Below are 62951 nucleotides of genomic sequence, written 5' to 3'. Positions count from 1 at the left end.
AGCCAGTCAAGTTCTTGAAAAAACCTTTTCTATATGGACCTCGCTGTGTGCCCAGGGGCATTGTCATGCTAAAAGAGGAAAGGGCCTTCCCCAAACTGCAATGGGAAACTCATTTTAGCTCTTTTTGGAACACTATGGTGGAGGGGGAAGAGTGTGAAAGCTCCCATATTGAACCATTTTGCCTGATAAAGAACACAAACTAGACTGGGTTCCTCTACGGAGACACAGAGGAGCCTTTTGAAGTCCTTTCTTCTGAGAGTGTAGTATCATCATTTGGATGACTGCTCATATTGATCAGGGAAAATGCGTTGATGAGTAGGTTCTTGCAAATTTGTTAAACAGTGAGTGTTCTTATGCTCAGGCGACCAGGCGGGTGGGGGGTAATGAGGGGGGAAAACCCTTGTAAAACATGTCCCATGCTAACGAGTTCAGTTCTAACAAGGGCCATTAGCCTGTATGAACCCTGCCTAAAAATACCCTCTCTGTTATAGTCGACCATCAAGTTAAAAGCAGGAGGAGAACAAAGAATGATGTATAATATCATTAAGAAATGACAAAGGTTTTAAAAAGCAATTAAGAGCGGGCTAATGTCATGTGCCTCTGACTGTGTGTGTGTGTGTGTGTGTGTGTGGATACACATGTGCCTGTGTGTGTGTGTATGTGCTTTAGCCTTCATATATTTTGAAAACCAAAATGAAATATGTAATAATGTTGAAAACATAAACCCATCATGACAGAACTGACAAGCATGACCAAAATGCAGAGGCAGCGGAAAGCCTTTTTTTTTTTTTTACACGCTGATTACTCATTAGAATTGTGCCATTAAGTTGCTGGTGTCAGTCTGCATCGTAAAATGACATCAAAAACATCAAACGGAATAATATAAATAAACACTCCCAAACAAAGCAGGATCCAAGATCAAGAAGGAGAGCAGATATTTGGTGCAGTTCGTATTTCTCCTTTTAAAATTGGGATTAACAACAGCACGCGCACTCACACACGTGCACCCAGATATACTGTATTTGCACATTCCATGTATAGACACACACATATGCCTGAATGCATGCACAGGCATGCACACACATACTGTGCACACACACTGGGCTGGCAGCCTCCTGTCTGAGGCAGATCTTGTTCCCCTCCCACCGGGTGCCTGTCTCCCGGCGTCATGTTCGGCAGCGTCCTCATCCTTCTCCGGGCCGTGGCGTACCGCCGGTGACGGGACGGAGCAGGAAAGCACTAAGTCTGCCGCCTCTCGTAGCTCTTCAGCGTGGAAATTGTAATCTGTGCGTCAGCAACAGCAGCATCTGCCTGTCTGTGGGCAACTCACATCGGGAGTGAACGGATGAGTCACTCCGGGCTTTTGAAACATGCTAACTGCTGTTCTAATGGACAACCCAGGGAGTTCTGCTGGTACAGCCTGGGCTCACAGCTTTAGCAGATACCAGCGGCCCTGTCTCTGGGCCTAGGCCTGAGCTACATTGACAGACGCACAAACAATCCCTTTGGCGCGTGTCTCTTCGTAACCTTTCCCTTCACCCCACGTGTCCTCTGGATACACTGAACCCAGATTCCCCTCTGGTCCGTCTATGGAGAGGATGCTACCCGACAGCCTTGTCCTGCCTCGGCCCCAGAAACAAGGCGCCGGAGAAAGGGCTCATTCTCGTCTCTCTGGTGATGACTCTCGGGTCCGACGGGCGCTGACGGTGCAAGGGGGAGGAAGAAAGCCCCTGGGTCTCCCAAAAACAAGCAGACGAACGGACACTCTTGCCGCAGATCATTCGTCAGGACCTGACAGCTTCCTGTCTGGGTTTGTGGATGGACCATATTTCCCAGGAGGCATTGCCGGAACCGGTGCGGTGTCAACATAAAACAAAGATGCGGTGCAATACTGCAGAATTCCCCCGGACCTGTGCCGGCACAAAGACAGATTCCTATCTGTGAAGCGGCTGAATATCAAAGTTTCTGCTGAATACTAGTAGAAAAACAAAATAAAAAGGTCCCCCTTAAGACTTTGATGTTGTGATAAATTCTAGCTCTGCATGGAGCCATCAAGCAGCGTGCTGTCTGCATTCAGGCTGTTATCTGCGGTTCCAGAGCAGTGCGGTCCTTCAGTGCATGGAACCTTCGGGGAAGTAACTGTAATCTTCACCAGCTCATGACAGCCCCATCAGAGGGAAGGGGTGGGCAGGGCTTTGAATTATGCGCTCATTCAGGATAACACAAACCTGCATTCACATCAAAGGCTTTTTGTGGCGATGCAACACAAGCATTCATTTGAGGGTTTCCGTTGTTATGAGCCACAAAATGGCTTCTCTGTTGAAATCACTTAACCTCCTGAGACCCGGCAGAAAAAGTTTTAAGTTTTTTTTTGATGACAAAAAACATATCTTAGATGACAAAAACATGTTGCAGTGAAAATATTTTCTAAACAATACTTATTTTATTTTTATTTGTTTTTATGTTTTTTTGAATTGCCTGGTCTTAGGAGGTTAAGGGATATAAGTGTCATTAAGTCTGGTGCGTGGCAGTCTGTGAGCAGGGGGTTTAAGGTTATGAGTCACAGGGTCAAAATCCACAGATGCCTCTGTGCATTTCAAGAGCCACATTCCACAATATTCTGTTCATTATTTATTATGGGCTTCAAACTGAGATTGTACGTGGTTTTTGCTGTTATATTCATGATAACACACACTGTAGGAATCATTATTCTTTCTATCTGTGCATCTGTGATCTTAGGTTTTAGTTTCATTTCATAAGGTTTCATTTAATGTTTTTGAAAGCATAATATAACAACGTCAAAATCGTTAGGGAGCACGTAAAAATGATCTGCACAGTTCTAAGGAGGCCTTTCCCAATTAATTAGAAAAGACAGTTAAGGGAATGAAATGAAAGTTAGTCACTCCTCACTATCCAGATAGAAGTCATGTTCGCTGAAAACAGGCCAGAGTGATTTCACCTAACTTTTATTCTTTTCTTTCTCTTTCCTCAGCAGGCCTGTCTCCTCAGATATGTTTTTAAGCCATTTTGAATAGCCTTGGTTAAATTTGAATATCTTAAATAAAAAGTTATTTTTTAATATGGAGAGTCTTCTCTATTGGAGTGTGCTTTTATGAATTGTGTTTCTTTTTAGCAGTGTTTTCATTTCACAGAAGATAGGGGGAGGGATTATTCTCAACTTAGTTTTCGCTCAAAACCATCGTATCTGCCTTTTTCAGGTTGGTGCTCTGAATGATAAAATACTATTTACAGCTCTGAGTGTAAGTAGTTAAAGCCAGTGTTGTTTGTTCAGTGTCTGCTTGTGTATGAAGCTTATTGTGCGGCATTATGTCTGGCTAGTACCACCATGCAGTAAACAAATGGCATATTTGTTTCGCCTGACTTAGGGTGTGTACCTCTCGTCATGTAATAATAATGTAGTATCAAACTGAGAAAAATAGTCTACATGGCCTTCCTGTTCTTTGGGATGCCTCAGAATTATGACTCTGGAATTCTGCTTGAGTAACTTTAACTTTAGTTGTGTTGCGTAATTCATGGTTTTTTCTCATTCAGGTATGAGTTGTTGTTTGTTTTCCAAAACAACATTTGAAGTCAAACTGAATGCGAGAGGTGAATGCTTAATTATAGCCCTGCATTTGGGCAGAGCTCAGGCCCAGCGTAAACATGGCTACCACTCACGCATTGTGGCCCTTGCATCTACGGCTGGCTTCAGGATGTGCCTGGGGTCCAGGATTATTCATGCTCCTCCAACTACTCTTTTAAGGTTGTGAGGTTCAGAACTTGCATTGCAGAATCACAAAAATCCTGAATAATTTACCAAACAAAGTACACTGAATTCACACAATCTAGATGTGTAAATATCCAGATTGATTAAATGCTTACTTACAAAAGATTCTCCCCCAGTTTGGAATCATGCCAGTCAAATATGTCAAAACTCTGATGTTTGCCACTCTACACACTACAGGTCACACTTGCTGTTGTCCTGAATCATGTGTGACATGTAGAGTGGGAAATAACTGTGAAATCTAGTAATTTGTGGGCAGCTGATGCATCATTGGTGTAGGTAATTCTGCTATACCCTGAGACATCTGGCTGATTTATGCCAAACCTACCTGCTTTCAAGGGGGACAAAATGCACAGAACAATATTAAAAATGGCAATGTAGTAAAACAATGACATTAAAACGAATCAAATAAACATATACTGTCAGGCATGAAAATCGGTGTGGTCTTCAATTATTGTGCTGTGAATTTGAAGCCTCTGGAATTAGCTGATCCTGTCAAGTGTTCCAAAATGCATAATTCCAAGTTCAGACCGGAGTGTGGTGATTTAAATATGAACAGGTTGTTAGAGTGAAGTCTATGTGTTCAGTTTCACACTTTCCTTCAGTTTATATTTTACCAAACACAGTCCTGCCTTGAAGTTATAAAAACAGTCACAGATGTGTCATATTTATCATGGAATAACAAACACTCTCATAGATTAATAAAGTTTATCCTTACTGAGAATATATACAGAGATGTCCCTTATTGGCACAAGAAAAACATTTTTTTTACACTGGTCATAAAGCTCAGTGGTTTTGATGTTTTTTTTTTTTTTCTTTTTTCTTTTTTTTGTGCAGGCACAATTTTGGACAGTCCAATGAAGGGCTTACACAGGTGGGCCTCAGTGTTCTCGTTAGTGAAGGCTGTTGCTTTGTTTGGGAGCATAAAATGATTCCCTGGATTGTTCTAAAAACTTTGCCATCGCCTATTATATTTGTTAACACACACACACTCACACACACACAGAGGAGGGGATTTCCATCAAGACAAGCAGGTAAGCTCTACTCTTGTGAGCGGCATTATCACAGGTGTGTGGCTGTGTACTGTTGAATCCACTGTTAGCACCTTCTCTCTCTCTCTCTCTCTCTCTCTCTCTCTCACTCTCACTCTCACTCTCACTCTCACTCTCACTCTCACTCTCACTCTCACTCTCACTCTCACTCTCAAATTCAAATTCAATTAGCTTTATTGGCAGGAAATACATATGATTGTAAATATTACCAAAGCATCAGAAATCAATTGCAATACATATATACAGTAAAATACTAATTGCAGTGAACATTCTGTAAACAAAAACAAAACAATAACAATATTAACATTAAATCAACACAAGCATTGAAAGGAAAAAATTAATTAATTATTAATAATTATAATAAAACCCTCTCTCTCTCTCTCTCTCTCTCTCTCTCTCACTCTTTTGCTCTCTCTCTCACACTCTCTCTCTCTCCCCCTCTTCCCTTCTCTCTCTCTCTCTGCGTGTGTGTTGCTCTGCAGTGGTGGTGCCTTTGTGCTTCTGCTGGGGTTAATGAATGGGAAATAATGCCCTTGTTTGCCAGTAGGTGCTGGTGGTGATATTGAGCTCATTTTGGCCGTTTCAGGAGGCTTTGGCCTGCGTGCTGCTATCGGCTTATTTCCACACGTCCGCGGTTAGCGTTCGTTCAAGTCCTGGGGGCGGGGCTACTGAGAGGTCTCTCGAGTCGAGGAGTCTCGAGAGGCCCTTGGACTTAGCCGACAGCTGACTTGCAGAAGGAGCCCCCCCGCCCCATTTGTTACCTGGTGCGATGTGACATCACCTCACGTCTGTGTCATCAGTCACATCCGTCGTGCAGGTGTGTTTAAGTCTCGCGTGCGTTTGATCCTGCGTCATTCTCGAGCACATCCTCAAAGGTGCCCGCCCATTTGGACGCTTAAATTCACGCTTTAGCAATTTCAGCTGCTGCGTTAGTCATGTCAGCAGGCGTCAAAGTTACTGTGCAGAAACAGCACAGGCTCTCTCTCTCTCTCTGAGTTCTCCCGTTCTTTGTGTCATCATCCTGCCGCGCCAAGGGCCCAAGTTTCTTGGGATTTGGTATGAATGTGATGAATGACGGAGCAGCAGAACTCGCTAGTGGTGATATTTGACCCTCAATTACAATAGTTTAGGGGCAGGGAATTGTTTTAGGGGCGCACACTGAGGTCAGCTGGCTGCTCATGGGACTTTGTGTTCTTCCAGGGTTTGAGATTATTCAATATACACACCCACGCACACTATGGACCAGTAGTCCTTGCATATCAAGGCTGCATTTGTTGTTTGTCTGTTGTACACCACTGCCTGTATTCACTTGTGATTGGCGTAGGGCTGGTGAATTCTGCCTCCAGAGTCTGCCACTGTCTCCTGGCATCTCTCTCTTTAAATGAAAACTGTTATCTATGCTTCTTGCCAATAGTAATTTCTGATAGATGCCTATGTTTGGCTGCTCCCCATTCTCTCTTTGAAAAACTCTGGCTCATCTCCCTCAGAGCCAACAGCATTCCCATGGATGGTGTGAATTATGGATGGTGATTTAATGCTTTCTTGCACTCTATTAGTTTGAGTTCATACTTAAGTGTGTGTGGGGGTGACCGACATCACCTCTCGGATTTTTCCATTTACAGGATGTGTGTGTGTGTGTGTGAGGTGTGTGTGCGAGACCCGGGCGTGCGTGTGAGTGTGTAATATTGTTATTTTTTCAGCTCTGGTTAATGGCGTTGTGCGCCATGTAACTTTATCTTCTCTTCAGAACATACTGTACGGCTCGGGCTAATGGGGAGTTATGGGCTGAGGAAAGCCGTTCTTTGGAGCTGCAGCCCAGATTAAACACAGCATACAACAGCAGCCTGGGGACGTGCACATTTTACCACCCTGGGTACTGAAATAAGTCAGCACAGTTTCCCTGCCAGGCTCTGTCCTCCCCCTTTTAATGCAGCATAGTAGACAGCCGCACTTTCAATTGCTTTTTGTGTTTTCTCAAAAGGACTGGTGCAGTTTTATAGTTTGCCTGAAGTTTTCTCTTCGTTTACAAAATCCCGCAGAACTTCCACTGCACAGAAAAAGTGTTTTTGTTTGTTCCGGTGGACAGACAGGGGCCTTTTTTCTCTGAGGCACATTGTTCATTTCTAGATGACACTGCTCAGACCGTCTACATGTATCTACACAGACACAATTCTGCAACACAGAAGAAATCTCCCTGAAGCTCTTGGTTCAGTGTTGCATGCAGACTCTTAACAGGCACTGGTCTGGTTTTCTGAGAACTTCATCTAGTTTTCTTCCATTTTGAGCCCCTCCAAGGTGTACATTGAACTCCTCTTCTTCCTGTTGACATGCAGCCTTCTGGGTTGTGGACTAAAGTTCAGCTGTCTGAGCTCATTTCTGGTTCACAGCCATGTTTGGCAGTAGAATCCACGCTCGGTATTTGCAACCTGCCGTAACTGCATTTGAGTTTGACCTCATAGCTGATTGAGTTTTTATTTTTTTGGCTCATCGCTTTGAATTTGCAATGAAATAGTAAAAAAAAAAACGATTTGACATGAAATGGTCTTCACAGGATTGTTGCACACAGATTGCATTCCGATGAGAGTTAATGCTCAGCTTGCAGGGTTTAGAAAGGATGGTGGTTTTAAAATGACACAATGGGAATTCTTGTTCAGAACCTATGAAGAAGCAGGTGTGGACTGGATAAAAAAGTACAATATTTCTTGAATGAAACACACTGAAGTGTGTCTAAGGAAGGAAGGGCTCAGCTCAGAGGCACAGCTGGAGTACAAAGAATAACATCGGTGCTTCTGTAATGTTCCATCTGTGACTTGGGTAACAAATTGTACCAATAAGCTTTTGAAGGCTCTCGTGGAAGATCGACAGGATTCTACTGGTCTTGCATACGCTGTTTACAGTGTTTGAACAGAGCAATTTAGAACCTATTTTTACCTACCCCCACGCTCTCGCTCTCTCACGCTCTGTCTCTTTCTCTCTCTCTCTCTCTTTCCATCAGCAGAGTGTGCTGTATTTTTAAAAATCAAATAAATGTGGAGCACCTGCCCCTTTCAGGATGTGGAGTAGTGTAGTTGTCTGTCCCCCGAGGGTTATCTCTGTTATTATTTGTGCTTGAAACTCTGTCTCACTAACTTAATTATCCCTTGAAGAGAGCGGTGCTTTCTCTCCATCTTTCTGTCTTTCTCTCAGCGACGTAGAGCGCAGTCTGCCAGAGGCTTGCCTCATTATGTTTATTTTTCAGTTCTTAAGAAAGGCTTGGAGGAAGATTCATTTCTGTCAGCTCTGACAAGTGTTTTCTACCTTCCATTGCCATGGTTACTGTGGAGAAATAGTTGGAGCGCCTGTCGGACTAAAACACCCTCGGTAATTGTGGTTTAAGATGACTTGACAGATCTCTACGGCAATTACACCAATCAAATTGGCACTCTCATTGCCATCGCTGTTTAACTCTTTGATAGGAGTGAGTGCGTGGATTAGAGTACGAGCAGCTGCATGCGTCTGAAGCAGGGACGGAGGAGGCAAGTGCAGTAGGGGAGTTTCTACTTGTACAAAAAACATTTCTGCGGGTCTAGCTCACGTATCTATGAATGGGCCTCATTCAGACTTTAATCCTTTTTCAAGGGGAGTCAGTTTCTGATGGTCATTGTGATCGTAGGCTCCATTACATTGCATTGCAAGGGACAATATGAGATGGCTTAGTGCTCTAGTACAGAGCTTCCTTAACATTATACCAGTGCTACTGAACTCCAGGTCCTGCAGGCCGTATATAGGAGTATATATAATATACTCTGAAGAAGACACTAAGTCGAACCTTAAGTCTTATTTAAATAAACATGCTTTATTTTGAATGCTTCAGTGTCTACTTTGGGTACTCTCTCTGAATAGCCCGGGTATATATTTTTGTTATATGCACTGTCCCATACTGAGAGCACCTTCTCTGTTTTAAAAGCTTTGACTGTTGCGTGCGAGTCTCTATTTCATAGCCTAATATATGTTCAGAACTGCGGGGGAAACCAAAGTATAATAATTTATTATAAATGTAGAAATAAGCATATATGCACATAAGAATACAAATATATTCCAGGGTTTCTGCATATACAGTAAACAGTGCAGTTCATAGTTAGTTTGGTGGTTATCCATCCATTATTGCATTTATCTCAGGACCTGCTTCAGCCCCACTGAAGGTCCATTAGTGAATCCTTCTCCATGGTTTGGGAGACCCAGCTCCAGTAAGTTCGCAGAAGACAGGAGAGCTGCAGTCTGACAGCATTAAGGCTTTTTAAAATCTTTTTGAATTTTATCCTGTAAAATGGGGGTCGTGTAAAGGCCCAGTGCCCCTGCAGCACACAGAACGGGACTCTTCTTCCGTGTGACTCTTCCTCCGTCTGAATGACCCATTAAAGTTTCCTCCTCTCCTCTTGCAGACTGCTGCCGACACATCATCTGAAGAGTGCCGTACATTTGTGGGATATGAGGTGAGTACATACCCCTCACTTTAAAGTACTCTATGACATAAACCCTATGAACCCTATAAAAAGTAAATATCGACACCCCCAGGTCTGGGGCTGTTTTTCATAGTTTGGGCTAGGCTCCTTAGTTCCAGTGAAGGCAAATCGTAAAGCTACACCATACAATCATGTTCTAGATGATTCTGTACTTCCCCAACAGTTTGGGGGAAGACCTTTTCCTGTTTCAACATGATAATGCCCCTAGGCACATAGCGAGGTCCACAGAAAAATGGTTTTGTCGAGAACAATGTGGAACAACTTGACTGGCCTGCACAACCCCATCCAACACCTTTGGGATCAATTGGAAAGCCAACTGTGAGCCAGGCCCAATCGCCCAATCAGTGCCTGACCTCATTAATGCTCTTCTGGCGGTATGGAAGCAAACCCCTTTAGCAATGCACCAACAACTAGCATAAAGCCTTCCCAGAAAAGTATATATACACACACACACACACACACACACACACACACACAAATACATATATTCTTGTAATTACTGCTAAGCGCTCCAGCACAGCTGATTACAGTGATGAATGTTCCCTTAAAGAAGGGGAAGGTCATTATTGGCTGCTTCTCGGTGCATGATGAAAAGCTGATATGCACAGCCCACAGGGACGGGCATAGGCTGTAATATAGGCAGGACGCCACGAGCTGTATTCAGTTCCGCTGTTTACAGAGCAGCGAGCAGTAATCACTCCTGGCTGGCTTAATGGGAATGATGATCTATTGCTAACTGTCTGAGAAAATTTGTTTAGCTTGCTCGCTCACATTCTGCATGTCACCAAAAAAAAAAAAAAAAAGCCCTGTGCTTTATTTTGGATAACGTCCAACGTCGCTTGTGCGTCGCGCACGAAAACCTGCCCCTCGGAGCTCCATGATCTGCCGGGCTCAGAATAAACAAGATTTGCAGAGCTCTGGATGTGCAGTATTTCAGAAAAAAACTGTTCTCTCCGCACTTGATTCAGACGCATGGTTTTGTGCAGATAGAGCTGTGGAAATCTCAAACACCATAATGTTTATTTTTTTATCTGTCACCGCAGTGCACAAGCTTTCTGAAATGAAGTTAACCTTTGCAGTGGCCTGGAGAACACTCCAGTATGTGTCTCTCTCGCTCAGTTTAGGCGCGTAATAAAGTAGTCTGTGGATATTGGACATGCAGAGGTTGTGGACAGAAAACTGGAAAAGCCAATATAAAGTAAGTACAGGGGACCACCGCTGTGGTCAGTACACCCCACATGTACCGTGGCATAGAGTCTATCAGCATCCATAGTTCAGTAGGAGAAATGCAGCAGCAGCACTCTTCATAAGAAAGTCAGTCACCTCTTGTTTGATTGATAGCAATGGAAAATTTTGTGCTCGGCGTTGGTCCATAAATGCTTTATTTTAGTTCTGATCTGGAGACTGGAAAGTTGTATATTGCTTTCTAAGAGTGCACTGAAACTATGCCAGAAATCTGTCCTTCCCTTTTATCGACTGTATACATTTGTAATACTGCATAATACATAGTACTTGCTTAGACCTTTCATTTCATATTGTGACAAGCTGCCAACGCTGGCCTGCTTCTTAATGGCATATGAATGACATGTTAATGTTGGATTAAAGATCAACAATTTTAGCTTTAATACAATATAATGCAGATTTTAATGGTTGCCCTTATGAAAAGAATCACATGTGAAGATAGAGATGATAAAAATACGAAAAAGAAAGAAGTCTTCTCTGAGAACTTTCCATAAATTTGTCAGCTGCTTCACTGGGATAGGCTCCAGCACCCCCCATGACTGTGCCCAGGATAAGCGAGTCTAGATAATGGATGGATAGATGAATGTCAGCTGCTTGAATACCCTTTGGAACTATTGTGATATAAGTAAATCCAACTGTATGGTGGACCTTCCATCATGTGATATTATGAGATTGAGGGATGACTGAACCAGTACATAAGGTTATTGGTTTGTTACTCGCATGTGGCACTGTTGTGATGTGCCTGGACTGTCATATAACATTAGTAAATTGTCACAAATGTCATTAAAATCTTTTTGCCCACGTTGCTGAGAAGAAAACCCCAACACCTATCAAAGAAAAAATGGCCTTCAGTCTTTTAATTTAAAAAGCATTGTCCCAAATGAGCTTCTCATGATTAGCTTGAAGCTATCGCTGTTGATCTAAATTACTCTGGCCTGTTAGTGAACAGAGCCAATCCCTCAGTTTAAATGCGTGCGGGTGCAGTGTGTGCTGCTAGCCACCGGGGGCCACTGTTTCAAAGCAGACAGATGCAGTCGCTGCAGCGTAGGGCTCCGCAGAGGAGGAACGGGAGAACACTGCCCCTCCCAATGATGGCGGCCCGCTCCTGCGCATCTCCATCTTTTTTTCACACGACAGTCCCCAGGAGCGGCCGCCGACACGATTGAAATTCCCGTCGGAGCGCAACCAAATTTAATCAGGAATTTGCTGGAAACAAGCAAATAAAAGCCTACTTTATGAAACTCGCAGGAGAGCCCTAATCTGCTCTCGGAGAGAGCTGGACATGGCACATAATTCTGATGAGGGTGGAAAATAAACATAAAATTTATCAGGACAGAGAGGGGGGGGGGGGGGGGAAGCCCAAATATGAATGATGGAGGAAAAAGAGAGTGTGAATGACAGTAAACAGTGTCATTCTCTCTCCCTCTCTCTTCCTCCCTATCTCCTTCCCTCTCTCTCTCCTGGTAAAGGTTTTCCCTTTTTGTCTGCCTCTTCTCTCTCATCTCTTTTTCTGTCTTCCTCTCTTTCTCCATCTTTTTTTATTCCTCTTCTGGTGAAGCTTCCTTCCTCATCCTTTTCCCTCTTTCTCTCTTCTGGTCTCCCTTGCTCCCTCTTTCTCTTTTTTCCCCTCCTCTCTCCCTGTTTTCTTCCATCTGTCTCAGTCTCTCTTTCCTTTGCCATCTCTCCCCTTTCTTTCTTTTGTCTTTTTCTCTATCTCTCTTATCTCTCTCTCTCTCTCTGTCCCTATATATAATATCTGTACATTGTCATAAAACACATTGTCGTAACCTTGGAGACAGTTCCAGACTTTGATGTGACAATGGGACTCTACATGCAATTCTCAGTGCATAAGACAGTGAGTGACACAGAGTGAGGGTCGGCCTAAATCCTGCATGGATCATTCCGTGACAGAGGTGGGAGGGGACTTCGTCTCCGGGGAGACCCACATGCGTTTGTGATCTCATCTGATGGCGTACCGTCAGCCCCTTACATTCTGTCCGCTTTTTTTCAGACGGGAGGGAGAGGCACTACAAGGGTTGGAGGTCTGCCTGCTTACTGGTTCAGGCACTGAGGGTGCATACACTGGCCCTGCCCTCTGCTTCTATTGGGTTAGAACAGCTGTCTTTGTTCTGGGTTCCAGAGACAAGTGCATTATTTTTGGTAGCTGTCGAATCCCATGGTAACCTTCAATGTTTTCTTTTTTATCATATTTTTATTCACTGGATGAACCTGCCTCCCACCCCACCCCCCTCGCTGTCTGAAAGCTGCCGGATGTCACTATGAATTCCATGAATCTTATGAAATATGTCACTATGAAATTGCATACAACATACTATATACAGCGTACTTAGCATGTGAGTAAAAAGTGCAATGGCTTTTTGGACATACTATGTCGTCATAGAAACGTGCCTCTTCCTTTTGGAATGCGTTGATGACGGCCACAGACCTGGACAGACCTGTTGATGGCACACAAGTGGAACCTGTCACCTACCTTGCCCTTTCTTGAAATTACTGCTTGGCTAAAAAATGGTGTAGCTTTAAATACGTTACATAACAGTGATTCTGCTGTGTACGTTACAATAAAAACTAGCTAGTTGATGTGACTTTGTGGAAGGAGAACAAAAAAAGATTTAAAATGCAAATATAAACATTGGTTTTAACTACTTGCTAAGCACAGCGAATGCTAATGCTAACAGTTAAATTGTTCAATTCTTTCACCGTTTTGGACTGAACAGCCCACTGCCATTATTAGTGGATGTATGGTTCCTTGGGTTGTGAACTACCGTAATGCATTGTGGGATATTCGTGCAAGCGTAGTGTCCAGTGTTTGTATACTATGATATTTCAACAGATGTAAGATGACATCTGGGTATTTTCCGCATATTATTTGATGCTTTGGTTTTGGACATACTAAAAATGTTCACATACTATTTTGGCATGTTAAATAATATGCTAGTATGCCATTTTGGATGCAGCCACTTTGATCCTAAGAGGTTGGCATGGATCTCTCTGGAGTCCAGAGGGTGGAGTTATGAAGGACCTTATCATTTGTGTTTGTGTGTGTGTTTGTGTACATGCATGCATGTGTTTGTGTGTGTACGTGAGTCTATTGTGGATTACATTAACTACGTTTGACAGAACTGGCAAAATCGTGTTTTTCGCTCTTAAGTGTATTCCTTGTGGGCATGTGGGAGCTCTAAACAGGACTCTACAGTGCTCTCATTTTAGGAGCATTCGCTCCTGAAAACTGATGTGGGCTAACTGGGAAAATTGTTCAGGAGCATGTCTATTAATTGGGACGCATTAGTGCATTTTCAACTTAGGTGCTCCTTGGACATAATGTCAGCAGAGCCCCGCCAGACTACATGATGATTCAGGAGCATCATTAAAGGATCGCACATTTCTGTCTGCCTCCGGATGCCTGCACCAAACACCCCCTCTCCTTCCACATTAACTTCCCCTCATTGATCCGCTTTGGTGCACCATCCTGTTTCTATCCAATACCCAGGGCTCGGCAGTCTTCAGTTCTCTTGCTTTCATGTTTTTTTGTTTGTCCCGTAAGAATTAGTGTTGAATGGCAGTAGGCATGGAGGTGGGATAGAGGCTATAGAGTGATATCCCTGTCTGAGCTCAGTTCCGCAGCTATTTTGCACTACACAGGATCCTGTGTACAAGGTGTATACACACGTCAATGCAGCTCCTCGGTTTATTAAAGCCGCCTGATTGCTGCCCAGTTCCTCCCCTGCTGGAGAAATGGGTTTAATGACACCCCCGGACTTAACCTGATCTCTCCCAGGCATCGTTCCAGCTCAGGTGGATGGAAATAAGGAGCCTGTGGAAATTCATGGGGTGGGAGTTCTGAGTCCCTCTCGGACTGGTGGCAGTGTCTGCATTACCGTGTGTGGTGAGATTCAGAAGAGTGGTGTGTTGTGGTGTGCTGTCGGTTTGTAAGGTTAACATTATGCTTGTTGATTATAAATGGGCCTCTGTGCATTCTTGGTGATATTGCACTTTTGTGTACCTGGGACAAACATAGATATTCTCCACTGCTGTATGGTGCTGTATGATGTTGGCTGGTATTGTCCACACCATACCAGGCCACACCATACAGCACTGGTTCAGTCCATACCACACCACATAATTAGGCAAATGCTCTCATCCAGCAACTTATGGACATGGATATTCTCCGCTTCCCTAAGTTGCTGGATAAGAGCATTTGCCTAATTATGTGGTGTGGTATGGACTGAGCCGGTGCTGTATGGTGTGGCCTGGTATTATCCAGTGTGGTACAGAATGGTGTGCTTTGTTTTTTTGAGTGTATTTAAATGCTTCTACTTTCACTTTTATTTGTACGTTGTACTTTGGTACTTTTATTTTGGGAAACTTACTGTGTAAAAGTCAATGAAGCCCAAAACCAATCATAAAAGGGGTTGTGTCAGCTAACCGCCCAATAAAAACAAATCTTGCGCATAGTGGCCTTGCCTCGGATATGATTGGGTCTTGCTGTGATCCAATAATGTTAAAGGTGTGCAGAAATAACTGCTGGGTAAGAAGCAATAAGGAAAAAACTGCAAAAAGGCCAGCAGGCAGTAGGACAGGGCAACATTAATGTGAAGCTGCTGTCAGATGTTGATTGTATATGCAAAACTAAAAATGGGGGGAAAAATAAAATGTTTAAAAAAGAGCCTGGGATATGAAATATAAAGATAGCGAGCAGGGCAGTGCCAGAGATTATTAAAAATTAAGGCGGCACCAGAGTTGCTAAATCTGCTTAGAATACGCACAGGCCTTGACACCAACCTTTTGGCTCATTAGCCACTGTGGCTATTGGTTTTCCAAAGTCCCTAGCCACTCAACATTTTCACCGGGCAAACTGAAGGAGGACAACTTCATAACTGCATTTTGCAAAATGATTGCATTTGTGGCACTTTATTTCTACCTAACTTGTGAATGTAGTATAATCGAAGTATTGTAAATGGTACAAGTGTCTTGCTTAATTTAAGCTGTTTTCCAAGTCTCTTGATGCTCACATCTGGAGTTATTAAGCCTTGAATGGAACACCCCCTGAAATGGCGAGGATTCCCCAGGGTTTTAAGCCCTGAAGTTATACACTGCTGATGTCCCTCATTAAAAGCCCCACCTCTCCCATCGGCAGTAAACCAACCCCCCGGATATAACCCCACCCCCCTGACCAATTACCCAATTTTCTCATAGTAGAGGCCCCACCTCCTTCATCCCTCATTCAGTACCACTGCAGTCATTACACCCTTGCAAATGCCTCATTCGCACACAGGTGAGCTGTGAGGGGTTGTTTTTCTGTTTAAGGAACATTCCAGAGCTCCTGTCCTGTGACTGGGGGACATCAGAGAGCAAACTGTTAACAGATGGCAGACAAGCAGAAGAGTCCCATCATTAAAGCGGTGGGGGAGGAGGAGAGGAGACTTTAACGGGGACTTATTTTTGAGAATGCCTCCCGAGCTCATTAAGATCACATTTATCTTCATTTGGGAGGATGAATTATGATGTTAACAGTGCTGAGGTATCTTAAGTATAAACTGTGCTGTGCAGACACACACGCACCAACACACAAACAGACAAACACACACACACACACACACACACGCACACTCACAGCATAAGGAGCAGATTAGAGGGTAGAGTTTGTCAGCCTTTAGAGTGTGTGCTAGCTAATATTTCTCTGGGAGAAGAGTGAAAACAAACAAACCCCCTCCTTATTTCCCCATGCTGGATAATGTTAAAAGTGATTCCCAGTGGGCTCTTATTTCCAAACAGGTTTTTTATTTTGTATTTCTATTTCCCTCATGGCTTGTGAGGTGAAAAACGTATCCAGCCCTGCCACTGAAATAGCGGCTTTGTGTCTGTGAAAGTCAGAGGGACCTAGAGGTCATGCCTAAGGAACCTCTTTGACTTATTTCAGGAAGCTCTAGTTGATTATAAAATGCAGATTTTTGGACTTCCATAAAGTACTTGATGAAGTATTACACCATATAATCATTCTTAATTTAGTGGTGATTACAGGAGCTATTTCAGAGTGGGTTTGAAATTGGCTAAAATGTAGAAGACAGAAGAGTAGGACTCTAGGAAGGATTTCCCAAGGCACTGTGGAAAAGTCCCACAAGGATCAGTGTTGGAAGCTCTGTGTTCCCTTATTTACATGAATGATCTAGAGAGAGACCTTAGTAGCAAGGTAGTTAAACCTGCAGATTATTCAAATAGCGGTGGACATCAAACAGTTTGCAATCTACCTACATAATCCAAGGAGATTTAAACAAAATCCAGAATAAGTGTTTGGACACCTGGAAAATGATGGGATGGACAAAACTGGGATATTTTCCATTTGAAAAAGATTTGGTAGGAGTTGATAAAGGCCTATCAGGACCTTAGCAGTGTGCTAGAGTAATACAACGGCTAACAGGATGCCTGGATATATAGAAAAATGTATTGAAAATAAAGCAAAGGAAGCTATATTGATGTTAAACAATGCCTTTGTCAGATCACACTAAGTATTTTCCCCAGTTCTGGGCACCACACTACAAAAAAAGATATCGAAGCTCTGGAAAAAATTTAAAGAAGGGCAACTATAATAGTTTCTGGTATGAACTGTAAAAGCTATGTGGAAGGATTTAAGATGTTTAATTTCTTCAAGTTTATTAAAAGGAGACTACGGGGGAATTTGATTGAGGTTTTTTAAATTCATGAGATAAAAAGTGAACTACAAAACACTTTTTAGTTCATGTTCCTTCAGTAGAACAAGGGGGCATGAGTGGAAATGAATAAAATGTAAATTCTGCACAAGTACGAAAGAATTTCTTTGCTTTCAGTGAGTTTTCAGTTTTAGTGAGTGTAATAGCTTGTCAGGTCATGTCTTAGAGATGGAAACCCACAGAGTAGGCTTCATGCTGTGCTGGATGCTCTCTAGTTTGCAGGTAAATGGCAACCCTGGATTGTATAGCCCGTTCTCTTCACTGTGTGTTCTTATGCGCTTCTGTCTGTGATGGTGAAGGGTATGGGCGTGTTTGTGAAGAAGCAGGGAGATAGGTGTGTCTGTGAAGAAGCAGGAAGATAGGTGTTTCTGTGAAGAAGCAGGAAGATAGGTATGTCTGTGAAGAAGCAGGAAGATAGGTGTTTCTGTGAAGAAGCAGGAAGATAGGTGTTTCTGTGAAGAAGCAGAGAGATGGGCGTGTCTTTGAAGAAACAGGGAGACGGGCGATATCTGTGAACGTCAGGATTGTGACACGTAATAAGTATTGTCACAAAAATGGGCTGTGCTTCACCATGGCGACCATCTCAGAGCTCAGGGGAGGCCGGGATCACCTGTGGAGAAGCCATTTAATGCGTCTTTCTGCAGGGGAATTTTCCACTTAAACAGCTGCGATGGTTTCCTTTTATTTGCTCTGTTTTTATTGATGCCCTTCGGGGCCAGAGAGGATTCATCCAGCGGCCGGGTGATTTTCTTCTTCTGTGAGACTGCATGGGATGGACGCTTGGGCTTGACTTGTGTGCATTTGGACCATGACTAAACCATACAACTGAAACTGTGTGTGTATGTGTGTGTGTGTGGAGTAGCAGGAAAGGGCCTGTGCAGGCTGTGACAATGTTTTTTTCTATGAAGACTCTTTGCCTGACATTGCTGCTGTATCCCAGAGTGGGGGGACTCGTCTACATTTTCCCATAAGGAAGAAAATCATTGTGGAAATGGTGTGCCTGTATGCATGTGCATGTGTGTGCGTGCGCACGTGTTTGTGTCTGTATGGGTGTGTGTGTGTGTGTGCGTGTGCATGAATGAGTGTGTATGTGTGTACATGTGTGAGCATGTGTGTGCGCATGCATATGTTTATGTGCGTGTATGTGCATGAGTGTGCGTGTGTGTGTTCTCCATTCTTTAGTTGTCTCAGACAGTGTGGCTCAGTGAAGCTTTTGCCCTGCAGTGTGTCCCAGGTCTCCCCTGTTTCTCAGCTGTGTCCAAATGCACAGATTAGTTAACAGGATTACACTGCTCTCCTCTCCACTTTCCGCTGTGCTGGCTCCCAGTCTCCACTCACAGCACCTTGAAAAGCCAGCGGCAGAGATCACAGTGCTCCTTCCCCTGGACAACTCAATCTCCCTGCAATTCAGAGCCCTCCTGCTCCATTTCCGTAATGAATGCCACGCGTGTCTGTCTGTGTGTGTTTGTCTCTGTGCTTCTCTGAGTGTATGTGCATGTGTGCTCCCTGTTGATGAAAACCATCATGTTTTAGTAGTGGAAGTCAGCTTTGTATTTAATTAATCTCTTTAAAAAGCATTTTACAAAACTTGTGAAATATCAGGCTTTGGCAAACCGAATAGGTACTCTAGGATATAAGTGCCAACTGTTCATTTTTTTTCTTTGAGTCTGGGACATGAACGTAGATTAGTTGTGAGAGTATTGCAATTTGCAGGCCTCTCCAGAATGCCAAGGCGACCAGCTAAGTGCGGCAGCGTGTCAGCCATTGTGGGCAGTCTCTCAATCTGGAGGAGCGGCTGCTTTTTCTATCCCTGAATAACTGTTTTGAGGTGCCTGTGTACACTGACTCATTCATAAATTTTTTTCTGTGTGAGAACTATTACATGTATGGACACTGACATTGAACTATGAAGTCTAAGATACCCCTGCCTTTAGCATCAGATACTATGGCATTAGAATCTACATATCTAATATTCTAAAAAATAATTATATGTAATATACATATAAATCCATGTATGCATGTAATATATACAGTACACCTGGTACCGCATTTGATATATCTGATGGTAAGATCTGAGGAATGCTTTGGTGACTCAGAGTGTGGGGCAGTGTGTGTTATACTAGCAGCGGGGGTGTGTGTGTGTGCGTCTGTGTGTGTGGGGCGGGGGGTCAGACTGTATGATGGGTTTTATGGCTCTCTGAGCTCAGTCTGGGCAGCTGGTGCAAAAACTCTGATTATTTTTTAATTATCAATGGATATGCTGTTCTCTTAATTGAACCTTTTAAGAGTGTACAATTCGATTAAATCAGTAGTGCCCTGTTTTGTTCTTTCTCTCTTCTCCCTCCCTTTCCGCAGCAATGGCTTACCGCGGCTGTATTGAGTTTATTATTAATAAGGGTGATGTTAATTAGTTTTAATTAAGTCCGAGGTATGCAGTTCTGGGGCCAAACGTAGCTAGCGAGCGCAGAGCTGAAGGGACAGGCGACGGGCTTTTTCAGGTTCCTCCGAGTCTTCGCGGCGAGAGACACCGCCGAAGGTCACCACCGATGAATCTGCCATCTGCCCAATCGAGTTTATGAGCTAGAAATGACACTTACCTCTCCTACCCCCATAATCATCCTGTCGGAAATAATTTAACATCATTTCCATCAGGCCCTGTCATAGCGTAAACATTATTTTAAAGGAAGCAGCCCAATTGGCTACTCTCCTGGGGGGGGTTAGCAACATACCTACCACTCTCCTCTAAGTGCTAACCATCAGAAAAAACTAGGAAAGCCTGAGTCTGTCTAATTCACACTACGCTCAACATACAGGACAATTTAATAAACAGCAGTGCACTGAGAAACTTTCTGAAACCAAAAAACACCAACTTAACAACAATGTTAAAACAAATCAAGCTCTGGTACCACAGAATAAATCAAAGCATCGTGTTATTAAGCTACTGGGCAGTGAATTGGGGCTGCACTCTGGCACAGTATGTAGACAGAGTTAATGATTTTGGACAAACTCAAGCCCTTAATGAAGGTCAGGCCACAGGCTCCCAAGTTTTCTCTCCGTGTATTATAAGGACAACAAAGAGCTGACTGAGCAAACAGGCGACCAAGGAGAGGTAGGAGCTGAGGGGCTCTTCAAGGGATCCTTGCAACCAGGCAATCATTTGAGCATATTGCGCCAGGAGGCTGGGATGGCCCCCCTGCCCTGTCAGTCAAATTTGATTGGAGTCCAGCTCCCAGTGGATCAGGCTGAGATATGTCAGGATATTCTGGGTGTTTAACTGGCCGGTGTCAGTCACTGTAGAAGTGGAGGAAGGTAGAGGGAGAAAGAGAAGAAGCGAGAGAGAGAGAGAGATATATGACCAGGGAAAGAAAAGGAGAGAGAGCAAAAGAGGGGGAAACATTTCCCCGCTGATTAAAATGATTCAAACGCCGCAGTGGTATGGGTATGCCAGAGGCCGGATAACCACAGTGCTGCCCTCATTCCCTCTATTGCCCACACAAACAGAGTCCGGGGAGACTGCTTTTAGATCTCTGCTTCCATCCTCCATTGCCCTCAAGTTGTTTAAAAAAAAAAAAATCTCTTTAGCATTACCATTATTAATGCTCAGGTTGACTCCCCGATGGTCAGCTTGGCCCTAAGCCCCACCCCTCCCCTGTGACTCAGAGCCTACGCTGGCCTTGTCACCTCTCATTCCGATCTTAAATCTCAACGGGGTGTCAGCGGCCCCACCTGAGCCCTGACCAGCCAGGGCTACTTCTGCCAGCCTCTGACAGTAGTGGCTTTTCTAGATCTTTCCGGAATGGATCCTGACAGCAGGGGGGAAAGGTCGATCAGGAACTCACCCCCATCCGGCCGCTTGGGCGCAGAGCAAAGACCCCGGGAATCTGGCTCTTGTGGAATTCACAAAGCCCGTCAAAGCGGGAGCTGGTTTTTGAACAGCAGAAGAGCCTTTGAAGAGCGCCGAGTGTTTGCACCCATAATCCTTTTCACTGCGTGCAGCCGCGGTGTCTGCAGGCCGTTGAATAACTGCTTTCGCAGAAGAAGGGCAGTATTTCACAAAGAGCACTTTATTTGAGCAGGAAAATCAGAAGGAGTAGACCTGCAAACATTGAGCTCATTTATCTTCAGCTTCTGAAACTGAGGAAATTTGAGGGGGTGGACAGGATGGGGACTGATTCATAAATGAGCTATGGGAACGCTCCAAGCCAAAATACAGCACCAGCAGAGACGTGGAGGATGTGCGTTTAAATAACTCCATCCCCAAACACTCCCTTAGCCTCCTTTTTACTGACCTTTTCTAACTGGTTCAGAACTGGTGTGTGTGTGTGTGTGTGTGCGTGTGTGTGCGTATGTGTGCATACGTGTGTCTGTGCATGTGAATATGTGTGCAAGTGTGTGTGTGTGTGTGTGTGTGTGTGCACACGTATGTGTGTGTATATCTGCGCATGTGTGAGAATATGTATGTGTGCAAAAGTGTATGTGTACATGCTTGCAAATTTGTGTACTTTTACATGTGTGTGTATGCGTATGAGTGCGTATGAGCACGTGCTTGAGAATGGGTGTACATGCTTGTGTGCATGCTTGAAAATTTGTGCGTGTGCCTGTGCATTCTTGCATGTATGTCTTGTATGTATGTAGAAATGTATGTACGTATATGAGCTCATGCATGCGAAATATGAGTGTATGTTTGTGTGCATGCTTGCAAGTGTGTGTATGCGTCTGCGTGTGTGTCTGAGTGTGTGTGTGTGTGTGTGTGTGTGTCTGTGTGCGTGCTGTGTGTGCACGTGAGTATCTGTGCATATGTGAAAGAAAGAGCTTAAGGGGATTTGAAGAGGCAGGATCATTTCCTGCCGTAGACTCTTCATTTCCCTCTGTGCGCATCACTGAAGACACTGTCCTGCTGGGAAGCCATCTTATGTGCTTCAGCAACATACTCCACAAACAAGCAGATAGAAAATAGATTTTCGTTGCTTGATTGTTCTGTTTCCATCCATGCCTTTTTTCTATCAGGTTTCCATAGGAGCACATATTTATAGAAGCTATGTTTCCATAGTATCACAGTTCTGTACGAAATCCACCTCCGGATACTTTCATATAACCAGCCCTGAACTGATTGGATGGACTCAAAATGTACTCGGCCACGTCTTTTCCCTAGGGACCCATCCACTGAGCCTGCCAGAGGAGGATGGGCTCCCCCGCTTCAGTCAGAGTCCTCACAGGGTTTCTTGCTAAATGCTATCCAGGGAGTTTTTCCTTGTCACTGTCGCTTTCGGCTTGTTTTGTGGGGGTTTATGCAGGGGTACACTGTGCCAAATTATTTGTGAAATGCACACTATAAATAAAGATGTAATTGATTGATAGGACATTATTTAGTTCATCTTCTGTGGAACCTTAAAGCACTTCCGTATGTACCCCTCACCTCTACCTCCTGTGTGTAGTCCACCCATGCACTGAGCACTACCTTTCTGCTGTGTGTAGTCTACCCATGCACTGAGCACTACCTTCTCCTGTGTGTAGTCCACCCACACACTGAACACTACCTTTCTGCTGTGTGTAGTCCACCCACACACTGAACACTGCCTTCTCCTGTGTGTAATACACCAAAACTAGCCTGCAACTTCACCTGTACTTACCTTTATCCAGTGTCAGTTTCTAGCCCACATAGCCTTTTTCATGTGTCTATTGCAATGTACACTTTCACCTCAATCTACTTGTAACTAGAGTTTAGCAATGTCTCTCTCACACGTGCACACACACACACACACACACACACACACACACACAGACCCTCTCTTGCTTCCTCCCTCCCCCTCTCCTTTACAGATCAGTATTGGGGGGGTGGGGGGTGGGGGGTTGTGGACATGGTTGGCAGTTGCAGTCGTATCAGCTTGACCGGGCGTGCGGGGAGAGGTCACTGATTATGAGTCCCGCTCTATCGTGGGTGACGTATGACAGGGGACTAAATCACCGGCTCCTCCCGGCCGACGCCCTCCGGGCACCGCGAACGCGGGGGTGGAATGGAGATAGCAACCTCTGCGCTGTACCGAATCCATCACCGCGGCCATCAGGGTTCACGACCCCTATCACCGTCTGTGGAGAGAGCTGTCGCCGAAGGCAGAGGCCTAGACGGGACCCGATAAGAACCCTCCTCACGAACAGGCCAATCAGAACAGCCACTCACCTTCCACACTGTCTCCCCAGCCAATTAGGAAAAAACCTGCTTTATTTAACATTAGTGCACAGGCTCATTTGTACCCAGAATATGATAATCATGTAAAGATCATCTTGATTCTCAGAAACAATCAGACCCCTTTCATTGGTTAGTAAAGTGTGTGGGGGGTGGGCACACAGAGGAGAGCCAAACCAAGCGATAGAGGTCACACGATTGGCATCGCTTGAGTGGTCTCACGTGAACAAAAGCTTCTTAACTTACGATATGGTCACTGTCAAAATGCCAAGGCCTTTTGATAGTGATGGATCATTATGAGATCCTTGGATGAGAGGTAATGGCTAATGCTTCACTGAGAAGGCTATAGAAAATGCATGCTTTATGTTTCATTCTAACAAAATATTCAAGAAAGTTGTTGGAGCTATCAGTTTGCACAGAGGAACAATCCTCAGGCATCATACTTTGAGGTTTAGTATTTTACCTTTAATAAATCAAATCATTTAATTTTGTTTTTGCCTATTTGACTTATTTTAGGGTTCAACTCATTTTGGAGAATAAACAATGACACAATTAGTGTTTAGTATTTCCATTGTTTATCAGGCAGGCTTTGCCATTCGGTTCATAGAGACAGAGGGAAAGGGATAAATGCAGCCAGGGGCCTTTCTTTAATTGTTTTCTTTGCAAGTGGAATCTTCTCTGAAATTAATGCTTTCTGTTTCCCTTTGTGAAACAAATGACCAAAGTGCTGGTGGAAGAATGAACCCACACAGTCAGGCCTAAATATAAGAAATCAGCTGCATTCTGGATCTAATGGAGCGTTGGATTGTTCCTGGAGGATAAACAGCTCCCCTGTCCATCATACCACTGTAGGTGGGGGTTCTTTAAGTGCGCTACCTCTGCCCTCCACCAGGGGGAGACCACTCTATTGCACTTGCATAGTTTTGCTCAGAGGCTTTGTATCCCACTCAAGCAGCATAGCTGAATGATTTAAAAAAAAGAGATAACTGGAAGAGTGGCCTCCATGATGGCCCTGTCTGTCTGTAAAAAGGGACAATCAACCTCCTGAAATCTTTCAAAGCCCAGCCTGTTTGTGGGCTTTATGATAGATTCACTGGATGGCCTAGTTTCAGTACACTAATTTCCTGCGTTTAATCAATTCAATGCAAACTACCACTCTGCTGAAAAGAGTGAGATCAAAAGCTCTGGCCAGTGTTCCTGCAGTGAAATAATGTGCCTGTCTGCGGCTGCTCTGGCCTTGTGTCCTTGGTTGCACTTGTTTGAGAACTTGTTCATGAAAGAGTAACGCTCAACGTGGGCAGATTAACACTGTTTTCCAGGTTAAACCAGAGCCGTCTCTGAAGCAAATGATTACTGTGGTGCTCCATGGGACAACCTTAAGCAGACAGATACCATTTCAAGAAAAAGGGAATAGGCTGGTAATGATGAGGAATAACTGACCTGTGACAAATATGGAAATATGTTTTAGTCATGTGCTGTACAGGTGTGGCTTTAGTCATGTACTTGTGACTTTGATGTTGTGGCGACTCTTTCAGTTTTTTTTCTCTTCTTTGAAGTACAGATGATCTGTAATTTGCTCTATTGTGCATTTGAAAAAATGCACAAGAAATTAAAGTCAATAAATCAGTCTTAGCAAAGACTAATTTGTATGCATTGTAACTGCAATTCCTATATTTGCATGCAACTATATTTTTTTTATATTTTAAAGTGTATTTTCTTTCTAATAGCGAATAAACCAGTTCAGACCGATCTTAGGTAAACAGTTTGGGGCATGAGGGTTTATCTGTAAATGTAAGCCATGATGTAGCCAGCACTGCACTTTTTGGATTATCATGCTGTTAAGCATAACAGTCATCAAAATAAGCCAAAAGACAAACAAGGTACTGTCAACGATAGTTGCCCACAGTGAAGGTCAAAGAACGAGAGCAGCTGTAGCTTGGGAAAAGGAAAAAATGTATATTTTCGTCTTCGCATGAAATATTCATAGAGGGAAAATCTCCCTGGGAGAAGAGTGCAAATGAAATTCTTTATTAGACTCAGAAGGTCTGTAGCGGTGGTCATCCTTCCCTTCACTCCTTCATGGAGGGCAAGGCTTGTCACTTCCTCTCTGTCGCCGCGGTGATCCATCCTGATTGACGCCCATCTCAAGGTCTTCCCCCAGTAATGAGAGAGGCCATTTGTTTGCCATTAACCTCGCGATCCCATTGAGGGTCAAAGCCTTTGCCGGGAGACGCTTCACGAAGCTCCAGGGTCAGAGTTCATGGTCATGGCACATCCTCCACACGATGCTTTCTGATTGGCTGCTGGAAAAAGAGGGAACAATGGAAATACAGCCTATAATGCAAGTGAAATATAATTAACCAGGACAAAAACTCAAACATACACACACACATCCACGGGCACACACCATGCACAGATCAGACACTCCTCCTTTCATTCTATATTTGTCAGTATGAGAGAGAGAGAGGCAGACAGAGAGAGACGAAGGGCTCCACCTGCGTAGGTCATCATTGTGGGACGAATGCGCTCCCCTTCCCATGAGCCCCTTGTGATAAACTCATCCTTGGAGCTGCGGCGGGAGGGAACACTGAGGCACGGGGAAGCGGCGGCGGTAATGGCACAGAGCGGCTCGCCGTGTCGCCTCCTGGCACCTACCGGGGAAAATAAAGCCTCCAAGATTGATCGTCCGCCTCATACGAGACACGAGGCTGCGATTCGAAAGCCGCACTGAGGGAACTAACAGTTGACGTTTTTTTCTGAAGGAGAGGAGATCAGACGTGATTTATAATGATTAAGGGGTTAGCGAGGAAGAGCAGGGGAATTCCGCCGTTTTTAGGAGCAAACCGCGCCGCTTTGAAAAGAGCGCCGGGCGATCTTTCACATTACGGCTGTAATGAGAGTCGCTTATGCGCACGCAATTAGCGCCCCCCGCGATGATGAGATGACCTTGCAATCGGGGAGGTGCCTGGAGATTCTCGCCGTGCCGCTTTCTGTGTGTGTGTGTGTGGGGGAGGGGGGGGGCTAGAGCGCATGGCATTGTGGGTAGAGCGTATGGCACTTGTGTGCTCTGCTCTACCTTCTGCCCAGTTGGCACAATTGTACACAGAACTTTTCATTTTGTTACTTTTCGTTAGTGATCATGTGTGGAACCAATCAGTCTTTTGCTGTGGAGAGTGCTTTGTTTTTATATAAGAGCATAAATTAACATAAGAACTGATATTTTCATATATTGACAAGGATATGGAATTCAGCCTATTTAGCCTGCTGTATCCAGCAGTGAACCAAACATGGTCTTGAATAACAGTGTGTAATTTACTTTAGGTCATTTCCACAGGTAATTTAAATCATTTCTCCCTTGTTTGGCAGACAGAACTCTCACATATACTTTCTGTATAAAGTTTCTGAAATTCTAAACAAAAACCAGACAGGAGAAACTTATTAATTGGAGGAGCTGAGATGGGGAGGGGAGAACTGGGGTTTCTGTACTATGTTTTAAGTGTTTAGGATTTTTTGGGCAGGGACCAGGTCGATATTGGATAGCAGCATCAGCTTTTCTTGGTGCGCCGACAGGGAGATAACTTGAGCTATGCTAGCAGGCTGTCTGGGTTTCATTTAATTCAGCTATCTATGCATAACTGGGACCCAGGGTTTGTTATTTTTGGCTGTGGATGCAACCCAAAGTAGTTGTACTGAACAGGAATTAAAGTTTTCATCTAGAATCCATTTTGCCTAACGTCCTTCGCCTCTTCATCCATGTTTGGACTGAGTCTGACCCCACACGGCGTAATATTTAGCTTCGTACATCCATTTAAAAATGGCTCAATTGTATGTGTTTGTGTTAGTATGTATCTGTGTGTGTGTGTGGTTTGCAGGCTCGTGTTTATTTGTGTGTGTGTGCATGTGTTTGTGTGTGCGTGCACGCGTATTCCCATGTGTGTGCATTTGTGTATGTGTGAGCACATTCCTGTGTGTGTGCATGTGGGGGGGGGGTGGCTGAGGGGAGAGGTGGAGCTGTTTGCCTGATGTTATGAAAGGAGTGGCTGTAAACACTCAGTGGGGGGGGGGAGGGGGGTGATGAATTGGAATGGGACTGAGAGGTAAACGCTGTTAGGCGTGAGGTGCTGTTTACTGTGGAGAGGGAATAGGGTGCAGATGCACTCAGCTATTCATCTGCATTAGAGGCACTTATTAAAGAGGCAGCAATTTATTTTTTCTCTTTAGCTAGAAGAAAAGAAAGGAAAATGTACTTTGGAAAGAATTGATTTTGCAGAATGAATGGAGCCAATGTGGTCTAATATTTATCTCCACTTGATTAACGGCACATTGCGTGGCGGGCAAACTTAATTTGACACCCTCCATTCCTCTCTCTCTCTCCCTCCCTCCATTCCTCTCTCTCTCTCTCCCTCCCTCAATTCCTCTCTCTCTCTCTCTCTCTCCCTCCCTCTCTCTCTCCCTCTCTCTCTCCCCCCCCACCCCCTCTCTTTCTCTCTCTCTCTCATTCACTCTTTTTGTCCTCAGGACTTCCTCCGAACAGCCCGGGCTCTCTGAGATGAGTAACCGCCTCATCGCCGGGCTTTATTGTGATCATCGTTATAGGCCGCAGATATGCATGTTAAATGCCTCCCGCCCACGCCAAATCTGCTTCAATAAGTCAGCGAGGCAGGCTCCCGTTCCCGCCTGGAAGCCCACGCAGCCAGCGCGGAGCCCGCGGGCGCCTTCGCGGAACAATATAGCGCGCTGCGCAGCGCAGCCATCTGTCACGGGCTGGCTTCGCCTGTCAGCAGCACCGCAGCGAGGCGCCCGGCAACCTCGCCCCCCGCCGCCGGCAGGGTCCGCTCTCGGCGTCTCGCGGAGCGCCCGGCGACGCCTTAGCGCGCTACCGCCACCGCCGTTCGTTACCGTGTAGTCTGCTTCGCGTGTTCCGTCACGGCTGGTTCTGCGCGGTCGAATCGCAACTGGTTCTGCTGGTTCTGCGTGTCCAAATGGCAATAGGTTCAACATGTTCAAATCAGAGCTGGCTCTGCATGTGCTAACTGCAGTCGGTTCTCTGTGGTCCAATCGCTACTGGTTCCGCATGTTCGAATTGCCTCTGGTTCTGCATGTTCTATTCGCAACTGGTTCCGCATATTCAAATTACAACCAGTTCTGTATGCTCAAATCGCAACCAGGGCCCTGTTTCATGAAGCAGGATTACGGAGTTAGCTGGATAACTTCACTGAGTAAAACCTGGAACACTCCCAAATCTGGACAATGGACTGAAGTAAAAAGAGTGGCTCCAGGTTTTACTCAATGTAGTTACCCGTCTAACTCTGTAATCCTGCTTTGTGAAATACCCCAAATTCTGGATGATCAAATCACAACTGGTTTTACATGGTCAAATTGCAACCTGTTCTCCATGTTTAAAGCACAACCCGTTCTGTTGGTCAAATTACAATATATGGAGTATTGCAGTGTTCTCTATATTGCAAATATGGAGCCCTGTTTGATACTGCTAAAAACTTGTATGTTACAATCACCACATCTCTATAATGCAATCAGTGCCAGCTCCACATGTTCTTAAGATACCATGATATCAATGCATGACATGCTTTGACAATTGGTCACTGAGATATAATTATGAAATAAAGTTTGGGTTTTTTTATGTTCAATATTTTTGGCATTGCGCAACAAAAATATGGAATGGTTAGAGAGGGAGCGCGAGAGCTGCGGCAGAGCCAAAATGTCTCCTGTGTGTCACCGTAGTCCCTGCCGCTGCTGGGATACATAAGCCTCTTTAATTAGCTGCTTAGTATTGGCACTTTACAAGGTGGCGGGCTGTAGCTACAGGGGGTCTCAGCCAAAGGGCTGCGCTGTGATTCATCCTCTACATTATTAATGGGGCGGGTCATTATTAATGTGGGAGGACAACTGACTAACCCCCTCCCCCCACACACACGCATACGTACACACACACATACACACACACACATCAGCCAACAGCACTGCAGGCGTACAGAATGCAATCCACCACCAAAGACAATGAGATCATTAGCAAAGCTTTTATAATTTTTTAATTCTCTCGTGGTGAGAGAGATATTTTACAATCATGATTTACTACTAAAAGCTTGTACTAAAGTTATATATACAGATATGTACAGATGTCCCTACTGCACCTTATCTGTTAGCATTGAGGATACTGGATGCTAATTGCAGGTTTCATTGCTGCATGCTACTGGTTTACCTGAGTTGACACAGCTGATGTAATGGCAGTTCCTTCCAGCTAATGCTAGGGGTGGGTCTGCAGTAATAAATGCTACCATAAATATTACGCCTGGCACCAAACCCGTGGAGCATACGTACCGAATGAGAAATACATTCTGGAAATATAATGTTTAGTGAAATAGCAGATGGTTTCCAAACTGTATTTGCCCCTTTTTTTCCCGTCGGTTTGTGGGCTGAGCAGCTGTGTCTCTGGAGCCGCCGCAGTGCGATCTGCATGCTCACGCAGGGCACTGCGGCTGCTGGGCCATAGCATTGCACTCGCTCATGTGCCAGGAGCTGTTTTACAGGCTGCAGGCCACTTAGTCCCATAGGAGAGAGAATGCATGCAAAACACACACACAAGCATGTGCACACACACTCGCACTCACACATACTCACACACAAACACACACTGCTGATATTGGGGGACTATTAACACCAGGCTGGCCAGTGAAGGATGAGATCCCTCTCTCTATCCCATATTCATCTATATCTCCTCCTCCAAGATTTCTTCCCACTTGGGAAGAAATCTTGCCATGTTTTCTCATCATGTTTGAGTGTTTTTTATTCCCAATGGGAAGTTTTCTCCCCTCACTTTTTGGTCGTTTGAGGGTTTCAGGCTGTCTGTTCCAATGTTTCAATTTTCTGCTTTTCTGTAATACATCTTTGTGACCATGTTTCTGTAGCAACCACTGTACAAACAAAATCGAATTGAATCCCCCCCCCCCCGAAGTGGGAGGAGCCAAGTTATGTACCAGGCTTGAACCTGCAAAATGTAGCATCTAGCCTGCTCCCCTGGCGAGCATATCTTCTGCTTGAAAAACTTGGATGTCCTAACAGATATTTTTTTGGCAACAAAAAAATACAGTTAGTTCTAAATGTAGTGCAGTCATCAGATTTTGGCTGGAAATGGACTGAATTAATCTGAATTGCAACCAAACCCAGAAGACCTAAGACCACTGAAAAGATGAACAGTCTCCATAGGATCTTGCTAAGACATTTCTTTTTCTAATATGAATTGGAAGATGTGTCAGCAGCTTTCTCAAACTGGAAACAAACCACCCTTTTTTAAAACTACCATAGATAAAATCTACAGTTGGATCCTCGTATCATAAGCTTTAATAGCCACTGTAGTAAAACGTCTTGTTTTACTATTCAGATCTTGCTTGTGGCCCAATAGCATCCATGACAAAACAGTAGTCTTAGTCATAACCATTACTACTGTTGCTGTTGTTTTTATATAACCTGCTATTTGTTCACCAGAAGATAAGTGCATGCATCACGCTCTATATTTGTCTCCTGGCAACTCTCATCTGTTCTTTGTGCATCCGTTCGAGAACTGCTGTGTGCCGTTGTGTGTTTTATCGCCATTTCCTCCTGTTTCTCTGAAGAAACATGGGGATTCTAAAATTAACATGGACCTGTGTCAGTTTTAAATGTTTATAAATTTGAAATGGAAAGCTTTGCCGGGAGAATCTGAAATGCATTAGATGCAGGCGTGATGATGCTATGTCTCGTTTCCTCTCTGTGGTTGGGAGGAATTCTATTTAGTTCCCCATTGCTTGAATCCTACCACCTTGCTGTTGCAATCACAGTAACTTCACACTAATATGAAACCTGCAGAATCTATTCTTGTATGTATGGCTGTGGATGAATCGTAAACCCCTTCACAAGTTTTATCCATTTGGAGTTGGGGTCAATTTACAGTCATGGTAGAAGTCATCAGCCAGCAAACAAAATCTACCAGAACCCATTTGTGACTGTTTAGCATCTTGCACAGGCTGCTGGCCACTGTTGTTCTTGCATTTTACATTTGCTGTTTGTCCAGTTCCATTAGCTGCAGGTCAAAATTTTGACCCAGCTGTCTTGTAGTAATGCTTGATAGGTAAATGTGTCTCCTAGCATTTGTGTTTTTGCTACCGAGCTCTCCGCTGCGTTAAATTAGTTTAAATTTCCCCACTAAGTGGTCGTTCATTAAATAAAACGACGAGATTAACAAAAACCAAAGCGACTCAATTACATGGCAAACAATGGGACTGTGTACACTGGAATGGGATGCACCCTTGAATGGATACTTGCTACTAAATCGTTTACTCACTGCACTTTATCTCTGCGACAAAGAGGTTCTCCTGCCTGGGAAAGAAGCTGAACAATGTAACAGTGTCTCATTGTTCGCTCCCCATGCCTTGTTAACAAGCTTTTCTGTAACTATACTTGAAGGGTATGCCCTCCCCCCTCCAGAGTAGGGTGTGCGGGCTGAGTTGGGTGCATTGTGGCGTGTCAAGGCTCAGGTGGAGGAGAAAAGAAACACAGACTCTCCAGTCACATCCTTATTCACATCTCAACTGCAGCAGATGAGACTGATATGAAGCTCCTTTTCTCCAGAGCTCTGCCACCCTCACTTCCTGTCTGCCAGCAGGACCAATCAGTGCTCAGTCATATGCATGCACACACACATACGCAAATGTATGCTCACCCACACACAGCTATATATATATATATATATATATATATATTCCAGTTTCCTCCCACAGTCCAAAGACATGCAGATAGGCATGGTGACTCTAAATTTCCCATAGGTATGAGTGTGTGAGTGTGTTAGTGAATGGTATGTGTGCCCTGCGATAGATTGGCGGCCTGTCCAGGGTGTATTCCTGCCTCTCGCCCAATGCACACTGGGATAGGTTCCAGCACCCCCATGCTCAGGATAAGGTGGGTGTTGAGCAGCTGATGGGCACAATTAGCATTAAACAGCACTCTTCTCACTGTTCCTTCTCTCACATATCTTGTTTCTGTGTGTCTGTGTGTATTGCCGCATTAGCGCACACTCACACGATAGCCCTTCTAGCCCTTCGTGCGCGATCGTAATCAGAAGCCGCAGAGACAGCACTGTGAGAATGCAATGACACTTGCCAGGGGAATGTTACTGGTCTGCAGGCCGTGCGACAGTGAAGTCAGAGGTCTGCTGCAGTAAGCCCTTCTAGCCTTCATGTCACATCAGGGCTTTTACAAATATACCAATTAGAGACTGAACTGACATGTCCTTTTTTTGGTTTTCCAGCTGTATGCTAAGAAATTCTTCCTGCCAGAATATTGACTCCCGGCTATATTACATCCTGATTAGCTGACGCCCAGAGTGTATGACTCTTCCATTGGCTGGTTCCTTAAAGAGCTTCCTGATTTATACATAATTAATTCAATTTCCTTTTCCTGTTTTTGGTTAATGCTGGTTAATTTGGTTCATTTCATAAAATAAAATAAAAAAGAGAGACTGAGAGAGACAGAGAGACAGAGACCGAGGCAAAAATGGTACAGAGGAATGAAGGGTATCAAATTCAGTTTATTACACCACATTGGTTCCATTCATTCTTCCATTCATTCAGAGAGAAACCCCCACATGCAGAGAGAGGCAGAGAGAGAGAGATAAAAGAAAAGAGAAAGAGAGAGAGAGAGAAATGCTGGTTAACTGCAGTTCTATACAGAACAGAGAAACGAAGAGGAATAGACAAATACATGCCCACATACGTTGTTTACAGTTCCTGGTCATTGTTTTGTATTCTGCTTCTGGTGCATCAGTCTGTTTACCAGATGTCTTCTGCCTCTTACTGCAGCTCTGCAAGTAAGAGACAGGCATACAGAGGTTTTCTTTGTATATTGCATGATATCAGAAAGACCATGTTGATTATTTAGACTGCATTGCCACTCATCTTGAAACATTTTTTTCATATTTCACATATTTCTTATACAGGGCCCTACAAAATTATTCACACAATTACGGAGCCATATTTTCATTCCAAACGTGGAAAATTTGCTTTAGTACACAGTGCAGTCTGTAGGGCAGCCAATTCTCAAGCCATATGTGAGTCAAGCGGAGAGGGGTTCGATCCCCTGCCATGGCACTTTCTTATCTGTGAGAACCTTCTTTGTCTAACACCCTCTCTGTTTCTTACCTGTCTGAATGAAACAAAACAGCATACTGTCTTTTCAACATAAACATCCTTCTTCCAACATCAAACCCACTGCTGGTGCGCGTGGCCAGAAAGCTCAGTTTCGGCCTCATCTGATCAGAGCACTCAGGTTCAAATCCAGTTCCAATTTTGAATGCCATTTAGCAAACTCCAGATGCTTATTTTTGGTGATTGCTCTCAATGGAGGTTAATTTCTGGAAATCCTTTCCGAAAAGCCAACCGGCATGGGCGGAGACTTCATATGGTAGAAATGTCCCCAAAATGCAATCCAGTTTTGTAACTATAGCCCTTGATTTTCCTTTGCCTCCCAAACCATCTGCCTCGCTGTGTGTGCAGGTAGCCATCATTGACTTGCATCTTCAGCCAGGCAGGTTTACCAGGTGTTTCATCAGTTTTACACTTCTTAATTTATGACCTAAAAGTGTAAAGTGATATCTTTAGCTTTATATTTCAGTGTCACCATCTCCTGACTTGTGAAGTTCAACAAACATTTTTCTCATTTTTTTCTGTGAGTACCTTGTTTTTATACCCCATTGCAATAGGAAGCCATGAGAGACCACAATACAGTTCATTAAGATTAAACTTAAAAATGTAACATGTTAGTAAATATATATTTTTGCAGATTTTTATTATCTGTGGTGAAAATAATTGTGACACATTTTTGGGGAAAAATAATAAAATATTTTCCCGATTTTTTAACTTATAATATATACTTTTTCTTTATTTGGTTCTGGACTCCACAATTTTAGATATGTTAACAAACAATTCTTGTGTGGTTAAAGTGCACATTCTCAGCTTTTAATTTAATTTAAATTAATTAAGTACCACAATGATTCGGACTCCTTAGTGCCACATAAAAGTAAAAGTAGTCTTGATTAGTACTTTGTTGCATATCCTTTGCATGCAGTGACCATTTGAAGTCTGTGACCCATTGACATCACCAGGTGCCACACTTTCTTTTTTAAGCCTAAGGTTTGGCCAATGTCTCTGACTGTTCTTTTCTAATTTCTCAGCCTCATAATGACTGCCTTGACTTGCATTGGCACAACTCTGGTCTTCATGTTGACAAATGCAATAACAAACTCCAAAGGCAATCAAAGCCTCCAATCAAGACTCTATGGATAAAATAGATGGATAAAAAGTGCTCAATTTGGTTTCTACGTGCTGGAACCAATGTGTATAAAATACCCTTTAATAAAAGCTGAAATTAACAAATCTCAAATTGTGGAGTACAGAGAAAGTGGAGTAAAGCAAAAAAAAGTATTTGTCCGAAACATTATGGAGCTCACTATAGTTCATCGGTTTTGTTTATTTTATACTGACTTCTTTGCTCATCGTTGAATATTTTTTCTTTTATAAGTTTCTTGTGTTCTCTCAGTCTTCCACACCATCTGTTTTCTCACTGCTCATTGTTCGGTTTATTGGTTCCGTGTAGAAATGAGAGCCTGTTGTGTTCTACAGTTCAATTCCAATTCAATCAGAAGACATCTTGAGATAAAATATTGACTTATACACAGCATGAAGATGTACTGTTGATGTTTAATAAATAAAGATTACTTTTTTTCAATGGTGGTGTAATGGTTGCATGACCTTTGACCCAGCCCTTGGGGGCAAAGTGCTCCAACTGAAAGATGTCAGGTTACTGTTCAATACAATGATATGCAGTAGATAGAGTAAGAGAAAGAGAGAGTGTGTGTGCAAGCATGCGTGTGTGTGTGTGCCTGCCCGCCTGCGCGTGTGTGTGCCCGCTCGCATGTGTGTGTGTGCCCACTGCTCCAACAGGGAATATACTGTGTCTCTGAACCACTGCTTAAAACAGAATCTTTTCACCATGCCCAAGGCAGTGACTGCTCTCTGTGAGCCACTACAAGCTCAAGATGCCCATGTGTGTTTGGGGCAGTTTCCTAGCAGAAAGACAGAAAAAGAACACTATAGCTAACAGATGATAAAAAAATCACACATTTCTGAAAAGCTGACTGCTGCTGACCATTCATTTTCTCAAACCTAGAACACGGCATTCTTTCCTACCTGATAACAAAAGGGCACTAAAAACCCAACCTCCTACCTGCCTGTGGAGGCCCTCTCCTTCTGCTCATGTTATGCAAGGAACAATTCACTGAATCACCTGCTCTAAGAAACCCACACAGGTTTCTGACATTCAAAGGCCGAAACGCCTCAGCCCGCTCATCTCCAAGACAAATAAATGTGTTCCTCAGCCCCAGATAAGTCTTTTGCATTCCCAACTGGAGCGCGTGTCCACGACGAGGCCGTGCTAATAGGATTCTTTGATGTGTAACAAGACAAATGGCTTTGCCTGACCAAACCTTATCTCTGCTAATTATAGACTGCACAATATTAGCTTTGAGTTGGGTGTCTTGCAAACATGAGTCTTGACTGCTCATTAATTGCATTCCATGGCATCCAGTTGCTGCTTTCAGGGGACAGGGGATGGTCAGAGCAAAAGAAGATGATGCTGTGTTTCATCATGTCAGTCATGAACAACAGCAACAAGCATAATAATAATAAACTTTATGTATGTAGCACCTATCACACAGAAAAGCAGCACAACATGCTTTACAGAGATAATAAAGGTGCAAGAGAAAAAGAAACTGCAAGATACAGAATTATTTCTAGGATTAAAAACTAGAAGTATACGCCATAAATCAAATAAAAAATAATAACAAAAACTGCAATGAAAGCCCACATAAAACATTTATGAAACAACAATCAAAACAGTAAGACAGTGAAAAATGAACAATAAGAACAAAATAAGAAAATAAAAGTTTAAGCAGGTCAGTGAAGTGCCGTCTTTAAAAAAGTCGGTTTTGGAGCTATTTAAAAACAGGAGCAGAAGGTGAACCTCTAACACACTGAGGCAGAGTGTTCTTGAGTTTGGGGGCATGAGAACTAAAAGCAGCTTAAAAGAAAAGGACTGGGACACACAGGAGCTCAGCTGTGTACCTGAGTGCGTTCTCTCTCGTTGAATACAAGCATGCCTCTTGTATACTCAGGTGATTTCACGTTTTCCTTTAAAAACCAACGATAAAATTTGAAATGAAATTCTAAATATAAGAGGGAGCCAGTGCAAGCATACACGTACTGGACTTCTAACATCAGTGTAGAATTATATGAAAGTGTACTGCCATCAGTATCCTCTTCATCATCGTCTCCTGTCCTGGCCATCGGTTGCCTGAAGTGCCCTGTGCGAGAGTGCCATGTGACGCAAAATTTGAGGTGCCAGTTCTCCGAGTCAATTGAGAGCAACATGAAGGCTCCGTGCATTCAAATTCCCCATTAAAGCCAGGGAAGGACTTTAGCAGAATTAAAGTTACTCAATCAGTGCCTGGAGGCTCCAGGTATCAGAGGAGAGGGGAGTTAAGTGCTGCTTCGTATTGCACTGGGATGTAGCATGTAGGAAGTGGGGGAAAAAAAACAGGCCATTTAGTGTAATCATATAATACGATCATTCAAGAACCAGCACTTCAGTGCAAAGTTAACGCACACGCTGGGTAATTTCTTATACATTTAATACCACCATTTCTTTTATGGTGATCTTCAGTGAGAGACAACTGGAGCGTGAAATTGCTTTGTGACGTTTGCTGGAAAAGTCAATATGGCTTTTAGATAATTAAACCCAGCGTTGGTAACTGGTTGGCTGATCTGACAAGGGTTGTGCCTCACTGGCAGTTTAAATTGTACAGCGTTTGGACCAATTCCAGGAGCGTTTCGTGAATGTAGCATCATTTATTCCTGTGATCGAACCCAACCCAGATTACCCTTTAACACAACAGAGGAGCAGGGATGGACAGGTGACAGTACCACTGTGTGCGCGTGAGGCGTGTACGTGCGCGCGCGTGTGTGTGCAAGTGTGTGTGCGTGCGTGTGCGTGTGCGTGTGCGTGTGCGTGTGTGTGTGTGCAAGTGTGTGTATGTGTGTGTGTTTGTGAGAGGAGATTGGGTGATATAATCAGGCTTACCTGTTCTTAACACCCTTAAGTAAAAGAGCTAATGTAAACACCAGTTCAATTATGGCACTCTCCACACCAGGCAGATAAATTACCTGGAAGCAATGCGTGTTCCTGTAGGTGATGGGCGGTGCTCTCGGTCTGATTCTTGTTTCCTGTTATTCTGGCCACCAGGGGCTTGAGCCTTCATTGGCGATTCTTGCTCTTCCTCCGTTTCTGTGTGAAACCCAGGGGCACAATTTACAACCCCAGTTACAGCAGGGTTAAAACACCTAGCAGGATTAACAGGAGCTGCTTTGCTGTGCGTGGGCGTAGTGCGCCCCTTCATTAAAGAGGTTCACCTTACTGTGTTTTCTGTGCACTCTCCAGCCTGAATCCTGAGAGGTTTCTCTGGGTTAAAAACACCTTCAATGCATTTCCTCTGCGCAATCCTTAAATATATGTGCGCTTTTATTTTGCAAGACTAACACTGTGAAACGGTTTTCTTTTCCTTTCCTCTGCATTTCAGGCAGGTGTAACACATGAAGGCAAACCTTAATGGTGACTGATGTTCACCATGGTGCAGATTTGTCACAGTTAAGGAATAAGTAAATAAACACATGAGTCGTATATAACTGGGATGAAATACATTTTGAAATACATTTAGTCATTTTAATTTAATGTACTGGTAAACTGTGAAGAGAGATTTACATGGAGGAAACTACAGTAGTAAAGAAAATATCTCTACAGGGTATTGCTCAGTCTCAGCCCTGAATGCAGTTTGCTGTGTGTGTGTGTGTGTGTGTGTGTGTGTATGCGTGTGTGTGTGTGTGTGTGTGTGGATAGAAATACACAAATATTAGTCCATAAAGCACTATGAAGAATTTTTTTTAGGGTTCTTGCTGCTGTGTTTTGGGAAAGCTTGGGTAAAGATGTGGCAGCCCATTTGTGCATTTGTGTGAATGTCATTTCCTGCACTATTTGTGTTTAATTCCTCAAAACATTCTTGACATTAAAACATTAAACGTTAAATATGAGCCTCTGAAAGAGCACTGATGCTTTCAGGTTTGGTTTTAAAATACATTATTATGAGAATTGGCAAAAAAGAAGCTATGAATATCTTGAGGTAATGCAACCTGCTAATCTGTTTTGAATAATCTAACTGCACCAATGCTTAGCAGGTTTATTTGGGATTAAGTGTGCTTCAGGTATAATAGCATGATCAGCTCTGTTAGCATGCAGTCCATCTTTACTACACCAGGCCAGCCAGTGGAGGATGCCCCCCCCCCACCCCACTCCAGCCGAGTTCCCCCTTAGATTTCTTTCCATTGGGGAGTTTTTTTCTCTGCACTGCTTGAGTATTTTTCTTTCCACTGGGGTTTCAGGCCTCGTTTTTCCCCCAATTTCTCTTTTTCTGTGGAGCATCTTTGCGACAGCGTCTTTAATTGAACTGAGCTGTACAGCTGGGAAAAGACAGCACACACACAACTACGAGTTGAAAAATTTTCTATGGGAGGGGGATGAGGGCATGTTAAACACACAGTGTCGGCAACTTCTACACCGTCACCTCCACCTCTGTGCCCACAGCTTCTACACCCACAGCTTCTGGGTCCTACATCACACTCCATTAGCATCACTTCCTAAGCTGTAAGCTGCAGGCACTGCCAGCAGTCTTCCCTGTGTGTCCTTCGCTTACGCCAACTGACACTTAAGACACGGACAATCGGCAGATGTGTGTGTTGGCTGTAAATAAAAGGGAAAGCGGGAGATTGTGCTTTTAATGCGGGCACCGCTCTTTCCTATAGCCTGGGGTGCTGGCTGAAAAACCGAGTGGGAATCCATCTCTTCCTGAGTGGACACCTTTCTCTTCTTGTGTTATTCATGCTTCCGGTGGTGGGTGCTGGGGGGAAGGGGGGGGGGTCTTTTAAATCTCACCGCTAACGGCTTGACGCTGGTCAAGGAGTTAGCGAGTTCTGAGGCACCATTGTGTTGGGACTGTGTGTGCTAGCTCACAGAGCATCTCTCTCTCTCTCTTTCACACACTCTCTCTCTCTGAGAGGACTGCACAAGGCAGGCTAACACGCCCTGTCATTCTGTCACCTATCGATTCCATCCTTAATTCACATTCAAATGACCACGGGGATCCATAACTGTTTCCCCTTCATTTCGCCCATTGATTTTCAGTGCAGAATTCCTTAAGGTTTATTGATGAATTAGCGGAAACTATTTGAAGTCACGAATCAGCAATGTCTCAAAAAAAAAACACTGTCCAGGGGACAGGGGAGGTGAGACGACCACCAGATCGAAGTCCTAAAGATGTGTCATTTGAAATATGTGGCATTTGTTCTGAGTGAGGCGGCCATGATGTGTTTCCCAAAAGGAATCCAACATGAGCCACTGGCGCATTCTGTGGCTACTTCAATCAAACGCTCCTCTGCCGCTTCAATTGTTAATATTTTCTGTATCTATAGCAGTCATCTTCAAACTTAATTCACCTCTTTCAGGCGTGGCACCCTCAAACAATTAGCCAGTCAATTAGCCGGTCACTTAATTATGGAAACTGAGGCCATTTGCATTGCAGATTAAAATGCCTTTTGGTGGGCATTTGTAATTAAGTCAGGAAAGGGCTTTACCTCAGCTTTAATTTAATTACATTTTCTGTCCAAAGGGACAGAAAAAAAAAAATATATATATATTTATTTATATATAATTTTTATATACTTTGATTCTACTTAAAGTTGAAATAATGGAATAATGCTGAAATTATATGTTGTGAAAAGTAAAACAGATAAACAACTTATTATTATTCTGTAAGCAATTTAATGAACGACCAGAATACTACCAAGACATCAATATAATCATTCAGTCTTAAGGTTACTGGTTAATTACCATCATAAACAGGTAATCTAAGATGAATTGAAACTTAATGGTTGATCTTTTGGGTCCCGGGTTGGAAGCAATTGATTTAGAATATCACAATCTCCAGTGATCCCTCTGATTATAAGACAAAGTGTTCTGTAATATGTTTTCATTTTGCCAGGGGAAATGATTAAATATCTGCAATGTAATGGAGGCAATTAAGCTGATATTTCTAATGTAAGTGAGTTACAGTGTGTAAACAGAAATTTTAGTCCAGTATGGGAATTAGATGGAGGGTGGTGAAAGCAGACAGAATTTATATTAAATTTTCACCCTCCCTTTACCACTAGGAGGGTTTAGGAGTGCCTAAACAACCATTAAAAAGACACATCACCAGACTTTTTGATGGATTTATTTTCTAAGAAGTACAGGGCCCTGAGAACTGTAGATCCCATAGGGACTTGGAAAGACAGGTCCTTATGTCAGAAACTAAAAGCATCACAGTGCATCGCGTGACTCAGATCCTGCGACAGGAACAAGCGCAGACTAAATCATTGCAGCGTGTCACACTACATGCACACACACACATACACACACCTGACATTGCTGAATCCTTTTCACAAGCTTAAGGTAGCTGTCAGTGTAGTGCTAGACAGATGGCACTGGAGCAAATCAAATGTAAAAGGTGCATGAAATGCAAACGCTTATGTCTTTTGGACTGGGCCGTAAATGTGCTTCTAATCGCAGTTTTATGCAGCGGGGCTCTGCGAATCGCAGGGAGTGGCTGCTTAATGGACAGGCCTGGGCACGCAGGGCACTGCAAGCGCACGTGGGCATCCAGGCTTCTCGAGCGAGGCTTTAATAGGGCTGATAATGGGAGCAGAAGTAAATGCTTAAAAGCTTTGATCCTGAAATAGACCTTCTATGCCGGCACCTACAGGAGAGCCTCCTGGCGCCCCGGGGTGAGCGGTTGAGGTGCAAGGTGATGTCCAGGTGAAGGATGGAAAGCCCTCAACCTGTGGGACAATGCAGCTCTGCTAACGTGCACAATGATGCTAACCAGCATAGCATGTCACTGCTGACATGCACAGCCCTGCTAGCACGCACAGCACAGCACTGATAACACGCAAGCACTGCTAGCACGCACAGCACAGCACTGATAACACGCAAGCACTGCTAGCACGCACAGCATAGCACTGATAACACGCAAGCACTGCTAGCACGCACAGCATAGCACTGATGACATGCGCAGCACTGCTAGCACGCACAGCAGAGTATTGATAAAACGCAAGCACTGCTAGCACACAGCATAGCACTAATGACACACAAGCCCTGCTAGCACGCACAGCATAGCACTGATAACACGCAAGCCCTGCTAGCACACAGCATAGCACTGATAACACGCAAGCCCTGCTAGCACACAGCATAGCACTGATAACACGCAAGCCCTGCTAGCACAAAGCATAGCACTGACGACACGCAAGCACTGCCAGCATGTACAGCTGACACATACAGTTCGGTCATTGAGTGAGAAAATGTGCATTTTATTATGAATTAGAATGGAATAAACAAGTTCTGCAGATGAACTACAACTGAGTGTTGTAACTGGGTTTGAATGTGGAGTAGTTGACCTGGAAAGAGATTAGAAATGAATGCATTGATATGTTGAGTGAAATTATTTGAAGTTGAATGAGTAATTGACCCTAACAGCACTAATGACACGCTCAACTATTTTGGGTGCATGTGTTCGTACATGTTTGTGTATAGTGATACGTGTGTGTGTGTGATAGAGAGAGAGAAAGAGAGACAGAGAGAATATAAGCAAAGAAGCAAAAAAGCATTACGGGGATGTTCTCACAGAAGTGTGTTACTGATGCACTCACACACACAAATGCAGAACGTACGTACATATGCACACACACACAGTGGTATAATGATCACGCTCTCTGAGGGGTACAATGGCGGGCCAGTGGTCCTGAAATGTAGGGCAAAGGCTGCCAATTTAGATGCAAATGAGCCTTCAGTAGATTTGAATGTTTTCTTTTCATTTTCAGTGCTGTGATCGAGCCAGTATTCCGTTCATTAACTAACGGCAAAGAATTGATTTCTGCTGTGCAGGCGAGTCAGATCTCTGTCTCCTTATTTCTTTCCTTTGGCTAAAGGAGGCAGAAAACTCATTATTTGTGCTTGTGCGGTGCATGTCTGTACATCCCCAGGGTTGCCTTCTCCTCCCCCACTCACTGCTCAAGCTGGATGCCGCGCATTACACAGGAAGTACAAGGAGAAGATTGAGCTTTTCTGTGAGCCCTGTTCCCAGAATCGGTGTGGAGATAATCAGATTCGGTCACTTGAGTGGCTGTGTCACAGCGCCTGCTTCTCCTTCTACTGAACCAGCCTGAAATAAGTGTGGAAATAGGATCCGAAGCACATGCTTCTCTTCCTGTTGTGTGTGTGTGTGTGTGTGTGTGTGTGTGTGTGCATGCGTGTGCCTGACCACATGTGTGAGGACTATCCTCCTGAACAGAAAAGGTGGGGTGTTAGGCACACTCAGAATAGCTCTTTGCTATGACATTAACTGACATGAACTGACTGTTGTTATTAGTTCTGCTACATATTTAGGAGACAGAACTGAAGTGTATTAATAGAGCTACTGTAAGCCATTTGTGTTCAAAAGCTTCTTTCTCAAATAAGTACAGCTGGGGTACCAACATGCGAAAGATTTTGTTTCCACAATATTAATTCTGGAAAATTGTTCATTTGCATGCATGCTGTCATTAGGTATAATCAGAGCAATTTTAGCAGAGCGACTTGCTGAGTTTATGATTTATTTGTTTGATGCTATATTCAGAACAAAGAATTCTGCATGAGATTCTTACTCAATGCTGCTCAGTTGGAATTTAAGCAATAGAAATGAATTCCAGACTACGCAATGCTAGGAAAATCTCAGCAACAGCCAATTAACACACCAGTTACCTCAACTATTTTTTAATTGACTTAAAGCCCTCGTGCGAACCGAATCTCTTTTTCCAGAGAAACTGTCTGTATATGAATGGTGTGTTCCTTTCACAATGTACTGATTGCTAACACACACTGCCTGGATTGAAGGCGAGCGTTCCCACTATCCCCATATATAAGTGTTTGCCTGCATGCACCATAACAGTGGTGTCTGGTGCTGTTTTCAAACCAAGCAGCCAAGGCCAAGCTTCATTTATGAAGCTCACTTTGTGGCCGTTGCTTTCTAGCGCCAGTGTGGTTGGCTCCAGTAAAGGTCTTTCAGACACCCGTTTCAGTGTAAGTCAATGGTACCAATATGGTCCAAATATGAAATCAATAATTTTTTCTTGTCATGTTTACTGTCTCCCTATGTGCCGATTTGTCAAGTTATTGCGTCATTTTGGACAATATCTTAATATGTTGTGGACCAATCAGGGTCAGCATCAGTGCCTAGTCACTGCGCATCACTCAGAAGGGCTGTATCTCATGTGATTAGTAGTGGTTTTCGACTGTCAAGCACACTGTGCCCAGACCCAGCTGGAACTTCACAACCATATAAGGCTCCCCCCTAGGGCTGCACAATATATAAAATGGTGGTTTTTAAGAAGCGTAATAAGAAGAATAATGCTTACTACCACGTCAGATATGATTAAGGAAAGAATGACCGATGACTGCTTGTATGCCCAATGGCAAAGGGTTTTCTTATTATATTTGTAAAAAATCCCTTTAATATATCGTGCAGCCCTAGTCCCCATTTTCCCGTCTTTGGTTCCAATGTATACAACATGACAACTTGAACTGCACTTCCACAGCTTCAAAACACCTTTCACAAGTCCACGGAAAGCCAATGGGCGATGTCGCAGTTATTTCGTCCATATTTTTCCTACAGTCTATATTTCAAATTGTAACATTTAATATCAACAATTTAAATCAACAGTAGCACTTCCTTGGGGACTGTAGATGAAGTCCACTTTGATCAGATTTAGTGAACCTTCCACAGCGAAATGACTGGTAGGATTCCGAGCGTAGTTGGCTGCTCCACTGGGACTGAATTATGGGAGTGAGGGTGGGAGGTGGAGGAGGCATCTTGCATTGTAAATATCAGTCGCTGTTGGTTTACTTCCAGTATTTGCATTTCATTATCATTCATTTTCATTCAAGCGCATAACCCCGGCTCACCGTGAAATCTATTTTTAAACCCCAAGCTAATGAAAACCTCCAGAGCTCAGTATGTCCGGCAGGTTCTGTTTGCTCCAGAAGTTCAGCCCTGCAGGGCTCTGGTGAATCCAGGGGAGTTCATATTCCCCGCAGCTGCAGTCTACACAAACTTCTTAATTATAGAATGGCTCATAACAAATTCATAATAGAAGGCTTACGCATGATAATGGCAATGCTTATTGATTTGAAATAAACAAAATTCAACATCAGAACATTCTTTTTTGTTCTCTGCCATTTACTGTTCAAATAAAGAAAAATGATTCCGGAATGTAACTTTTTCTAAACGTTTTTCTTTTACATTTCTCCTTCTGTCTTTAAATGAAAGTCAGCTTCTTCACGCCACAATTGGACAGTGAAGATGACTGTAGATGAATGTATGCGCATGCATACCCTTCCCTGTCATTCAGGACTCATCTGTAGTCCATGGGTTATGCTCTCCTGCCTCAGGTCATAAAGAGGACGAGTGCCTGTCTCCTCACTAGTTTCACATTTCACTTCAGTGAGGAAATGTGTCTCACAGCTCCATAGCAATTACATATTAAAAAAAAAACACAGACGCAGAAACAGTGACTAAAACACATTGGATCAGACAAAGATAGAAGAGCATCAGTGAAATGTGGAAGTACACAAGCACCCAACCGCATTCAGTGTTTCCCCTCTGCATCCATCAGAGACCTGCGGTGCATTCAGATGAGGACGTGTGAATCTGTCGCGTGCAGCTGTGTTCCTACATTTATCAGGAATCAGAAACCGCACACAGCTCCAGGTTGCTGAACCTCTGATGCACGAGCAAACCCAACATTTATCACAGCCCTGGAACTGAGCATGAAGCAGGCTGTGTGCCGTTGCATTCTATTTGCAGAGCTGCTCAGCTTTGAAATGAATGTGAGAAAGGTGACCAGTACTGTCACTCAAAACACATGCAAATCTGTGTGTGTGAAAAATATAAACTAGAAAACGTGTCTCATCTAGGGCAAGTGATTCCTATGCTGCAGTGTTCCAAACAGCCCCTGAGACATGTGACATATACTCACTTTCATTACAAAATAAAAGAAAAAAAGTGTATAAAATGACAACAAAATAATAATAATAATAATAATAATTATTATTATTATTATTGTTGTTGTTGTTGTTATTGTGGTTGTTGTTGTTATTGTTGTTGTCGTATTACTACTACTACTCCTATGAATAATAATACAAATTTTGTTATCATTTTATACACTTTTATTATTAGTTAGGGGAAGAGAAGGAGAAAGAGAGTGAGTGACCGAGGAAGGGGCATTGTGTGAGAAAGAGAGAAAGAATGACAGAGAGATATGAGTGGTCTCAGAGTAAGTCCAGCTGTGGAGTCACAGTAAAAGTGTTTGGAAGTCCCAAAAGCTGAACAGAGGGCTCAAAAGATGACAGACAGTGTTAAAGATGGGGGTCAGCGTTGTGTGTGTTCCATCCTGGGGGACACGTGAAACGGGCTTCGACAATCCCTGGAAGTGGGCGATACTTGCTCTGCATTAGGAGCAGATATTACCATCAATCAGTCATTCAGACAGCCCCTGAGATGGATACTTACGCTGCCTGCAACAGTCCGCACAGTGCACATACCATCTGGTTATCCCTTCATTATTTCTGAATGGACAGAGAGAGCATGTCGGGGAGAGATTACCACTCTGTGCGCCTGCCAGGATGCCTAGGCCTGTTGTGAGGTGTCATATTGGGATGCACAGAAATGAAATTGGTTTTGCAAGCCTTCCCCTGACCTCTCCTATAAAACAATATTCTCTATTGTTAGTGCTATAGCCCACATTGCTCAAAGAAAACCATATTGTGATGCGATTCTCATCATATAAACTGATTTCTGGGACGCTGCTGGATGACTGAGAGAAAAGAATTGAGATTACGGTGTTGCGTGTGTGCGTATGTGTTTGTGTGTGTATGTGTGTGTGGGTATATGTGTGTTTATGTGTGCACTTCTGTCTGCATGTGTGTGTGTGTGTTTTTGTATGTGTGTGTGTGAGTGTGTCCTTGTGTGTCTATTTGCGTGTGCATGCATGTGTGTGCTTATATGTGTGTTTGTGTGTGTGTGAGAGTGCACGTGTGCATGCATGCATGCTTGTGTAAATTTAGGGTTTTTTTGCTATCTTGATTGATTGTTTTCTAATATTCCATCAGTTGTCTTAAAGCCACAGGTCAATGGGTGATCTCAGGGGGAGGGAATGGTGCAGAATGACTGGAATAACCACAGGGCCGAGGGCACATTGTCCACGATCCAAGTCCGTTAACATAACTCAGTTCTGAAGAGGTTGTTGATGTTGAAGCCACTGAGAGATCATGCCCTCATTTGCTCCATTGCTGAGGAGCAGAGTGTCTTACATATGAGAGGATTAAAGAGCCGGGGCCAGTATAGACTAACCGTGTGTGTGCAGACAGTATAGACTAACCGTGTGTGTGCAGACAGTATAGACTAACCCTGTGTATGCGGACAGTATAGACTAACCGTGTGTGTGCAGACAGTATAGACTAACCCTGTGTGTGCAGACAGTATAGACTAACCGTGTGTGCGCAGACAGTATAGACTAACCGTGTGTGCAGACAGTATAGACTAACCGTGTGTGCAGACAGTATAGACTAACCGTGTGCGCAGACAGTATAGACTAACCGTGTGTGCAGACAGTATAGACTAACCATGTGTGTACAGACACTATAGACTAACCATGTGTGTGCAGACAGTATAGACTAACTGTGCGTGCAGACAGTATAGACTAACTGTGTGTGTGCAGACAGCATAGACTAACCCTGTGTATGCGGACAGTATAGACTAACCGTGTGTGTGCAGACAGTATAGACTAACCGTGTGTGCAGACAGTATAGACTAACCGTGTGTGTGCAGACAGTATAGACTAACCTTGTGTGCAGACAGTATAGACTAACTGTGTGTGCGCAGACAGTATAGACTAACCCTGTGTGTGCAGACAGTATAGACTAACCGTGTGTGCAGACAGTATAGACTAACCGTGTGCGCAGACAGTATAGATTAACCGTGTGTGCAGACAGTATAGACTAACCATGTGTGTACAGACATATAGACTAACCATGTGTGTGCAGACAGTATAGACTAACTGTGCGTGCAGACAGTATAGACTAACTGTGTGTGCGCAGACAGTATAGACTAACCGTGTGTGTGCAGACAGTATAGACTAACCGTGTGTGCAGACAGTATAGACTAACCCTGTGTGTGCAGACAGTATAGACTAACCGTGTGTGTGCGGACAGTATAGACTAACCGTGTGTGTGCGGACAGTATGGACTAACCGTGTGTGTGCAGACAGTATAGACTAACCGTGTGTGTGCAGACAGTATAGACTAACCGTGTGTGTGCAGACAGTATAGACTAACCGTGTGTGTGCAGACAGTATAGACTAACTGTGTGTGTGCAGACAGTATAGACTAACTGTGTGTGTGCAGACAGTATAGACTAACCGTGCGTGTGCAGACACCCCTGCCACCGGCGGCAGCGCTTTGATCGGCAGTCTGCGCGGTGTATGACTTCGGGGATGGAGCCACCGACCCGTTTCGACTGCTGCGCCGCACAGACGAGCGCTCAGAAATAAAGTAGCGAATCCTCTGCGAGTTGTTTCTCTGTCTGCTGGTACTCCCTCCGTTCAGCATGGTTTTGTCAATACACACTCCCGATGATGGGCGATGGGTTCTTTGTATAATGACTGAAATATCGATCCTCTCTCCTCCTCTCTCCTACTCGGTCTGTCCCTCTTTCCTCCCTCCCCTTTCATTTTCTGTGTCCCTGACTTTGTTTGTGTCTTGCCGTCTCTCTCGTCCTCTGCTTTCTGTTTTTTCTCCTGTTAGGAGACTCAAACAGCTCGCGCAGCAGCGCAATGATTCTCTAACATTTTGACGAAACCACGCCAACCGTTCGTGACATGGCGTCCCGCTGCCACATCTCAGAAACCCAGGCGACTGTCTGTCACGTTTCAAAGATTGCACTCTAATCAGTTTTTTAGATAGCTGTATTCTTTGCGATCGTCGTCGTGTTGACCACGGTGATGGATTTGGAGGCCCTGTTAGCGCGCGGTTCAGAATGACGTCCAAGCCTCCTCCCCTGTTCCTTTTGCTTTGGCATTTTTTTTATTTCTCTCTGCCATGTGACGTGTGGCAACATGGGTCTGAGACATAACAAGAACAGGGTTATCGCCCAACACTGACAGGCCTCTGATTGCCTGGCAGTGCTGCATCGTTCAAAAGCAACCTTTCCACAAGCTTACAGCTACAGCTGCCTGTGAGATATCCAGGCTTCATTCATTCTTACCTGAGATAGCGATCCCCTTATTAAACCGTATCAGGTCTGCGGTGTTCACGTATAGTCGATTGGGCTGAATATTTCAGCGAAGGGGTCCACTGTGCCCTCCCCCCCTTCCCCATGCAGGAAGTATGGGACTTGGTGCCACAATTGCATCAAGAAGCAGAGGGCATCACATCTATCTCCTTTTTTTTTTTCTTAAAGCCTTTCATTTCCCCTGCACTGTTGTAATCGATATCAATGCAATATCAACACTTAATTGAGGGCCCTGTTTGCTGACATCATCCAGCATTTATAACCTGGTCAACAATACCCAGTTTTTGGTAATTTAAAGTGAAATTACAGGCTAGTATCTTGTGACGCATCCCAAAAAAGCTTTCTCCTCAGAAGTGCAATAATTAATCAATCACCTTTAAAATAAAATGATTGTCTGGCCTAAGGGACTGTCTGAAGAAAAGAAGGTGAGAAGGCTCCGGGCTGCATGTCAAAGTGGTGCCTGAGGGCCCTTCATAATTCTGTCACACCTGGAGCTGTGTGCTGCCACACACCTGGAGCTCTTTATCGTCACACACCTGGATAGAGGTTTTGTGAAGCCTAATGGAACCCAAACACTTGAGGTCCAAGTGGGTACAGGACCAGAATTCCTGAGAACATGAAGAGTTTGGGTACATGTTTATGCCTCAGAGATCCAAACTCAGAAACCTGAAGCTATGTTCTAGACCTTCTTTTTCCGACTGCAAACTTTTGATACCTCTGAGAAAGTGTGTGCGTAAACAAATAAATGCTCACATTGAAAACATAAAGACTGGCCTTGTAAAGAGTTTATTTGGTGGAATGTTTTTGTGGAAAATAGACATTCTGATCTTGTGTTCCAATCATACCGGTGTGACCGTACACTTCAGTGACCACACTAGTGCTGTAACACCGGTGTGACCGTGCACTCCGAAGGTTTAAGACCTGCACCATGAGATTGTAAGACTGTTGATTTACTGCACTGCTTTCACACATTGCTGTCGTGCATCAGTGGACAAAAGAGCTTCCTGTGGTACAGACACATCTGTCTCTGTCCATGTTAATACATTTTCATGGGCCATACTGAACATGTAAATCAGTTGAGGTAGGCAGATATTGATTCCATGGTGGCATGTTTGCATAAGCAAATACACGCTAGGCCTCGTCTGATTACACACATTCTGTTTAGCTTGGATTGAGGGTGTAGGGATTTGGGGGGGGGGGGGTGTTAGAGTCTTTGGCTGTCCAGTGGCTCAATCCCAAAGGCTCTACATGGGGTTGACAGGAGCCGAGATTGAGATATTTCTTTTTTGGGAGAAAGTATTGATTCCTTTTCATTATTTTTTTCTTACCCCCATAATGGCTTTGTTTTTTTTTGTTGCCACAGGGCCTTTAAGCTACAATTATAACATGCTCCTTTCTCTATAGCATGTTTTATTTAAACAAAAACAGTCACACTGAAAACAAATGGACCTTTGGTCATCGTAAACATACTTTTCTTTTTAATAATGCCTTGCCTTGACATTTCAGATTATCCCAAATTTTTCCCACAATTTTCCACCTTTTTCTGTTAGATGTGGGTCCAATTCCTTTCTATGGTGCAGTTGACCCCCCAAAATAGCAAACCTGCCAATCAGTTTTGGAATGAGAATTAGACCCAAGGACTTTACACAGTCCTTGCATGTGCACCTTCCCTCAGAGAGGTGTTAATTGGGTAGACTTTCCACTTTCCAGATTCTCCGTTACAGTTCCAGACCGACAGCAGAGTAACTGGCCTACAGGAGACAATGCAGAACAGAACAGAAGCAGGCAAAACAATCAAGTTCATTGTTCCCTGCTGGGAAATTAATTTCTCAGCAGACACAAAGATTCATTGAGAACTGAACATTGACAACATTAAGGCAAACACATATAATAGAAACTTTTATGTTTTGTTTGCATGTGTGTGCATGCGCGTGTGTGTATGTGTGTGTGTGTACATTGCCCTGCCTTTCTACACTCCTGAAGGCCTTTGGTATGCTTCCTGTCCTAGAGAATAGCAGAGCACCAAGGACAGATATCTCTCCAGATTAGAACTTTACAACTCTGCAATTTATTGATTCACCAGGGGGACAGGGCAACCCCCCATCCCCACACACCTCCGCTGCCACTCCAGTTTTATTAGCACCCAGAACTCCCTGAAGCGAGCACTTGCGTGCCCCCCCCCGCTCCCCGGCCATCGCCCGGTCACTTCGGCCCGGTTATGTCCCCTGAATAAGCATGAGGGGGATATTTATGAGCCGGCACCGCGGTGTCTGGGCCCGGCGGCTGCGCATCAATGACATTTCCCCTTCCACCTGGGGAGGAATTATCCCGAGCAGAGATATGAAAATCTGCTGAAATGCGCACAAATGATAAATAAATGAAAAAAGCTGATAACGCCTGCGCCGCAGACACAATCATATCAGATTTATGACAGGCGCACACTTTCCCCAGACAAAAACGCAATGAACACCAACCCCCCTCGCACCCCCCTCCCCACCGGCCCCCCCATGGTTTTAATAAGGAGTGCTTGTTTGAATTGCATTCAAAAGGCCATAAATCTAATTCCTCTTATCGGCCTTGCCTAAAGCCTGCACTGCGGGGATACTGAGAGCGTCTCTCTGATTGAGATTTAGTCCCTTATAAACTTTGTAGGAGCAGAGGGATCATATCTCCAGTTTCCTCCTTGTTAGCCGGAATAATGCTGGAACTCGTGAAGGTTGCGAACGAGAGCGATGGCATACAGGTGCTGCAATGTGCATTTGGGCATACGCTATAAGCACACGGCGAGATTAGATTTCTACCCTAGACTGTCAATAAACTTTGATTTGACTGCAATCCCAGCAGGATGAAAAATAATAATAATAAATAGAAAAAGAAAAAAAAAATGCCAGTGAACCACTTTAAAATGATGTTTCATTTTGGTCTCTAGCATTGAATTGGAGTTTCTGAGCAGTCAATGAGCCGCTCACTGAGGTAATATTAACCTGACAGCTACAGCCACGCATAACATTTATTTTGTTAATGTTTAGCTAGTACCTCCAGTCTCAACCGAATGTAAAACAGCTGGTGGAGAAAGAATTGTGCCGCGGTTCTGCAGCGAAGCCCTCATTCATCCATTTGTTCACATATTATGTGGGCATTCCAAATACTCAGCTGTGTGCTGTTGAACACTGAACACTGTGCGTGTTCGTGCTGAAACATTTCATTTTCAAAATTTTTGTGCGAAAATATGAAAGGGTACGGTGCTATAGCCATGGATGTTCTGAACCGAAATATATCAGCTGGAGGTGTTGTCACAAAGCAGAACCTCCTGTTGTTAGAGAGAGGAGGTAATGATCTTGGTTAATTTATAGACTCTGTGGTTTGTCAATCAGAAAGTGTAAATGGCGAAAAAAGGCATTTCGGCCTCTTGGAAAGGCGAGGACCAATCGGTCAGTAACTGTCTTCTGTGGTTAGCGGGCGAAGCCACGTGCGGTTAGGTTTTTGTCTGTGCCAGCGGGTCGCCTGGTTTTCCTGGCAAAGGGCAGGACTAATGCGGCACGTCTCTCGGTGCTGTGTGATTAGCCGAATGCGGCGTTCTGAATTCCAATAAGGGCGTTTCTGCAGGCTTTGAGATAATTAGCAGCACTGTGATTAATCATAAGTGATTAAGATAATTGCGCGCTCCTGTAATGTTAAATAATTGATGTGTACTCTATGGCTGTGTTTGCATCAAATGAACATACAGAGTTCATTAAGTCGTTTCAGTAAAATCACTCTGCTTGGCACAAGGTCATGCTTTACTTTGCTCTCGCCCATTTTCAGATTAATGTAGTTCATGGGGATGCATAGTTATGAAAATTAACAACAGTAAATAAATAATATGTACAAACTATAAACGGTTATTTGAACTGTTGGAACTGAAGTAGCGAAAGCAAAACAAAAACAACAAAACCTTGAATCTGGGTAAGGCATGTTTATTCGGATCTCATGCTAAAAGATTCACATTACCATTATTAATACCAGTAAAAGAAGCCTTTTTTCTGTGGTCTTGCAAATTGTTCGTGTGCCTTACCCTGAATCTTGAAGTCTGTAGGGGGAAGAGTGCTAAAGACGTGAGCTGGCAGCATTAGCTGTGGCCTCCCTTTCTCTCTTACAGAATCAGCTCTCTGTTTCAGACATTGAAAGCTGTCCTGCCATTCTCTTCACCAGAGCGATTCACACCATAATGCGGTCGGATTGGGTTCAGCTCAGGTCCCGGGTAACATCGACCGTCACTTCCCATAATGCAAAGTGACGTCCGTGTCCACGACGTGCACACCACGGACGAGGTTATGATTCGCGCCCCCGTGACAAAAGGAGGAAGCCTTGGAAATTCTTCCGCAGCCCCTGCGCTTCAGGGATAATTTGACAACTGTAATTTGATTGACAGTTCACTTCAACGATGAATTAGGTTTAACAGGGACTCAATATTGAGTTGGGGTGCTGCTTTGCGCAGGGGGGAAGAATGTATCTTGACGCCATGGGCTGCTGAGTCTCACACAGACACTCTACACTGGACTGGCTGTGGGGGCCATGAAAGATTATCCACTTTGTAAATAAATCACTTTGAGTCGCAGTAAACGCTCCGCGCCCCATCATCTTTTTGCAGTTAACGCAACTCTGTAAAAAAAAATGCGCGCACGCACCGTAAACATTTTCAGCTGGCACTTTACAATGATGTGATTGATTAAGACAAACGGCCGCCCCTTCTCCTCCCGGCTAAGAGAGCCGTGGGCTTTCCCTCCAGCAGGAGACGCCAGTGACCCTGAAAGGGATTTTCCACAGACGCTTGGCTTCATTCTTGCAGTTGATTGGTGCGTTGACGCGGACATGGCGTTTGTCACAAAGCTGTCTGTAGATGGATATGCCAGAGGGGGGACAGTGCAGGGTTTGCAGGGTGAATGGACACCATTGGTCCATATGGTCGGTGTGTTTGTTGTCTGCTTGCCTCCTCCTGTGACTACAACAGGAGCTGACAGGGTGAGGCCGCCCTATAAGATCAGACATCCTGCGTCAATCACCGATGGGGCAGTTGGACAGTTCAGGAAATAGGAGCAGACAGCTGGCAGACTGGTGACATCCGGCGCAAACGCTTCGAGCGGCGGTGAACGCACCCGGGTGGTGACGGAGTCACATGACTGCGGAGGAAAAGCGGCCTCTTGTTTCCACGCCGATGCTTGGCAGCCAGTCTTTAAGCTTGACATCATTCAGCTACAAGACTCCTTCCAGCTCTTCCAAAGATGCTATTCAAGGAACACGATGCAATTGAGAGACAGTATACTTACCAAGAATCATGCCACCGGGGTTTCCAGAATCCATGAGGAATCATCAGTGGTTCAACAGTTGCTTGCACGTGTTCCCAGACAGGCAGCAGGGCCATACATGCACACCAATCATGAATCCCCTGCAAGGGGTCAAAGGCCACTTACTCTGAGTGAAGAAAATCTGTCATGTGCACACTGCTCCATCATCATATTAGCATCTCTCATATCAGAATTTAGAAGAGCTGTCACACTGTGGTATTCTGGGGTTGTTGAAACAAATCAGAACTGAACTCCTGCGGTCTTGGAGCGTGGACACGCGTGGCGTTGCCTGTGCCACGCCAGCCTGATTAAGATATAGACTGCCTGTCGGATTTCTCTTGCTGGCTGGTGAAATTAGTCCATCCAATTTATCATGTGTCAATGCAGTGTGACATTTCCTTTCATCATCACCATGGCAACTAAGAATCTTTGTCCCTGACAGCTCTTCCCCAGGGCTGCCACTCAAGGGAAAGTTATCCTGGAGATGGCAAAACCAGGCAGTCGTTCTTCTTGGGCTGAAACTTAGACATTCTACCTTGCACCTGGCCGTCCTTTAAATCCCCTGGCTATCAATCAACCACTTTATGGGCTACACTTCATACATGAACATACAGGCACTTGTGAGGCACTTACAGCATGCTAAAGATCATGCTTTCATCTTATCTTCAGTATTTCATATAAAACATGATGGTCTCTCGCAGGCTTTCTCTTGTTAATACTGCATGTGCACTACATATGGCTATCTCTTATTTTTTTCTGTTAGTACATTTACAATGTTATAAAATGTTCATGTGTGTGATTTGCACATCTGACCAATTTACGTTTTCATAGGTACATGGATCTGATAGGAGACCCCGCTGAAGAGCATAGGATGTGGGTTTACATAATGTTATATAATGTTTTTCATGTTCAGATGTATGCAGTTGTTCTGGCTCATCTCCTCATAATAAGTATGCGTTTAATGCTCACAGTAATGCCCTCTATACCACTGCTTCTTGTACTGTGGGACTCCATTTCAGTGTTTCTTCATCACCGTCATCATCATCATCATATCATGTCATAAGTTTAAGGTTTTGTTTTTGGAAGTAAATACAAAGTGACTTAATACACAGTATGTTGGTTATATTTGTACATATGTGATGCATATTACAACAAACAATATATAAACAGTATACAGTATATAGTATACTATATGGATGTAATGTTGCCAAATCCCTGGTTAAGGAGACTCCCTTTCCAAACTAGGCTTGGAAAAACAGCTGCATATTTACAGAAACAAGATTGTGTAAATATGCAGTGGGCCAGCAAAATGCTAGGATTTGAACCTGCAGCATTCTGGTTCTAAGCTCAGCCCCTAGCAACATCTTTGTAGCAACGATGGTCGGTCGGTGGATTTTACAGTGAACTTTGGAGATGAGACTCAAAATTGTGCAAGCCAAGTGTTTTATTTACAAAAGTGCCCCCAACTATTGACCAAATATTTATATACATATACAAAGCAAAATAATCTGCACATAAATTATACCCATGTAATCACACACAGCCACTCTACTCACAGATAAAGACCTGCTTATATACTACACATTATCCGGACTATACCATTTCCATAAAATATTCAATTACCTTAGAAGAAATTACAGTATATTTTTATACATAGAAATTATTATACATGTATTAATCAGTTGCTACTTTATATCTAATAATCGCATATCTAATCAGGTACTAGAAAATATTACCAAATACACTTTATGGTCTCCCCCTGTCTAAAATAGACAATTCTTCTTGTCCAGCGCTTCTAATAAAATTGCACAAAATCGTGATGTCCAGATGACGTCTTTCCAGTTTGAAAATGGAACAAACGGAATAAACAACGATTAGTAGCAACTCCTAACATTGTGTTTATTGAACATTGTATGCTAATGTTTGAAACCAGATATCTATGTTTAAGTTACTTGCAGTACATTATGGTTGTGAACAGATGTACAGTAGTGAATGTGTTTGAGTTGGCAAGCCGGCAAACATTAATGGTGTGCACTAGCTACATTTATGGAAGCGGCTTACTCATGCCAAACAACCGCTACCATAAGCAGACACAGTTAAAACCCGATCACTTAAAAAAACTGTGTCCTAGCAGGAACGGAGGGTTCGCTCCGTTACAATCTTCACGACTAGGGCCATCTGGGTTTGCCTGTAATGATGGCTGTTTTTGTCATTTTGGATACTAATTGTTCTTGGCCTGCGGTAAGTTTGACAGCAAGACGTATCCGCGCTTTGCACCTGTCTGGGGATATTTCCGCTGCCTGGTGCTCAATATAGATTCTCAGGCCTGATCTCACCTACTGTAAACTCCATTAAAATAATGAACCTGCAATATGTTATGATTTGCAGTTTTGGGAATGAAAGGGCTCTGCTTAGTTGCCATGTAAGCTGGATTGTCTTGCACTCTCGCTACCTGCGTCGAAGCACAAGCACTTGAGTAATCAATTCTGTAATTGAGCACATATCCAATACCCAGATAGCAGTCCACATATGTTGCCAACAAATGGGCTTGATGTGCTATAATGGCACAATGTTTTATGTTCTGAGTGGCCATCCCTCACAATTAATTGGTTACATACATGCACATTGACATACGAATCTCAGAGGCCCATCAGTCCCCTGTCCTACAACGAGCTGAATTCATTTTAAATTCAATTAGTTGTTCTTTTTCAATGAATTCATTACAGATTTAATCAGACTTAATCACACTGAGTTGATGACACTCTGCGTAATGTTCTTAGTCTATCTTCATTGATTTCCAGTGGAATCACAAGTTGGGGGGGTTGGGGGGAGTTGCATGCATGTCTGAGGAGGGACACTAAGTCCTTCCAGTGATTCAATGGGCCATTACCTGACACTCCATGTGGTGGAACCTGTATGATTTCACACATGCTCAGATTATTGTCTTGTGCTCAGTTGTTGCTCCTATACAAATTCTGTAAATCAGTTTGATGGTCTTGTGATTGTTCCATTCTACAATCACTTCCAATCTATAAACCTACTAAATGCAGCTCTCTGCTTTATTTTTGAAAGTTGCTCTGGATGCTGTGTAACTCTATATTCTCATAATGGGCACCACTTATGTAGGTGTAGCACAATTAGAAATCGGTCTCAAAATTGCAGTTATCTAGAATACTCGACCATAATTTGGAACTTCAATTTATAATTGCAATGAGAAATATTAATAATCAAATATAATTAAGTAAAAAATTTAGGAGAACCTGAAGGATATAGTTCTGTCAGGACCACTGTCATCAAAGTAGAACTTTATTGACAATAAAGGCAATACAGTTATGTTTGGCGGTATGGCTCTGTTCTGGAGCTCTCCCGCCAACCACGCAGCTCGCGTGGATAAGGCCGGGAGGCCAGCAGCCAAACCCCCCTAGAGGGGTACACACAGAACAGATCCAGCAGCAAAGCAAGTTCTTAACACATAGGGATGGAGCAATACAAATTCTTAACACAGGAATGGAGAAATGCTAATTCTTGATGCATGGGGATGGAGCTGGGGTGGTGGAGGGGATTTACGAAGCAACGTGCAGCGCTTGCATGCAGGAGGAGCAGCCGAATGAGTAGAGGGAAGCTGTTTAAGTAGACTGCCCTGTTAGTGAATGTACTGTGATAGGCGGACATCACTCAGCTGAGCCATCAGCTGATTCAGCCGGAGCGTTTGACTCTCGTGGCCTGCCAGAACTACGCGATGCTCCATTTCTTGGGTAGATTAATTTGACACAGATTGTCAAGTTCTCGCAACATCAAAAGAGACACAGGTTCAATAAAATCATTGAACTATACTAAATATGGGAAGGCAGGAGGGCTTCTGTGTGTGTATGTGTGTACATGTGTATGATTGGTTATTGCACCATGTTCCTTGTCCTTCCGGTCGCTTCGCTGGCTTGCCTCGCATCACCAGATATCCCAGCATGCCTTGTGGACACAAAGAATCGGCTCTCTTTGAAAATGAATGCAGGTGATTAAAATGTTCTTCTCATCGGTGGATGTGTGGCTTTACCCTGAAGATTGAGACCGCTGCGCACACAGATACATCTTTAGATGCACGTCATTTTCTTAAAGAGACACTATAAGGACTTATTATTTGTATAAAGACTGTACTGACTGACCCGAGGTCTAGAAATAGCTAAGTAAGTAAAATAAGTATTGTACCTTACTGAACATGTGTTTAGCAGTTTGGATAAAAGCGTCTGCCAAATAAATGTAATGGGTACCTACAGCTTAAAGGATGCAAATGTGATAGTCTTCTCCCAAGTTCCTCTTAGTCCATTCCCCAGTTGAAATCAGTCCCTAATATACATTACCTGGATTACTTTAAGCCTAAGTGTTCCTTGTTTGGGATACTTTAATTTTAGTCTTGTTACCTTAATTTTGTGTTGTATTAATAGTACAGTTAATGCAGTAAATGCTCAACATGTATTAACTGCAGTACACTTCCTAAAAACTCTTTCATTTTTAGTTCATAAATATTATAAATAGTATATTTTGATGAAGGTTCAAAGCTGATAATATAAGGCCACAATATTCTGTACATAGTGTAGCTTTTTGTGCAGTTTTCTGTTTAGTTTGACATTTTTATTTTCTGCTTTGATTATTGAATGGTGAACAGGGTGTATGGCATTTTTACAGCAATTTCATTTAATGAAATGTCCTATACAAATTAAGTATAATAATAATTGTTATTAATATTATTATTAATTTTTATTCAAAAGTGTACTGTTAAATAAGTGTTACTATGTAGTTGCCTCTAAAATAGGGTGAACCAAGGCCATTATAGTCCTGGCACACACATTCAAACAATTTCAATAATAGCCAATAATGACAACATAGATGCCCAGAAACATTGATTTTCTTTGGCAGAAGGTTTGTAAATTAGAATATAATTTAGCTTTTATGTCCCTCTGCCAGAAAACCTTTTTCCTTCTCTTAATTTATTTGCTTTGTACATGCCCTCTGTGTCTTGGCTTACACTTGGTGCTTTGTCCATCTTTACACCTGCATATTTTAGTGAAGGTGAAATGAGAGTGTTATGTCGAAGATGGCGTATGTATGTTCATGTTGGCAACTGTGCATTCACGTGCATGGGCACGTGTATATACGTGTGGGTACGTGTGCACGTCTCGCATGACCATGCAGTATATTTGAATCCTGTGCATTAGGGTTAGATTCTGTGTGTCTATGATACTGGCGGTGCACGGACCCTTTGCATTTCCTGTGTTGCCCGTGTTTCAGACTGTGCTTCTGTCAGGCCGCTGAGTAATGGGATCTTTACACAGACATGCCTGCACAGAAAGACTTGACCCCGTGAGAGTGGGTCTATTTTAGTGACTGCCTCTCTCTGCAGCTGGCTGGATGAGTATTAAATCTGGGAGCACCCAAAATGTATTTCCTCAGCGTGAGAGAACATATTTACTGTTTTCAATTATTCTGCTGCTATAAAACCTGACCTCCCAGATCTGCCTCTCCTGCACTGATATATAACCCTTAAGGAGAGAGCCCGGTACAAGCTGGGGTTATATGCACATGTGTGTGCGCGTGCGTGCGTGCATTTTCCTGTTTTCCTCTGTAGGAGGTGCCCTGTAGAAAACTTGATTTGTTGACATGGATTTTAAATGACAATGTGGCTGCTAATGCTGGTGGGTCACAGTCAAACATTATAATGAGCAGAAGGTGAAGAAAATATTTTCTATGGTACGACATTGCTTTTTCTATGGTGCGACAATACATACAATGTTATTTCTTTCTTTCTGTCTGTCTGTCTGTCTGTCAATCAGCCCAGCACAGAGAGGGAATTAATTTATTTCAGCAGGTAGAGCGCGGAAATCGGTGTGTTCCAACCGTCTGGCACAGGGATGTAGTTCATTCCTACGTATTTGATTTCAAAATCAAATGCTGTAGGATTCTTATGTTATTCTGAATTCTCTACTAGCTGAAGATCAATCAGAGAATTCTATATGGAGCGTGTAAATAGACAGATTATAAATTCATTTTATAATTTCAGGATTTTGTGCACTGATTATTATTATAAAGTGTGCATGTAGTTCACAAACTGTTTCAGGACTGTTTATGCAATCTATGCAACAATGAACAACAAAAATCATAAATGGATGGCATTCATATGATGAGTTAAATACAATTATTGCAAACTTCTGTGACTACAGAAACCATTTTTAAAAAAATGAATTTTAGTTCACAATCATTTTCTGTACGTGGTTCTTGTTCTCATCCAGTGATCATCGACAATTTCAGATTTATATTAAGGTTGCTTGTGTTATCGGCTGAAAATGAGGAGCTGGGTCTAGTCTTATTGGAAAAATTTTAGTGTGCTCATTCTTGCATGCATGTTCATAAAACACGATCTAATTGTTTACCAGTTTTAAAGCACCTTCCAAACACAAGTGCCTATTGTCAAGAATTTAATCACAGGAGAATCAAAACGACCAGGCATAATTAATTTCCTTGCTCTTAGGAAAGTCTGACTAATGTTGAAATTGCAAATTTTAATGAAAATGGCAGGGATCTAGCAAGGCTTGAACTCTGGTCTCCAGGGGAGTGACTGCTACGCTAACCACTACACTAAAGATGAATTCACTGCTAGCTGATTTATACTTTGTTACATGACCCTTCTGACTAGTGTCGTGCAGCAAAAATGTCACAGAATGTTTTTGCATTTATACTTCCTGCAGAGGGTTCTGTTGTCTCTATGGTAACAAGATGCCAAACTACTGATGTTTACACATTTGTGAAAACATAGTGGTGCCCGATGAAATATTGAGAAGTAGAGGAGGCAGAAATTTAAATTCTACTTTCGTCAAAAAAAAAAAAAAAAAAAAATGATGTTAATGGAAAAAGGTGATCTGCCAATCACATAAACCAAACGAGGGAAAAACCAGCAGAGCCTTGTTAAGCAGATATTGGGATGGTACGCCATCCTGCCAAGTTACGGTTTGGTGGGGTGACATGTCCCATAACTATACAGCACCAAGAGTTTGGCACTTTTCAGGGTTTCCTACAATATATACAAATGTAACTATAGGTAACCCGGAGGGAAAAATCAGAGTAAAAATTGTTACTGAAGCAGCAGCTGAGATAACTATGAGAAAACATGGCTGGGTTTGAATAGAGGTGCAATGTACATAGGCCATTAGCACTTTTGCCACCTTGCACTAAATCAATGAGTACACATTAATTTTTTCAGCATTAGTGAGCACATATTTTAAAGCTCTCTTGCTTCCATATACTGTAAGAGTGTCTCTTGCACACACACAGAAGGCAAAAGCCCCTAATTGTTCCCTAATAATCTCACAGGCCTGCTGTCACCATGGATACCAGAGCTCCTCTCTGGCTGTCTGACTGTGCAGTATAGTAGCAGAATAAACTCCAAAATTACCCCTGCAAACCCCCCCCCCCCCACCAAAGCTGACCTCGGATTGTCACGTCCCAACACCAGCTAAGTACACAGGCATAAAACCAGCAGTCGCCAGCACTCTGTCTGACTGTCTGTCCATCTGTCTGTATCTTTCTGCCTCACAGGCTGCTCCTACCCCTCCATTTTATCCCCCCATAGAATTACTCTGCTCTGTATACATACCTGTATGAAAACAATAGAGTGAGAAAAAACCCCAGTGGAGCTGACCGCAAGTATTCCGTGATAAATAATAAATGTAGGAATCCATCAGTTCATCAAAACAGAAGTTGGCATGCATGCACATTCACAAACAAATACACATACTGTATATACACACAATAGAATACAGCACAACACAAGAAATATTTAATACAGTGCCTTCACTCCCTGTGGATCCTCAAAGGCTCTCTGCAAAAAAGGGTCGTTCGCCTACCCTTAGAGATGTGCCTCCATCTTGGTTTAAGAACGTCAGTACAGTCTGTGTGCAGTACAGTCTGAGTGCAGTCTAAATCTCAGAGTAAATTTGGCAGAACCTTTTCACTGGAGTTGGCCTTGGTAAATGAATGATCAATGGTATTCAAGCAAGTTCCAGAGGCCATTACCAACTTGGCATCTTTGATGTGGAAGGTATGAGTTTGCGGTGTGAGGTGTAACAAGGTAGAAGGACTAGGATCGGATCCAATTCAGGCCATGAGTGGCTCTGTGTATTCGGAGAAGAATCTTAAAATCAATTGAGGAGGAAGCTATGAACCACAATGAGCATGAAACAAGGGGAGATGCAGTCCTGATCTTGATGAAGGAAGACAAATCTGGGCTTACAGAAGATTTAGACAGCAGACCGATGAAAATGCCTATAAAAAAATCATAATCTCTGAAATTAATAAACGAAAGCACGGATGGCCATAGAGAAGGATCTGCCTTCAGGCATAAATCTGATGTTTTTTCATCTCGGGGCGAAAAGGATGAAGGATATTGAAAGAGGCTTTGAACGTTGATCTGGCTGGCTTCTAACTTGCCTTTAAGCTCACTACAGCTGTGACTGGCCTCTAGGGCTGGGATTTCACAGCCGAAAGCCAAAATGTGCTTGAGCATATAATATAGAACATAGCCAC

At 43.5% G+C, this 62951-nt stretch overlaps 1 long non-coding RNA gene across 2 annotated transcripts; it reads left to right on the top strand.

Moving 5' to 3' along the window:
- The first annotated feature begins 4627 nt into the window (after window positions 1-4627).
- On the top strand, window positions 4628-43153 carry LOC135245148 (uncharacterized). Of its 2 annotated transcripts, XR_010327164.1 has the most exons (5): window positions 4628-4818; window positions 5423-5653; window positions 9258-9308; window positions 42554-42617; window positions 42716-43153. It is a non-coding gene; the product is annotated as an uncharacterized LOC135245148 (long non-coding RNA). The 2 variants fall into 2 exon arrangements; XR_010327163.1 differs by lacking the exon at window positions 5423-5653 and having other exon boundaries at window positions 4633-4818.
- Window positions 43154-62951: the final 19798 nt, after the last annotated feature.

This window comes from Anguilla rostrata, chromosome 18, assembly GCF_018555375.3.
Source record: "Anguilla rostrata isolate EN2019 chromosome 18, ASM1855537v3, whole genome shotgun sequence".
NCBI classification, from domain to species: domain Eukaryota; kingdom Metazoa; phylum Chordata; class Actinopteri; order Anguilliformes; family Anguillidae; genus Anguilla; species Anguilla rostrata.
The sequence above is the reverse complement of the archived record's forward strand: the minus strand, read 5'-3'. Positions and strand labels throughout refer to the sequence as shown.